Raw genomic sequence first — 72,089 nt, 5'->3', positions numbered from 1 at the left:
ATTTAGTGGCTTTTTATGATGAAGTCACAACAACAGTGGACAAGGGAAGGGCTACTGACATCACCTACCTGGACCTGAGTAAGGCATTTGGTTCTGTCCCACATGACATCCTGGTCACCTAACTGGAAAAACATGGACTTGATGGGTGGAATATGGCTGGATAAGGAATTGGATGGATGACTGCACACAGAGAGTGGTGATCAACCACTCTGTTGCACAATGTCCACCTAGTGACAAATGGCATTCCTCAGGGGTCAGTGCTGAGATTAGTGATGTTTAACAACTTTGTCAGTGACATGGACAGAGGAATCAAGTGCATCCTGAGCAAGTTTGCAGATGACACCAAGCTGTGTGGCACAGTTGACTTCCTAGAGGGCAGAGATGACATCCAGAGGGACCTGGACAGGCTGGAGAGGTAGGCCCAGGCTAACCTCATGACATTCAATAAGGCCAAGTGTAAGGTCCTGCACCTGTGTCAACACAATCCCAATCCCAAATGGCTGGGTGGCAAATGACTGGACAGCAGCCATGACAAAAAGGACCTGGGGGTCTGAGTTGATGAAAAGCTCAACATGAGCTGATAGTGTGCAGGTGCAGCCCAGACAGCCAACTGGAGAAGCTGGAGAAGAAAAGGCTTTGAGGAGACATTATAGGAGTCTTCCAGTATCTGAAGGGGGCCTACAGGAAGGCTGAGGAGGGACTATTTACAAGGTCTTGTAATGACAGGACAAGGGGCAATGAGTTTAAACTGGAAGAGGGGAGATTTAAATTAGATGTTAGGAAGAAGTTCTTTACAGTGAAGGTGGTGAGACACCAGAACAGGTTGCCCAGGGAGGTTGTGGATGCTCCCTTCCTTTGAGGTGTCCAAGGCCAGATTGGATGAGGCCTTGAGCAACCTGTTCTAGTGGGAGGTGTCCCAGCCTATGGCAGAGAGTTTGAACTAGATGATCTTAGAAGTCCCTTCCAATGTAAACCATTCTATGATTCTGTGATCACAGAGAAAGAAATTAAGGTGTAAAACTTAATACAGCATTGGTCAGACCTTCTTGGAGATGGAAATTTCTATTTGCCCTAATGCATGTGACCAATGTTAAAAGGTACTTTCCAACTTTATTTCACCTTTCAGCATCTGAGTTATGTGACCTTCATATAAATGGTATTCCTGAGAAATACAGCAATGAACTTTCCAGGATCCTAGGGTATTGCTTAAGTGTATTCCCTGTAATTCTGCTTTTGTGGTCATCCTGAGTTTGTAAGACTAACTTTTCAGGATACCATAACAGAGACTTAAACAAATACAAAAATGGGTTTTGCAGAGTTTCTCAACATGATCACTATTTAATTTCTGTGTCAGCCATATACTTGTTGTTATTTATACATATTTAAATAAATGTCATACATTTAAATAGCTCATACAACAAATAGAATAATATATGTATATAATTATCAATATAATGCCTACTATAATCTTGCATCAAGGCTGAGAGATCTGGGGCTCTTTAACCTAGAAAAAAAGACTGAGGGGATCCTTGGAGATCCTGAGGCTGGAGCTGGACTCTTTTCAGTGGCGGCCACTGACAGGACAAAAGACAACGGGTGTAAACAAGAACACAGAAGGTTTTTCTTGTACTTAAGGAGAAAATTCTTTGCTTTGAGGCTGAGAGAGCACTAGAATAGACTTCACAGAGAGCCTGTGGAGTGTCCTCTGTCTGTCTGGGCATGCTCCTGTACAACCTCATTTAGGTGTACCTGCATTAACAGGAGAGTTGGGCTAGATGATCTCTGAAGGTCTCTTCCAACCCTTAGGATTCTGTGATTCTATGATTCTGTAACATATATACAATGCATTGAAATGCATGTATTGTATAAGCTGCACATGACAAGAAAGCCAGCATAATATTTCTTTATTTCCTTCCAATATAATTTGATTATTTCACACTAAGGATTAATAACATGTTGTCTGTACACAAAATGATACAATAGCATTATTTGTCTTGATGCCCAGAGGAATAGTTACAACCAATAGTAGGCCTGAAACTAGTAATTGTAGGGTTGCGAGCTGTGAGCCAGGAACAACTGATAACCTTGGAGGAGTTACACCATAAACCTTGGGCTAGAGCTGCGTAAAATGACACCTACTTAATTGATAAGAAAGAGGAATTTACGACACATTGACCTAATTTTATTGCAGGGTCTGTTGTACTGATAAGGAGTTAGAGCGTATGGTTTCTTGTACTGATAAGAGATCTTAGCTAAGCAGAAATTGTGAAATTTTAGCAAGAAGCTGAGTTGGAATAGCCAATCAGCAGTATACGCAAGAAGCTTAATGAACCAATCACTGAGAGCCTTCTGTATGGAGTCAGAACTGTATTAACTATAAAAGATAGTGGATTTGCTACAATAAACAGAACTTTCTTGGCATCCAAGAGTCTCCCCATCCCTCTGTTGCGACAAATGGTGACCCCCGACGTGATTATGAAGGGAGCCTGACGTGATGACAGGCTATCAACTGCGAAAATAAGGCAGCTGGTCGCAAGTCTCCGAGGACCGAGGAGGAAGACTGGAAGAAGTCTTAAAGGGTGGCCACCCGTCTTGTCCCAGCCAAGGATTGGCAGGTGAGCTCGGAGAAACCGTTTAATATGGGTAATCATAGTTCCCATGAAGAAAGGGACGTTTATAAAATGATGAAAGAATTAATGAAGAAACATAATAAGGACATATCGGGCCATGAACTGAAATTAATACTAAACTGGGTCCAGGATAAATTTTCAGATGTCACCTCGGTAAACATCTTTGAGCATGATTTTTGGGATCGTGTGGGGGTTCAACTATGGGACCTTGGGACGAGGGGAGACTCTGATGCTCTAAAGCTGCTTTCCCCATGGCGGAAAGTGTACAAAGGAGTTAAACATCAGACTCTAGGAAAGGAGGCGACACCACCGTCAGCTCCTTCTTTAAGCGGTGAAAGTCCGAGTGAGGCTCTAAACCCCCCCGGAGAAAAAGAAAGAGACCAAACACATAAATACGACTATTGCCGCTCAATCAACACCTAGTGAGAATCCCTTCGAACCCGATCCCTTTGATCCTGAGCAAGAGCCAGACTTGTTTCCCGATGACTACGACCCAGGCATGATATGGGCTACGATTAAAAAACGAGCTCTGGAGGCTGGGGACGTGGACATGGCTTCTGCCATTCAGATCCCCCCGCGTCCTCCACGCCATAAGTTTGGCCGAAATAATCCTTTTGTGGCCCCAGTAACATACCCCACCAGAGGAGACCCTGTCTGGGGGCCGCTTAACTTTTCCATCACAAAAGAACTGAGGAGAGTTGCTGCCGAGAACGGCTTGGGCTCGCATTACTTCACGGGACTGTTAGAATCAGTTTGTGAAGAGATAGTCTTTCAGGGACCACTGCCAGAGGGAATGTTCGCCCTCGTAATAGGAAGATCGTTGACTACTTTAACGGGTCTTTTTGTGCTCCCCGGCATTATCGACAGCGATGCCTTGGAAATCAAGATCATGGCATGGACGCCTACACCGCCCTGCGAGGTACCGGCAGGCAGTAAGATCGCACAACTTATTTTGTTCCCCTTGGGCAGTGTTTCTCCATCCACAGGTGTTACCAGACAAGGTGCTTTTGGTTCCACGGGCCAACCCCAGGTTCTATGGACACAAACAATATCAAAAGATCGACCTATGAAACAGTGTATAATGAAGCAGGATGGTCAGCAGGTTTCTGTTACAGGACTTATAGATACTGGAGCAGATGTTACAGTAATATCTCGAGCTAAATGGCCTCGTCAGTGGCCACTTACTCATACCTCTCAGCCATTAGCAGGGGTGGGGGGTGTGGGAAACAGCTATCAAAGTGTGGGCATTGTTCAAATTGTTGGACCTGAGGGTAGAATAGCTAACATTCGACCATATGTAATGCCCATACCACTGGTCTTGTGGGGAAGAGACGTTTTGTCTCAATGGGGAATACAACTGGAATCGCTTTTTTAATAGGGGCCACTGAAGAAGGGCGCGAGACCCCAAAATTAAAATGGAAAAAAAACAAGACCCAGTGTGGGTTAATCAGTGGCCCTTATCAAAAGAAAAGCTTAGCGCCCTGGAACAACTAGTCCAAATTCAATTGAAAAAAGGACATCTGATTCCTACTTTTAGTCCTTGGAACACCCCTGTTTTTGTAATACAGAAGAAAACAGGAAATTGGCGTTTAATCCAGGACTTGCAAAAAATAAATGAAACAATGGAAACCATGGGACCCTTACAGCTGGGTCTCCCTTCTCCAACAATGATCCCCCGAGATTGGCATTTAATGGTGATTGATTTGAAAGATTGCTTTTTTGACATTCCACTGCACCCTGAGGACGCTCCTAGGTTTGCATTCTCAGTGCCAAGCATTAACATGGGAGAACTGCTAAAACGCTATCATTGGACTGTATTACCTCAGGGCATGAAAAATAGTCCCACTATATGTCAATGGTATGTGGCAAAGATACTCACTCCTGTACGTTCGGAGTATCCTACTGTTATATTGTATCATTACATGGATGATTTGCTCATTGCTGCAGCATCAGAAGACGAGTTAAAAAACGCTACACAAGCTACTATGCAGGCGATTCAGGGAGCAGGTCTACATGTTTCTTTAGAAAAGATCCAAAAGAAAGAACCGTACAATTATTTGGGGTGGAGGATCACAGATCAGTCAATTTTGCCACAAAAAATATACATAGATGTCCAAATTAAGACCCTTAATGATGTTCAAAAACTTTTGGGCTCTATAAATTGGATACGACCTCTTTTAGGGATCTCTAATCAGGAATTAGCCCCATTGTTTGACCTATTGAAAGGGGATACTAACTTGTTAGCCCCGAGGAAACTGACGCCTTCTGCAGAAACAGCATTGAGCAAGGTTCATGATGCGATTTCGGAACGAAAAGCTTTTCGGTGGGATCCTGATTTAGCTGTTTACTTAATAGTCTTAAAAGACGATGACAAATTTTCAGGGATGATTTTTCAATGGGACGTTAAGGTGAAAGATCCTTTGTTGATAATAGAATGGGTCTTTTTACCCCATCAGTCTTCAAAGACAATTTGGCAACTCCCAGAAATGCTTTCACACATTGTTATGAAAGCCAGGAGCCGAGTGTTATCTCTTTCCGGCCAAGACTTTGCAATTATTTATGTGCCTGTGGTTGACTCATACCTCTCTTTTCTCATGCAGAACTCACTCCCTTTTCAGATTGCAGTTCAAGGATTTTCAGGACAGTTCTCTAATCATCCCTTGCCACATAAACTTTTCCACTTATCTTTTACTTTAGCTGAACATCCGAAAAGAAGTGAAACACCATTGGAGGCTGTTACCCTTTTTACAGATGGGTCAGGAGCCTCTCATAAAGCAGTTGTCGCCTGGAAGTGCTTTACTGATGAGAATTGGCAATCTGACATTACTTTTCATCCAGGCTCTCCACAAATCGTGGAATTGGCTGCAGTTGTTCGAGCCTTTACTTTGTTCCACGATCAGCCTTTTAACCTGGTAACGGACTCTGTGTACGTAGCAGGTATTGTAACAAGGGCGGAGGCTTCTGCCCTTAAAGAAGTCTCTAATTTACAGCTATTTCATCTGCTTAAAGATTTGATCACGCTTATTAACAACTGAAAATGTGCCTTTTTTGTGACGCACATTAGATCTCACACAAACCTTCCAGGATTTATAGCCGAAGGCAACAGAGTTGCTGACTCTTTAGCAATGCCGGTTTTGACAGCCTCTCCCCTACCTGATAGGTTAGGGCAAGCACGAGCGAGTCATGCGTTCTTCCATACTAACACGAAAGGATTAAGGAGGCAATTCGATCTAACCGTGCAACAGGCAGCAGATATCATTTCTGCCTGCCCAGAGTGCCAGCGCTTCAGTGTACAATCTCAAGCCACAGGGATCAACCCCAGAGGTTTGCAAAGCCTTGAGCTATGGCAAACTGATGTTACACATTTTTCTGAATTCGGCCGACTCAAATACATACATTCCTCCATAGATACCTTTTCAGGCGCACTTTTTGCCTCCTGTCATACAGGAGAAAGAGCTAAAGATGCTAAATGGCATTTCTTAAAAGCATTCGCCACTTTAGGCGTACCAAAAATGATAAAAACTGATAATGGTCCAGCTCACTCATCCCAGTTTTTGAAGAACTTTTTTATGGAATGGGGGATACGCCACGTTACCGGCATCCCGCACTCGCCTACAGGGCAATCCATCATTGAGAGATCACACCAAACACTAAAAACACTATTAGGAAAACAGAAAGGGGGAGGGGGTATGATAGACACACCAGAAGAACGGTTACAGAAAGCCATGTACACTTTCAATTTTTTTAATTGCTTTGCAGAAGATACCCCCCCTATTGCACGGCACTTTGCAAGTAATCACCTTTTCAAATTTCAGGAAAACCCCCCCGTCTTGGTAAGAAACATGGAATCAGGAAAAATAGAAGGACCGTTCCCTCTAATAACATGGGGAAGGGGTTATGCTTGTGTTTCCACAGATTCAGGACCCAAATGGTTCCCGGCAAAGAACATACGTCCATATATAGAACCCTCATCTGACGCACAGACATCATCGACAAAATGAAGAATGTAACTGTGTTTTTAATTTGTATATGGGGAATTGAGTTAGGAGTTGGTATTTTTACCCTGTCTAAAACTAATGTTTGGATCACACTGGCCAATCTTACTGGATCACAATCGTTGTGTCTGGCTACAGCCACACCTCAGAATCCTTTTTCTACATGTCTAGTAGGGGTACCAGTAGATCAATGGCCAGTCCCTGGGTCACTGAGAGATATAATTCAGGGCAATGATGTTGTAGGTTAACAATTTTAACACCCAATGACACCACTGTTCTGCGGTGGCGGAAACAGTATCAGAGGCACCCGCAAATTAGAGATAAAAGAGCTGCGCACGCTTTTGATCAATCTTGTGATGATAATGTTGATTTTTGGAATAGAGGAGAAATAGTTGCTGCATCAATTTTTGCACCAGGAGTTGCCTCTAGCAAATCATTAGCCACCTTGAATAAATTAGGCTGTTGGCTTGCAAAACAAAGCAATGCAACTAGTGTTGCACTGTCAGGACTATTAGTGGATGTAGATAGTGTTAGGCATGCTACATTACAAAATCGCGCTGCTATAGATTTCTTGCTTTTAGCTCAAGGACATGGTTGCGAAGACTTCGAAGGAATGTGCTGCATGAACTTGTCCGATCACTCTGAATCGATCCACGCCAGTATACAGAAGATACGGGATGGAGTGACGAGACTGCAACAGGAAGATAATTGGGACTGGCTTGACAAACTATTTCTGGGATGGGGTCTTTCAGGATGGATTAGAAGTCTTGTAAAAACATTTTGCTATGTTATTATTGTAGTGTTAGTAATGCTTTTACTATTGCCTTGTATATTCCAATGCATGCAAAGAATGATTAATAGAGCTACTGCTAAGATCTTTGTTGTACAACAGAAAGGGGGAGATGTAGGGTCGCGAGCTGTGAGCCAGGAACAACTGATAACCTTGGAGGAGTTACACCATAACCCTTGGGCTAGAGCTGCGTAAAATGACACCTACTTAATTGATAAGAAAGAGGAATTTACGACACATTGACCTAATTTTATTGCAGGGTCTGTTGTACTGATAAGGAGTTAGAGCGTATGGTTTCTTGTACTGATAAGAGATCTTAGCTAAGCAGAAATTGTGAAATTTTAGCAAGAAGCTGAGTTGGAATAGCCAATCAGCAGTATACGCAAGAAGCTTAATGAACCAATCACTGAGAGCCTTCTGTATGGAGTCAGAACTGTATTAACTATAAAAGATAGTGGATTTGCTACAATAAACGGAACTTTCTTGGCATCCAAGAGTCTCCCCATCCCTCTGTTGTGACAAGTAATCTCAGAGAATTGTAGTCAGAAAAATTCAAGGGTGGGGAAAAAATGAAGAATACAGCAGCAGACTGTGGTGTGTGAATTCTGTAAGGAAAGGAATGAAATCTCAGCATCAGAAGGGGAAATGAAGCAAGGGAAGGGGGAAATTAGAGACATCTATCATGTATTTCCTTTCCAGTTATTGCTTAAGTAATTCAAATTCTGACAAACATATGAAACTACTTAAAGTAGAACCTGGAAACTGCCATAGATTCAGTGTCTTCAGTTCTCATGCAAATTCCTTACTGATGCATTGAGATCATATCAGAAAGAATACAAGCATAACCAAATAACATTTTTGCACAGTAGCTGGAATTTCTTGTTCTTTGATTCATTTCCTTGTATGAGCTATAATAGAAGAAAGAGCAAAATTTTTCTACTTACTTTGAAGATAACATATACTTCTGTGGAGTTCCATGAACTGACTGTTTCTGATTGAAAACTGGTGACCGTAAACCACAATCATATGTAAAACACATTCATACACACACATCTGCTTGTGCTTTGTTCCTAAATTTATAAAGTTTTTCTTTTTTCCTTACTGGTTCGATAAGGAACATTTAATTTGCCTCTCCTCTAGCAGTGGGATGTAAATGTGACTCGCAGAGAATTCCACACTTTGAATAAAAGCTAAGCATAGTCTATGGCTTTTTAAGAATGACTAATGTTTGGAACAACTGCTATTTCTCCTTGAAGCTAAAAGATTAATTCAAATTATTTAAAGTGCTTCTCCTCAATGTTTATAGGGGAAGAAGGAAATTTTAATGTGCATTGGATGACAATACAACATTTCTGAACAATTAAAAAACAATATTGTTTAATCAGTAGGTAAAAATTTGAAAAATACTTGCTTCAAAGTGTAGACATAAGACAAATGTGATGGTTTTCATACGAATAATAAATTTTAAAAGTATAATGCAGGAGAAATATGCATTGTCCATATTTACTTCAATAAAAATCTTAGACAAAAATTTTCAGCAGAACTCTTTGTGGATTTCCCCTTGGAAGAGAAGAAGGTTATCAGTAGTCAGCATTGATTTACCAAAGGGAAGTCATGCTTGACTAACCTGATAGTATTCTATGATGACATAGCTGAATGAGTAGATTCAGAAAGACCAATACATGTAGTCTACCTTGACCTTAGCAAGGCCTTTGACACCATCTTTCATGATATTCTAGTGAGCAAGCTCAGAAAGTGTGGGATGGAAGAGCAGACAGTGAGGTGGATTATGAATTGGTTACATGATAGAGTTCAAAGAGTGGTAATTTATGGTGCTGTGTCCGGCTAGAGAGCTGTAACCAGTGAGGTCCCCCAGGGATCAGTGCTGGGGCCAGTCCTATTCAACATCTTCATCAAGGACACTGATGAGGGCACAGAATGTCTGTTCAGCAAGTTTGCTGATGACACCAAGCTGAGAGGCTTGGCTGATACAGCTGAAGGCTGTGAGGCCATCCAGAGAGACCTGGACAGATTGGAGAGCTGGGCACAAAGGAACCAAATGAGGTTCAACAAAGACAGATACAGAGTCTTGCACCTGGGGAGGAATAATAAACTGCAGCAGTACAGGTTGGGAGGTGACCTGCTGGAGAGCATCCCTGTGGAGCTGTATACTGGTGGAGCACCTGGGTAAAATGACTCTTTGTTCACCAATATGGTTAGATGGTCATAGTCCGCTTTATTTCCATGATGCAGAGACACTCTTGCAAGAGGTGTGCTCCACCAAGATTGGTCACATACAGAGAGTACAGTGTTACATGTAAGGCATGGATAGGTCAGTATACCATAGCAATATGAGGGTCAGCCTCTGGGGCTGGTTAACTGCCCACCTGCAGCTGCCACTCCACCCCTTGCAGCTGCATGTGGGGGGTGCTACCCTGTGCCTGGTATCTAACTCCCAAGATGGATTCAAGGACACTCCCAGCACGGGTTGCTCATGTTTATCATTCTGTGTCCTCTGCTAGCAAGAATTTCTCCAACATATCCCTCTCTTTTTTTTTGAGCAACCTGGGCTGATCCTTCAGCTTTACATAGGCTGTTCAACACAGTGGTAAATGATACAGCTGCAAACCAATAGTACTAAAATCAGAAAGAGAATAAACCTGTTAGAGCTTTCATTAGTAGCATTAGTCTGGCAAGCTAACAACCCAAGCTTAGCTAACAATCCCAAAAGCTATTTCTGCAAGCAACAGTAAGTCATTTCGTTCAAAAACCCCAAAGTCCTGACAAATCATCACAGTCACAGGAGAGTGCAGGTGTGCCACATCTTCATTGGCTCTGTGTGGCAATCGACGTTGTAGATTTGCAGATGAATCAGCTGTCCATTATTTCTCCTCAGACTCCCATAGTTCTGGATTCTCTCTGTAGTTCTCAGAAATCTTGATGCTCTCATCACACTCCTTAGCTATGAGCTGCGTCTGTCTATTGTGCTTAAGAACTACTAATTTCTAAATATAATTAAAAAATGTGTCCTAGATGTTGCATTCAGGCTATTCTATTAGGCCTTTTCCCACAGTTCTTCATCTGCTTTTAGAATTTAGGGCAGTGTTTCTTATCTTTTTGCAGGGCCCTTGCAAAAAGGTAAGCACATCACCATCTTGTGCCAATTGAGTGGGCTTTGGCCTTTACAACAGGTGCTATCAAATCTCATGAAAATATCCAAATTCATCAACCATGATCCAAACCTTATGATCCATACACACATAATCATCATGTCAGTACTCCTTTCAAGTTCTTTCCACAATTCTGCCATCTGAGCAAGAGTTTTGCTCACTTTAGGAAAAACAGGTTGGTCATAATCAGGTTGGTCTTCATCAAGGCCTGTGAAGATAAATGATCAAACACATGCAAATACAAGAACAAATGCAGACATATTCATTGCCTAGGCTAACAGATCCACTGGCCTAATCTGTATGATAGAATTACAGAAATTTTGAAAAAAGAAAAAATTCCTTCTGCTATCCTACTTTCCTCTAAACCCATTTTCTCCCCTTTTGTTTTCCAATGATACTCAGATATACAGAAAAAAAAAAAAAAACCAAAAAAACAAGAAAAAACATCCCATGATGTCCCTATATCCTAAAATCCCACAATTGTCATATTACAAACCCTTAGCCTTAACTTATCTTACTCTAAAAATCTATCAGCTGAAGAAAATTCAAGAAAAAGGCAAGGAAAATTCAAGAAGATAATAATACTATGGTATTCTCAGAAAAGACGAAAGTCAGAATTGTCACAAAACTCATTCATTGCAATTAGCAGCTGCTCCAGTAAACTCCTAAACTCCAAAATATGGTACTATCAAAAAGGCCTTCAGAAATAGTCTTGTATTCTTATCTGTTTGAACACATTTATTGGGGGAAGGAGCTGACTGGTGTAGCATATCAGCTCTATCATTTCCTGTCCTAGTCCAGAATCTGGTTGGTGACTTGTAATGTGGATTTCAGTGCTCATGCTCTCATTGAGAGGGGCAATGCATCTGAGTTCTAGTAAAAACTGTGTTAGTCTGTCCTGTTTGGTGCTTTTAGTGTCTGTATGATTTTCCACTCATTGTCAGTGGGACTGGCATCTCTGCTATCTCCTAGCAATTTCCCTCTCTTTCTTTTGCCACTGAGCAATGAGTGCAAAAGATGTCGCTGCCTAGTCTGTAGAAGGGATTAATCAGTAAGGTGATGGGTGAATACCCTAGTCAGGAATTATTGGCTATTTTCTTGGCTGCAAACTGTTGTCTGGTGGCTAAAAAGATGCACCTGTGTGCATCCATGCCTGTAACAGAGGCAGAAAATGGTTCTAAGTCTTCATCAGTTATTGTCACTATCTTTTCCATAAACTTTTTGACATCTGGCATTGCTTTCAAGTCCGTATGTAAGTCAATCTCCTGAGGTCTGACTCTGGCCTCAGTGATTTTCCAGCTCAAACAGTTCCAAGGCTCTGCTGCTTCCAGAAAAAAAAAAAAAAAATCTGCAAAAAGAGATAAAGAAGGGAGGGAGGAGGCATGGGAGGGGGGTGGGGGGAGGGGAAGAGCCCCACGAGCCGCCCCGCAGTCGGGGGTGGGGAAGAGGGGGAGGGCTGGCAGCCCCAGCACCTCTGTTGTCCTCTGCCCTCCATCTTGTCCAGTCCCCCAGGCTTGTTCACCACCTGTTGTTTCTTTCCTTCCCTCACCCTTATCCGTTCCACAGCTGTACCAAATTCAACCTCCTGATGCTTTACTCTGAAAACTTTTAAACTGCTGTTTTTTCTCAGACTCGCTCAAGACAGAGGCAGGACATGAGAGAAAAAGGAAAGGAAAAAGGGCAGGAGCTAAACTGTGTGAACTACTGAAATGGAATTTCCCCTGTAGCTTTACAAATGCAAATTGAACTAACACGCTGAAACAACTCAATCAGACCCATGGATCTTTCCCACTGATTTCCATCCACAATGCGCTCACTCCCGGCACCTTCCCTCAGTCCCCATAACAACACAAAGAGCGAGAGAATCAAGGCAAAAAGACGACAGTCTCCGTCTCGGCTGTGGGGTGCCGTCCACTGGGATGGGGCGGGAGGGCAGGGGCGCAGCTGGCTGTGACAGTGAAGAAGGGCGGATCTGGACTGCTCGCCAAGCCACAGGAAGTGGGGGGGAGGTTCCAATCTCTCTGGCGTGGTCACTTCTGCCGTTTCTTTTTTTCTCTCTGCTGTTTGTCCCTCTGTCCCTTCAGTAACGTGATTTACCATTTAAAAGTGAAAAGTCTCTGTCCTGCATTGTATGCTGTCTTGTCGTTGGTGGGGATGCAGGTGAGTGGTGGGGGGAGCTGCATTTCAGATGATAAAGTGGACCCTGCCGATCACGGAAAGAAGGTGTCGCAGCAGTTGGCAGATTCTCCACAGTGGTAGATTCATCACAGCACTCACGGCTGAAGGCAAGCCACTCTGTACGGCAGTCTTGGAAAACTTTTTCAAACTGAGAAGCTTTTGCAGCTTGCTGCTGCTGGGTGGCTATTGGCAATCGCCATTATGGGTGCTGGTGAGGGGTGGTTCCCCATGACGCACAGCAGCCATTGCACCTGTTGGCAGGATTTTTGTCCACTAAGGCAATGATTTAAGTCTCACCAGGTGGATTTGAGTGATTTTAACAGCTCTACGGTCAGCAGCAACTCAGTCCCAAGCACGTCTTCCACACATCTCTCTCAGCACTCTGGCTAGACACAATACAAAGTCCTGTTAGTCTCCTATGCGCTCAGCTCGTAGAGCTTATTCAAGTCTGATGGAATGTCTCTCTCGGAGAGTAAACACGTCAGCGAGGACAGCGCCACATCCGTTTCCACGTGGCCTTACCTGTGTCACATGGAGTGTTCACCCACGGCTCTGAAATTCCGGCATTTGCCCCCTTCTTTCTGCGATGCCCTCCAGTCTGGTGGCACCAGTGACGAAAATTTTTTGGATGTGAAAAACGTCCACAGGATGGTTGGCCCATTTGCCAACCCTCCAGCCTCTTGAACATGGTATTACCCGCAGCCGGCCTGCCGCGGTCTAACCCGCCTGCCTTATTCACTGTTCGGGTGTCATATATTGGTGTATACTGGTAGAGCACCTGAGTAAAATGATTCTTTGTTCACCGATATGGTTAGGTGGTCATAGTGCACTTTATTTCCATGATGCAAAGACTTATATGCATTCTTCTAAGAGGTGTGCTCCATCAAGATTGGTCCCTGTGGAGAGGGACCTGGGAGTGCTGGTGGATAATGAGTTAACCGTGGGACAGCAATGTGCCCTTGTGGCCAAGAAAGCAAATGGAATCTTGAGGTGTACTGAGAAGAGTGTATCCAGCAAATCAAGGGAGGTTCTCCTCCCCCTCTAATATGCCCTGGTGAGACCTCATCTTGAACACTGTGTTCAGTTTTGGGCTCCCCATTTTAAGAGGGACAGGGATCTGCTGGAGAGGATCCAGTGGAGGGCTACGAGGATGATTAGAGGACTGGAAGGCATGTCTTATGAGGAGAGGCTGAGGGACCTGGGGCTTTTTAGTCTGGAGGAGAGAAGATTGAAAGGGGATTTAATAAGTGTTTATAAACACCCAAGGGCTGATCAGGAGTGGGGGGACAGAATCTTCTCACTTGCTTCTTGTGATAGGACCAGGAGCAATGGGTGTAAGTTGCAGCACAAGAGGTTCCACCTCAACACAAGAGGGAACTTCTTCGGTGTATGGGCCACAGAGCACTGGAACAGGTTCCCCAGAGAGGTTGTGGAGTCTTCTTCCCTGGAGACTTTCAAGGCCTGTCTGGATGCTTTCCTCTGTGATCTGTGCTAGATTGTGTGGTCTTGCTCTGGCAAGGAGGTTGAACTCGATGATCTCCTTGGGTCCCTTCCAACCCCTAACATCCTGAAATCTTGTGATCCTGTACACTGGTAAAGAGTGAACAAAACATGCTATTGTAACTGGTCCTGATGCACCTTGCATTCTGGGAATTGACTTTTTCAAGACAAATTCCAAAGGTCATAAATGGGATCTCAGAATAGCATCTGCAGAATTTGAGGATGGTAAATTGAAGTTGTCTATTAGATCTGAACTTTCAGATGAAGCTGCAGTTGTGGGACATCATGACATAGAGGATCTGGAACTACCAATTGCTGCTCAAACTGTGCACCACAGGCAGTACAGAACAAACCGTGACTCTTTTTTGCCCATTCATCAGCTGATTCATCAACTGGAAAGTCAGACTGCCATCCAAAAAGATCATTCACCTTCCACAGTCTGATTTGACCTGTGCACAAGCTTAATGGAGGCTGGTATCTCACAGTTGACTTTTGTTCCCTCAAAAAGGTGACTCCACCCATGAGTGCAGCTGTACCAGATATGCAGGCACTTCTGTATGAGCTTCATTCAAAGGAAGCCAAATGGTATGCTACCATAGATATTGCTAATGCTTTCTACGCTATTTCCATAGCAAAGGAATGCAGGCTTCAGTTTGCTTGGAGAGCAATCCAGTACCTGGAGAGGAATCCAGTATCAGTTTAACCAGTTATGCCAGGGGTGGAAATGCAGTTCAATGATCTGTCACTCAGTTATCCACAATGCATTGGGGAAAAGGAAAACTCCAGATCATATTCAATTCATTGATGTCATCATTGTGTGGGGCCAAACTGCTGAGGAAGTCTTTGAGAAAGGTAACAAAATCATTGACATTCTGTTGCAAACAGGTTTTGCCATTAAGAGAGACAAGGTCTAAGAACCTGCCAGAGAAATTCAGTATCTGGGAGTGCGGTGGCAGGATGTTTGCCATCACATTCTTCAGGATGTGATCAACAAAGTCTCCACCATGGCCATTCCCACAAATAAGAAGGACACTCTCTCTTTCTTGGGTGCAGTGGGATTTTGGAGACTACATGTTCCTGGATTCAGTCAAATTGTCAAACCTCTGCACAATGTGACTTGTAAGAGAAAAATTTCTGCATGGGGACCTGAACAAAAACCAGTCTTTGATCAGATCAAGCCAGAAGTAATCCATGCAGCGGGCTTGAGACCTGCTTGAACTGGTCTGCACATCAAAAACAGTCTGTATACAGCTGTGAGTGACAATAGTCAAACTTGGAGTCTTTGGCAGAGAGCTCCAAATGAGACTCTTGGTCATCCACTTGTTTCTGGGGTTGTAGCTACAGAGGTTCATAGACAAATTGTACCCCAACAGAGAAAGAAATACTAGCAGCCTATGAAGGAGTGATAGCAGCTTCTGAAGTGATTGGAACTGAGTCACAGTTACTTTTAGCTCCTAGATTGCCAGTTCTAAACTGGATGTTTAAAGGCAGAGGTTTAGCACTGCAACATGCCACAGATGCAACCTGGTCTAAATGGATGGCTTTGATAACATAACAAGTGCAAATGGGTAATCTTGATTGCCCTGGTCTGACGGAAGTGATTACTAATTGGCTGGAAGGCACAGACTCTACCAAACCTCCAGAGGAGAAAATAACCTATGCTGAAGAAGCTCCTCCCTGTGATGATCTCTCTGATCAGGAAAAGAACTATGCTTTGTTCACAGATGGTTCCTGTTGTCTAAGAGAAGATGGAAGTCAACAGTCCAGAGTCCTACCAGGAGAGTTACTGAAGCAAGAGATAAAAAAGACAAATCCAGCCAATTTGCTGAGGTAAAAGCTGTCCAACTTGCTCTTGGTGTAGGTGAACACAAAAATTGGCCTATCCTTTACCTCTACACCAATTTGTAGATGGTAGCCAATGCTCTATGGGTTGGCTAAAAGACTTGAAAAAGAATGGTTGTCAGAAGAAAGGAAAGCCTATTTGGTGTGCTGATCTATGGCAGGACATTGATTCAAGATCGGAGTGAATTCCAGTGAAGGTGTGGCACGTAGATGCACACATGCCTAAGAGCAGAGCCACTGAGAAACACCAACACAACCAGTAGGCAGATCAAGGTGCCTCAATTCTCAAATTGACACAAATTGTGATCTTAACCATGATTGGAAACATCAAGATGAACTGTTCTTAGCTCAGTGGGCCCATGATTCCTCTGGACATCTGTGAGAGTCTAAATCCTCTCTCTGGTTCATCAACAAAGATAAAGATTGCATCATCTCTCCCTAATCAACAAAGATAAAGATTGCCTTTGTTAACTTCTGGGACTCAGACTCGGTGCTTGGCCTAAAGCTCAGGGATGCAAATCAACAGACAACACCTTTGAAACTCCTGGACCTCAGCCTGGCTGAAATGCCCAGGAGGCCTACATCTTATCTCAGCTACCCCCAAGGGAAAAGGCTTATGTGTATTCAGGGTATGGACAGGTACAGCCAGGGAGGGGGCGGAGGCCCTCTCCCTGATGTCGCTAGACCACTGCAAATGCATGAGAATACACAGGAAGATTTCCTGGGGAGCTGCAGCCAGACACTGAGCAGAAAACTGTATAAAAAGGCAGGAGAAATGCCTGCCAAAGTGTGGCACTCCCAGCAGACTACCAGTGGCACCTCTACCAGACCACCGAGGGCGGACCACCACCAGATCACCAGAGCTGCACACCACTCAAAGAAACTCTGACAAACTCCACAGAAGATCATCCCTGGGCCACGCACATGCCTCTCTCTCCCCCCTCCATCTGCAACTGAGGGCAATATGATCACAGCTCTTTTCCTTCCCTGCTCCATCTTCTCTTCTCTGTTGTTCCCTTTATATCTCTCTCTCTCTCTCCCTTCTCCCCTCTCTCCCTCTGTTTTGCCCAACCTTATCCTTTAATAAATAGTTTCATGGTGATATATGGTCTCATTTGCACCTTAATTTCACAACATGGAAATCCGTAAGAACTGGTCTTGCTCCTCTGGACAGAGATACTGTTAATCTCTGTTCTCCAGACCTTGACAACATCAAGGCAGAGACGCAACCCACCTACTTGCACTTGATAGGTCAACTGACTTATCCATGGATGCCGTTATGCAAGTCATATATGACTGTGACATTTGTGCTGCTATTAAGCAGGCTATGAAAATCAAGCCCTTATGGTATGGTGAAGCATGGCATATTAACTACATCACTTTACCTCATTCTCATTCTGGCATTATGTGCTAACAATGGTAGAGGCCAGCACTGGATGGCTGGAAACCTATTCAGTTCCACATGCTACTGCACATAACACCATTCTTGGCTTGGAAAGACAAATCACGTGGAGACATGGAACTTCAGAGAGAATCATAGAATCAGCCAGGTTGGAAGAGACCTCCAAGATCATCCAGTCCAACCTATCACCATGCCCTATCCAGTCAACTAGATCATGGCACTAACTGCCTCATCCAGTCTTTTCTTGAAGACCTCCAGGGATGGTGACTCCACCACCTCCCTGGGCAGCCCATTCCAATGGCAAATCACTCTCTCCGGCAAGAACTTCCTCCTAAGCCTATATTTCCCCCTGGCACAACTTGCGACTGTTTCCCCTTGTTCTGTTGCTGGTTGTCTGGGAGAAGAGACCAACCACTACCTGGTTACAACATCCCTTCAGGTAGTTGTAGACAACAATGAGGTCACCCCTGAGCCTCTTCTTCTCCAGGCTAAACAACCCCAGCTCCCTCAGCCTCTCCTCATAGGGTTTGTGTTCCAGGCCCTTCACCAGCCTTGTTGCCCTTCTCTGGACATGTTCCAGCACCTCAACCCCAGGTCCCTTTCCTCCTGGCTGCTCTCCAGCCACTCTGTCCCCAGCCTGTAGCGCTGCTTGGAGTTGTTGTGGTCAAAGTTTAGAACCCTGCACTTGGCCTTGTTAAATCTCATCCCATTGGCCTCTGCCCACCCATTCAGCCTGTCAAGGTCCCTCTGCAGAGCTCTACTACCCTCCAACAGATCAACACCTGCTCCTAGCTTGGTGTCATCTGCAAACTTACTGATGAAGGACTCAATCCCCTCATCCAGATCATCAATAAAGATGTTGAACAGGACTGGTCCCAGAACTGGTCCTTGGGGAACACAGCTGGTGACTGGCTGCCAACTGGATGTGACACCATTCACCATCACTCTCTGGGCTCTGCCATCCAGACAGTTCCTGACCCATATCAGAGTGAATACATCCAAGCCACAAGCTGCCAGCTTGGCTAGGAGCTTGTTGGGACAAACAGTGTCAAAGGCTTTGTTGAAGTCCAGGTAGACTACATCCACAGCCTGCCCCACATACACCAGGTGCATAACCTGATCAGAAAAGGAGAACAGGTTGGTGAGACAGGACCTGCCTTTCCTAAGCCGGTGGTGGCTGGCCCTGATCCCTTGGCCATCCTGTAGGTGTTTTGTGATGGCACTCAAGATGACCTGTTGCATGACCTTGCCTGGCACTGAGGTCAGGCTCACAGGTCTGTAGTTTTCCGGTTCCTTCGTTCAACCCTTCTTCTGGATGGGTATCACATTGGCCAGCTCCCAGTCTTTGGGGACCTCTCCAGTGAACCAGGACTGTTGATAGATGATGGAGAGTGGCTTGGCCAGCTCATCTGCCAGCTCTCTCAGCACCCTAGGGTGGATCCCATCCTGTCCCATGGACTTGTGAGGATCTAAGTGGGTCAGCTGGCCCTTACTTCTTCCTCATGGATTACAGGGGGACTATACTGGACCCTGACTCCATTTGCCACTTCAGGAGTCCAGTTGTCCTGGAGACAACCTGTCCCACTATTGAAGATTGAGGCAAAGAAGGTGTTGAGCACCTCTGCCCTTTCCTCATTTGTTGTGGAGGCAGGGAATTAATGTGGCCGAGTGAGGGATTTATACAAAAATAGAGTTATTTTATTTTCCCGAAAACCCGCCCCCAAAAATATATACAGAAATTAATTCAGTTTTAACTATCAGATCATAGAATCATAGAATCATAGAATCAACCAGGTTGGAAGAGACCTCCAAGATCATCGAGTCCAACCTATCACCCAGCCCTAGCCAGTCAACTAGACCATGGCACTATGTGCCTCAGCCAGTCTTTTCTTGAACACCCCCAGGGACGGTGCCTCCACCACCTCCCTGGGCAGCCCATTCCAATGGGAAATCACTCTCTCTGTGAAGAACTTCTTCCTAACATCCAGCCTATACCTACCCTGGCACAACTTGAGACTGTGTCCCCTTGTTCTATTGCTGGTTGCCTGGGAGAAGAGGCCAACCCCCACCTGGCTACAATGCCCCTTCAGGTAGTTGTAGACAGTAATAAGATCACCCCTGAGCCTCCTCTTCTCCAGGCTAAACAGGCCCAGCTCCCTCAACCTCTCCTCATAGGATTTGTGTTCCAGGCCCCTCACCAGCTTTGTTGCCCTTCTCTGGACATGTTCCAGCACCTCAACATCTTTCTTGAATTGAGGGGCCCAGAACTGGAGACAGTACTCAAGGTGTGGCCTGACCAGTGCTGAGTACAGGGGAAGAATAACCTCCCTTGTCCTACTGGCCACACTGTTCCTGATGCAGGCCAGGATGCCATTGGCTCTCTTGGCCACCTGGGCACACTGCTGGCTCATCTTCAGCTTACTATCTATCAGTACCCCCAGGTCCCTCTCCTCCTGGCTGCTCTCCAGCCACTCAGTCCCCAGCCTATAGCGCTGCTTGGGGTTATTGTGGCCGAAGTGCAGAACCCTGCACTTGGCCTTGTTCAATCTCATCCCATTGGCCTCTGCCCACCCATCCAGCCTGTCCAGGTCCCTCTGCAGGGCTCTCCTACCTTCCAACAGATCAACACCTGCTCCTAGCTTGGTGTCATCTGCAAACTTACTGATGCTGGACTCAATGGCCTCGTCCCGATCATCAATAAAGATATTGAACAGGACTGGGCCCAGCACTGATCCTTGGGGAACACCACTAGTGACTGGCTGCCAACTGGATGTGGCACCATTCACCACCACTCTCTGAGCTCTGCCATCCAGCCAGTTCTTGATCCAGCACAGAGTGAATCTGTCCAAACCATGAGCTGCCAGCTTGGCTAGGAGCTTCTAGCGGCAGAAAGTGTCAAGGGCTTTGCTGAAGTCCAAGTAGACTACATCCACAGCCTCCCCCACATTCACCAGGCGGGTAACCTGATCATAAAAGGAGATCAGGTTGGTGAGGCAGGACCTGCCCTTCCTAAACCCATGCTGGCTGGCCCTGATCCCTTGGCTATCCTGTAGGTGCTTTGTGATGGCACCCAAGATGACCTGTTCCATGACCTTGCCTGGCACTGAGGTCAGCCTCACAGGTCTGTAGTTTTCTGGCTCCTCCTTACGACCTTTCTTGTGTATGGGAATCACATTGGCCAGCTTCCAGTCTTCAGGGACCTCTCCAGTGAGCCAGGACTGCTGATAAATGATGGAGAGTGGCTTGGCCAGCTCAGCTGCCAGCTCTCTCAGCACCCTAGGGTGGATCCCATCCGGTCCCATGGACTTGTGAGGATCCAAGTGACTCAGCAGATCCCTTACTGCTTCCTCATGGATTCAGCTCATTTGAGAAAATCTACAGGATGCCATAGATAATTTGACTATTTTGGAAGTCAAAAGTTGGAAAAGGCTTTAGCTTTATACCATTTTTTCTTAACAATAAAGCTGAGCCAAAATAAACTCACAGTCAGGCCTGTTGAAAGGGTGGTCCAGCTGCCTGTCCACTCGGGTTCTCTTTCATAAGCTGTAGGAGGGTCGTTAAGACCTTAATGGTCGCTAGAGCAGAGTTACCACTTCCTAGGCGCGAAGACCACAGCCAATTACAGCCTGATTCCAGTGCGGGCAGTGCACCCCTCATGCCGGAAGGCCTCCCAGCTCTCCTCCCTTCACACCTGCAGGGCAGGGTGGGGAAACAGGTCTTTTTACGCCTTTTCCTCTCCCTTTCAAACCACAGAGGGAGAAGAATTTAGGGGTATACAGGACTCCAGGACATCATCCTTTGTCACTATATTCCCCTTTTCTATCTAATAAGGACTGGAGGTTGTCCTTGGCCCTTCTCTTGCCAATAATATATTTATAGAAACATTTCTTATTTTCCTTAACAGACGTGGCCAGCCTAAATTCTAAAGGGGCTTTTGCCTCTCTTAATTTTTTTTCTGCAAGATGTAGCAACATCCTTGAAATTTTCCAGGAACATCTTTATATTTACAGTTTAGTATAATTTACAAGCATATATATATATACAACATACATATATTTACAGTTATATACAAATTAAAAGTTATACAGAAACACAAAATCCCTCCTGAAACAGTCACACTGCCCAGGAGGATCCCAACAAACCTTCCCCCTCTCCCTCTTTCCCCCCAGAAATAAACAGATCAATGTCCATATAGTTCATGTGATAAATTTGCAGGTATCTGAGGTGAGATGTCAGAAAAGACAAGAAGGTTAGAGGAAAAGGGTTAGATGAGGTTACATAGATCTCATGCAAAGGAGCCAAGGCAGATGCAACCACACAAACTGACAGAGAAGAACTGAGAACAAAGAAGTGTGTGAGAAGTGAGTGCCTTATCTATTTTCCAACTACCTGCCTCTCTCAACAGAAGAATGAGTGATATAGGCACCACTGTTATTTTCTTCTCACACCCAAGGATTTAATTTCTCTCATTAAAATATCCCGATTAGCCTCAAAACAGCACAACAATATATTTATGGGAATATACAATCATACACATTTTAGAAATAATACAGAAATCCAAATCCCCTCTCAGACAAAGAAGCTGCCCAGAAGAGACTCAAAGTCATCCTCTCTCTCTCCCAGACAGACAATCAGCAAAGCTTACTTGTTATCTGTTAGTGGATATTAGAGCAGAGCACAGGAGAAGTGAAAGGAGAAACATCCCAGTGCACAGAGGGACAAACTGTTTACCAATGTGTGATATAGACTTCTATCATTATTTTTCTTTTCACAACTAGTGATCTAATTTCTCTCATGGAATGTTCCAATTAGCTTCAAACTAGCACAATTATAATCTTCATTTTTAATTGAGAGTTTCAGAACCTTTGCAATTTATCAGAAAAATACTGTCTGGATTAAGAATATGCAGATTTCAATTTAAAAGCACAAAAGCCCACAACAACAACAACAACAACAACAACAACAACAACAACCCCAGACAGATAAAAAGAGAAAGGTAGGGATAAAAGTAGAAACAGAGGCTTTGCAAGTACAGCCTTTTATTGAAGGGCAACTGCCAAACTAAATCACATTCCACATACAGAATTATACACAAATGAATATATATAATGTGTTTATATGCATATCAAAATTTCTTATATATGTATTTATAATATATCAAATACAGCACAGTGTCAAGAAGTTCATAAGATTCTTTGAAACAGAAGTAAAAATTTTCAGCAGAAGCTTGTGGGTAAGTCGTGAGAAAAATGTTAATAGAATGTTTTGGGGAATCATTTAAAAAAAAAAACCAACTTTTTTTTGCCTTTAAAGACAGAGAGTGTTCATCAAACTGAATCTACATGAAAATTTAATTTTATTAATTTCTTTCTAAAGGAAATTTTATGTTATTTGTTATATATAGGGTTTCTGAAAAAGAGTAAACTAGAAAAAGGGTAAGTAGAAAACCTGTCAGTTTCCCAGTGAATCTCTATGAAATTCACTGATTGTTGTCTGTTAATTATACTTTTCTGTTGATGTCAAATATGTCCATAACACACAAAGAGACACAAATTATACAGTTCAACACATGTAAATTTTGCACAAATAATAATAAAAAAAATTATTCTGCACGCCCAGAAATCTTTATTGACAACAGTATTACTTACAAGGAATAGAAAATTTTACCTGGTCAGAATTTTCTCACATGCTAATCTTGATATATATTCACAGATGTCTTATCTCAGCTAGAATGATGAGGGGTCTGGAGCACGAACCCTATGAGGAGTGGCTGAGGGAGTTGGGGATGTTTAGCCTGAATAAGAAGAGGCTTGAGGGGGACTTCATCACTGTCTACAATTACTTAAAAGGAGATTGTAGCCAGGTGGGTGTTGGTCTCTTCTCTCAGGAAACCAGTTATAGAATGAGAGGTCACAGGATCAAGTAGTGCCAGGGGATGTTTAGGCTGGATATTAGAAAGAAGTTCCTCACAGAAAGAGTTATCGGGCATTGGAATGGGCTGCCAGGGAGGTGGTGGAGTCACCATCCCTGAAGGTGTTTAAAAGGAGCCTGGATGTGGCTCTTATTGTCATAGTTTAGTTGATTAGATGTTATTGGGTAATAGGTTGGACTTGATGATCTTGAAAGTCTTTTCCAACTTGACTAATTCTGTGATTCTACGTGATTCTGTAATACAGGTATTTTTTTCACAAGAAGGTGAGAGAAGGCACAGTCAAGAAATTAATCCAAACTAGGCATGGGGCTGTTTGATATTATATGGCATCATGCTCAGTACCTAACTGAAGGAGTTAGCTGTGGAGAAGAAGGAATGGATTGAGCATTGGGTTCCAAGTTGTAAAAAATTATGCATCACTCACTTTATATGTTTTTTTATTAATATTATTGTTATTATTATTTTTTCTCTCCTTGTTTTGTCCTATGAAACTCTTCCTACGTCTACCCAAGAGGTTTTGTCTTTTCTTATGATTCTCTTTTCCATATCAGCAACAGGAGAGCATTTGCGTAGCTCTTACTTACTAAGTGAACTTAAACCATGACAGTCCAACGTGAGGCATGAAGGGCTGAGATAACAACAGGTCTCAAGCATCTTAAAACATCTTTGATACACATTTTATATTAGTTAAATAGTCCATCATCACAATTTTTTGTTTGTTTGCGTGGTGGTGTTACACAAGTCCTTATGTATACTATGTATTCCATGCAGCAATGTTTATCACCTCTGAGACTGGGTAATGTTGACTTATGGCATCCTGGCCTGTATCAGGAACATTGTGGCCAGTAGGACAAGGGAGGTTATTCTTCCCCTGTACTCAACACTGGTCAGGCCACATCTTGAGTACTGTGTCCAGTTCTGGGCTCCTCAACTCAAGAGAGAGGTTGAGGTACTGGCACATGTCCAGAGAAGGGTGATGAAGCTGGTGAGATGCCTGAAACAAAAGCCCTGTGAGGAGAGGCTAGGGGAACCGGGATTGTTTAGCCTGGAGAAGAGGAAGCTCAGAGGTGACCTCATTGCTGTCTACAACTACCTGAAAGAAGGTTGTAGCCAGGTGGGGGTTGGTCTCTTCTCCCAAGCAACCATCAACAGAACAAGGGGACACAGTCTCAAGTTGTACCTGGGGAGATCTAGGCTGGATGTCCAGAGAAAGTTCTTTACAGAGAGAGTGATTTGCCATTTAAATGGGCTGTACAGGGAGGTGGTGGAGTCACTGGCTCTGGAGATGTTCAAGCAAAGACTGTCCTGGAGACAACCTGTTCCACTATTGAAGATGGAGGCAAAGAAGGTGTTAAACACCTCTGGTTTTTCCTCATCCTTTGTCACTTTATTCCCCTTTTCTATCTAATAAGGACTGGAGGTTGTCCTTGGCCCTTCTCTTGCCAATAATATATTTATAGAAACATTTCTTATTTTCCTTAACAGACGTGGCCAGCCTAAATTCTAAAAGGGCTTTTGCCTCTCTTAATTTTTTTCTACAAGACGTAGCAACATCCTTGAACTTTTCCCGGGACATCTCCCCTCTTTTCCAAAGGTGATACACTCTCTTTTTAATCTTTAATTCCTTTAGCATCTCCTTGCCCATCCAGTCTGGCTGCCTCCCTCATCGGCTCATCTTCTGGCTCAATGGCACTGCCTGCTCCTGTGCCTTTAGGAGTTCTTTCTTGAAGAAGGTCCAGCCTTCCTGGACCTCTTTGTTTTTAAGGGCTGTTGCTCAAGGAAATTTCCAAATTAGCTCCTTAAATAGGCTGAAGTCTGCCCTTCGGAAGTCCAGTGTGGAGGTTCTGCTGATGCCCGTCCTGGTTTCTCCATATATTGAAAGCTCTGTAATTCCATGGTCACTGGATCCCAGGCAGCCTCCACCCACCACATCCCCTACCAGCCCCTCTCTCTTTGTGAGCAGCAGGTCAAGCAGGGCTGCCCCCCTGGTAGGCTCACGTAATAGCTGGGATAAGAAGTTGTCTTCCACACATTCCAGAAACCTTCTAGGCTGCCTCTTCTCTGCAGTGTTTAAGTCCCAGCAGATGTGTGATGGTTTGGGGGTTACCCCGCCCCCCCACACTTTTGAATTTGCCCCAGCTAACTCAGGCGGACGCTGGGAATATAGATGAAGCAATTTATTTACAGCTAGCAGAATTTACAAGCAGCTATTTAAAATATATATACAGTTATATACAATTATATACAGAAATATACAAAGGATAAACAACACAAAAGCACAACTCCCCTCCCAGAAACCTGAGTCCCCAGGAGGGGCTTTCAAACCACCCCAACACCTCCCCCGGCCCTCTCAACCTTACCCCAGTTCTCAGGAAGAAGGGAGGTGCAGCCAAGAGGTTAGGGAGCAAGGTTAGTAGGAGCAGGGTTAATGAAATGTGACCAGGTCTAAGGCAAAAGCAAGAGTGAGAGACAACATGGAGAAAAAGTCTTTCTTCTTCCCAGAGTTCTCAGCGAGACTGTGAGAGAAGTTGACACCAATTGTTTTCATTTCACTGCCCCTTGTCTAGTTCTGTTACCAAAACATCCCAGCTTGCTTCAAACTAGCACAATCCACCCCAGTCTACTTCGCTCAATCTATCGCTGAGAATTATCCAATCTAACCTAAACCAATTATTTACACTAAAACAATATATACAAGTTCAGTTCACACTTCAATCAGATGTAGGTGATTCAAAAGCTCAGAACAGGGACTCCCAGGTGATGTTGGGTTTCGTGCTCACGTACTGTAGATTCTATTGTAGATTCTCTCAGGGTTGGGCGCCAATGTTACCTAGAACAGAAAACTCCTAACAGCTTGAATTTAAACTCTCTCAGCTAAGGTTAAATTTCTCTGTGGAATACACTGGATTTCACCATTCTCCTGCATTACCCAGTATGTATGACCAGGACCTTCAGCAGAAACCACCCCTCGGACAGGTTTCCCTTCGCCCGAAGGTGAAAATACCCAAACAGTTTTCCCTAACAGATTCTTCTCACGTACAACAGGAACTTTATCACCGTCTACTGTTTGGACCAAATCTGATTGTGCAGGTCCTGCTCTGTTTACTGAACCTCTACTATTTACCAACCAGGTAGCTTGTGCTAAATGTTTGTCCCAGTTTTTCAGAGTTCCACCCCCCATAGCTTTTAGGGTGGTTTTCAGCAAACCATTGTAGCGTTCAATCTTCCCTGAAGCTGGTGCATAGTAGGGTATGTGATAGATCCATTCAATACCATGCTCTTTGGCCCAGTTTTTTACAAGATTGTTCTTGAAATGAGTACCATTGTCTGACTCAATTCTCTCTGGAGTTCCATGTCTCCACAAGATTTGTCTCTCCAAACCAACAATGGTGTTACGTGCAGTAGCATGTGGAACTGGATAGGTTTCCAACCATCCAGTGCTGGCTTCTACCGTCGTCAGCACATACTGCTTGCCAGAACGAGATCTAGATAAAGTGATGTAGTCAATCTGCCAGGCTTCACCATACTTGTACTTTGACCATCTCTCACCATACCATAAGGGCTTAATTCGCTTAGCCTGCTTAATAGCAGCACAAATGTCACAGTCATAGATGACTTGGGTGATAGCGTCCATGGACAAGTCAATTGACCTATCACGAGCCCATTGGTATGTTCCATCTCTGCCTTGATGTCCAGATGAATCATGGGCCCACCGAGCTAAGAACAGTTCACCTCGGTGTTTCCAATCAAGGTCAATGTCAAGTTCAGAGTTGGTATCAGCTTGAGCAATCTTAGCAGCTTGGTCTGCCTTCTGGTTGTATTGATGTTCCTCAGTAGCTCTGCTCTTAGGCATGTGTGCATCTACGTGCCGCACCTTCACTGGAGTTCTCTCCAGCCGTGCATCAATGTCCTGCCATAGATCAGCACACCAAATAGGCTTTCCTTTCCTCTGCCAACCATTCTTCTTCCAGTCCTTCAGCCACCCCCATAGAGCATTGGCTACCATCCACGAGTCGGTGTAGAGGTAAAGGATAGGCCAATTCTCACGTTCAGCCACATCAAGAGCAAGTTGAACAGCCTTTACCTCAGCAAACTGACTGGATTCTCCTTCTCCATCTTTCGTTTCGGTAACTCTCCTGGTTGGACTCCAAACTGCTGGCTTCCATATTCGCTTGTTCCCAACAAGACGACAGGAACCGTCTGCGAACAAAGCATAGTTCTTCTCCTGATCAGAGAGATCACCATAGGGAGGAGCTTCCTCAGCACGAGTTATTTTCTCCTCCGGAGGTTTGGAACAGTCTGTGCCTTCCGGCCAGTTGGTGATCACCTCCACCAGACCAGGTCGGTCAAGATTACCCATTCGTGCTCGTTGGGTTATCAAAGCCATCCATTTAGACCAGGTTGCATCTGTGGCATGATGTGGCAATGAACCTTTGCCTTTGAACATCCAGTTAAGAACTGGCAGTCTAGGAGCTAAAAGCAATTGTGACTCACTTCCAATCACTTCAGAAGCTGCTTTCACTCCCTCATAGCCTGCTAGAATCTCTTTCTCAGTTGCAGTGTAATTTGCCTCTAAACCTCTATAACAACGTCCCCAGAACCCAAGTGGACGACCACGTGTCTCATTTGGAGCTCTCTGCCAAAGACTCCAAGTTGGACCATTGTCACTGGCAGCCATATACAGAATGTTTTTAATGTCCGGACCAGATCTCACAGGTCCCAAGCCCACTGCATGGACTATTTCTCGTTTGATTTGATCAAAGGCTGCTTGTTGTTCAGGTCCCCACTCAAAATTGTTTCTCTTACGAGTCACATCATGCAGAGGTTTGACAATCTGACTGAAACCAGGAATGTGTAGTCTCCAAAATCCCACCACACCAAGAAAAGAAAGTGTGTCCTTCTTACTGGTGGGAACTGCCATGGTGGAGACTTTGTTGATCACATCCTGAGGAATGTAACGGCGACCATCCTGCCACCGCACTCCCAGAAACTGAATTTCTTTGGCAGGTCCTTTGACCTTGTCTCTCTTAATGGCAAAACGTGCTTGCAACAGAATGTCAATTATTTTGTTACCTTTCTCGAAGACTTCCTCAGCAGTTTGGCCCCACACAATGATGTCGTCAATGTACTGGATGTGCTCTGGAGCTTTACCTTTCTCCAGTGCATTGTGGATGACTGAGTGACAGATGGTTGAGCTGTGTTTCCACCCCTGAGGCAAACGATTGAACTGGTACTGGATTCCTCTCCAGGTGAATGCAAACTGAGGCCTGCACTCCTTTGCTATGGGAATAGAGAAGAAAGCATTAGCAATGTCTATGGTTGCATACCACTTAGCCTCCTTCGATTCCAGCTCGTACTGGAGTTCCAGCATGTCCGGCACAGCTGCACTCATGGGTGGCGTCACCTTGTTGAGGGCACGAAAGTCAACTGTGAGTCTCCAGTCGCCCGTAGGTTTGCGCACAGGCTAGATGGGACTGTTGAAATGTGAATGAGCTTTCTCAATGGCAGCCTGACTCTCCAATTGACGAATCAGCTGAGGAATGGGCAACAAAGAGTCACGGTTAGTTCTGTACTGCCTGTGATGAACAGTTTGAGTTGCAATTGGCACTTCCAGGTCCTCTATGTCATGATGTCCCACAACTGCAGATTCATCAGAAAGTTCAGGTCTAATAGGCAATTTCAATTTACCATCCTCAATCTCTACAGATGCTATTCCAAAAGCCCATTTGTGACCCTTAGGATCTTTGAAACAACCTTGTCTCAAAAAGTCAATTCCCAAAATGCAAGGCGCATCAGGACCAGTTACAATAGAGTGTTTCTTCCACTCTTTACCAGTTAAACTGATCTCAGCCTGTACCTTAGTTAACTCTTGAGATCCACCAGTGATTCCAAAAATAGATATGGACTCTGTCCCTTTACAATTTGATGGCAATAAAGTACACTGAGCACCTGTGTCAACTAAAGCCCTGTATTTCCGAACTCTTAAACTGCCAGGCCACCTAATGAATACATTCCAATAGATTCGGTTCTCTCCACTATCCCTTTCCTCCTCCTGGCTGGAGGCAGGGCACCCCTAATGCTGAACATGGCATGTGGGGTGTACACAGTGATTGGTGTTGTTGTGAGAGGAACTGCAACTGTTGGAACAATTGCAGTTGCTCTCGGGAGCTGAAGAAGTGACAGCTACTTTCCTGGCATTATTGCCTCTGTTTCTGCCACTCTGCAGATCCCTGACCCTCTTTGAAAGAGCTGAAGTAGGTTTACCATCCCATTTGTTCATGTTCTCCCCGTATGTGTCATGCAGAAGTATCCACAGTGACACATGTGATTGCTGCTGTCTAGGTGGAATTTGTCTCCTCCTGGGCTGGAATTGCCTTGCAGGAGGTGGGCGTCTGTTCCTGACTGCAGAAACATGCACCCATTCAGATGACGCAGGAACGGTATCCTTTACCAGATTATAAATTGAGGTTGTAAGATCCTCCTTCAGTTCTTTCATGCTCTCTTTGATGCCATCTCTAATACCATCTTTCATGCCCTTTATTTCAGAAGTCATAGTTTGTATGGCAGAAATTAGGCCAGAATGTGACAAGCTGTCCTCTATCTGCCTGAGCTGGTCAGTGAATTCACCAACAGTGAAAGATCTTCCATTATCACTCCTTGCTAGAAACTTACTGGCCAAGATGTTAGCATAGGATGAAGGAGCAAGTTTAATCAGCTTCTTCATGAGACCTGTTCCCAAAGGAATATCATCAGGCTCATGAATGCCATGATCTCCATAAAGTACTTCCTTCACAGCAAACTCCTTCAGAAGCTTAATTCCCTGCTCAACGGTGTTCCACTTCTTGGCAGCCCATGGCAAATCATCTCGGGAAGGATATCTCATAGCCACAGCCAACAGAAGGCGTGTCCACAAGCTAACCTTACCAAGAGGACTTGTTAGGTGTTCGTCCACTCCACTCTCCTTAGTGAGTGGTCCCAGTTGCTTGGCAGACTTGTCTCCTACCTGCAGAGCATTAGCACCAATGCCACGGCATCTCACTAGCCAGCTTAAGATTGGCTCACCTGATTCCCTTGTGTATTCCTTCCTAACTTCCCTGACCTCTCTGAGTGGATCCTTGGAGCCTTGGATGTCATCTTCCACCTCCTCTTCCTGCTGTTGATCTGGTGGTACTGGGCCTAACAGAACCTTCCTCATAGCACTCTTAAACTCATTGGAACCATCCTCTCTCTTGGCAGCTAACCTCACAGTGCTCCTCTCACTTGAGTATTGTTGTCTCAGCACATCTACAAGGTCTCGCAGACTAACTGCCTCCTCTTCCTCCTCTTGCTGCTGATCACCAGAGGTCCCCTCTCTTACATCCTCCTGCGAACCACTCTTTGTCTTAGCTTTTGCCTTAGCAGGTGCCAGAAAGGTCTGAACAGCAACAGACTTGGATGTGTCTGCTGGAGCATTTGAATCATTAGGAGTCTGACCTGGAGGGTTTGAATTATTTGAGGTCTGACTTTGGAGCTTGTGAGTTCAAATTTGCCTGCTTTTAACAGGAGGATTTTGGTTCTGGTCTGCTGGCTGGGGGTTTGAATTGGCTGAGCTGGTGTCATTAGGATTTGGACTGACTGGGCTAGGGTTACTAGCATTAGTGGAGTCACCATCCCTGGAGGTGTTCAAGCAAAGATTATATGAGGCACTTAGTGCTGCAGTCTATTTGGTCGGACAGGGCTGGGTGATAGGTTTAACTGGATGATCTTAGAGGTTTATCTAATCTGGTTGATTCTATGATACTATGATCCTGCAATTCTATGATTCCATGCACCAGTTTCAGAAATTATTTAATGCTGCAATGGTTTGTTGAAAACCACCCTAAAATCCGTGTTGGGGGGTATAATTTTGAAAAACTGATACAGGCATTTAGCATAAGCAACCTCATTGGTAAATAATAGTGGTTCTGTAGCAGGATCTGCATAATCGGATCTGGTGCAATCATTAGATGTTGATAAAGTTCCTGTTGTACATGAAAAGAATCTGTTAGGGAAAACTGGCTATTTTCACCTTCAGGTTAGGGGAAATCTCTCTAAGGTGTGGTTTCTGCTGGATGTCTTGGTCATACATTCTGGATAATGCTGGAGAAATGTGAAAACCAGCGTATTCCACAGAGAAATTTGACTTTAGCTGAGAGAGCTTAAAATTCAGAGTGTATAACACAAGCTGTTAGGAGTTTTCTACTTTGGGTATTACATGACGTGCAATGGGAGAATCTATGAGAGAATCTACAGTACATAAGCACAAACCCACTGTCACCTGGGAGTTGTTGCAGGCTGCGTTGCCTGCTATTTCTGCTTGCCAGCGGGCACCAACAGTAAACACGCCCATAAACCATTATGGTTGCGACGAGCCACCTGAGTCTTCAGAAAGATTCAATATGAATTATGCAGAAGCCGTTTGTTGATCATTAACAGCCTGAATTTATACACTCAGTCAGTAGAGCACACGCCTACAGATTAGCATAATTAGTCAGGGACAATCCACCACATCTGCATAAGTACACACCTTGTTATTCTCGTTAGTGAGGTCCATTATCTACCCCTTCTGAGATAAGGTGGCCACTTGCATGTGAGAATCAAGGTTTGTTATTACAAGGATATGCCTGTTCTCACTTCACTCTGTTCCCACAGTAGTTCTGCACCTCCACCCGACAACTCTTCTGCATTCTGCATTCCCACAGGGAGTCCCTGTTTTTGTCTCATCTGTGAAGGGACAAACTGTTTTCTGTTTTCTGAGTTTTCGAATCACCTACATCCAAGATAGTCAGAATGATGAGTAAACTGAACTTGTATTATTATTGTAAATATTGTTTTAGATTAGATAGATAGTTCTCAGCAGAACTCTTGATAATATAGAGGGGTGAATTTTGCTGGTTTGAGGCTAATTGGAATATTTTAATGAGAGAAATAAGATTATTGGTGTGAAAAATAATTAAGGTGATATCTAAATTACCCATTTGGTCTCCAGGGAAATATAAAAGCTAAGATGTGAATATAAACCTTCATTCTTTAACTTCCAGACAACTGACTTTTGTCTGGGTGAATCCTTGGGTGAGAGGGGGAGTGCTAATGCCTAAAATCATTACACCCCACCAAAGTTCTGAATCTAAGCAAAATGCTGAATCTTTAGAATTTTGTGTTTGACTACATGTAAACATATAAACGGTCTACCTAACTTCTAATATTTACCCTGATTTATCATCCTATCAGAAAACTGAGAAGTAGCACATCTTTTCCAGAAATGCTAACCTGACCACAATGTACAGCTGTCTGGTGTTAAGGTCTGTCTGTTAAGCTGTCTATCTAGAATTTCAAAAAGCCTTTGACACAGTTTCCAACAGAATTCTCAAGGACAAACAGATACTCTTGGATTGGATAAGCACACGATCTGCTGGATAGCGCAGGGGCTGTTTGGACAGACCCAAAGAGTGGTAGTCAGTGGAGTTAAGTTCAACTGAGAGCTGTTTACAAGTGGTGTTCCTCAGGGCCCAGTGTTGGACCACTTCCGTTTCACATCTTTATTGATGATCTTGATAAAGACATATGGTCAATAAGTTCACAGATGACACCAAGACAGGTGGCAGTGATGGTCTGCCTGTTGGTAGGGAGGTACTATAGAGTGACTGGATAGATTGGATCAATGGGCCAATGTTAACAACATGAGCTTCCACAAGGCCAGGTACCAGGTCCCACACTTGGGCCACAGCAACCTCATGCAACACTACAGGCTTAGAGAAGTGTATTTGGAAAGCTGTCTAGCTGAAAGGGATTGGAAGCTGTAATCACCAAGTGGCCAAATATGAGCCAGCAGCATGTCCAAGTGGCAAAGAAAGCTAATGGCATATTGGCTTCTATTAGAAATGCTGTGTCAAGCAGATGATTGTCTCCCTGTACTCAGCATTGGCAAGACCACATCTTGAATACTGTGTCTGGTTTTGGACACCTCAATACAAGAGAGATGTCAAGGTGCTGGTGCAAGTTCAGAGGAGGGCAATCAAGCTGGTGAAGGGCCTGGAGAATCAATCATATGAGGAGTAACTGAGGGAGGCTGGAACTGTTTAGTTTGAAGAAGAGGAGGAGAAGAGAAAAACCTCATCACTCTCAACTACCAGAAAGGATGCTGTAAAGAGGTTGGTGCTGATCTCTTCTCATACGCAATTTGTGATAGAACAAGAGGGAATGATCTCAAACTCTGACACGGTATATGTAGACAGGACATTAGGAAAGTTTTTTTTAAGGAAAGGGTGGTCAGGGATTGGAATGGGCTGCTTAGGGATGTAGTGGAATCACTAACCCTGGATGCATTTAAAAGGTAGTTTGGATGTGGTGCTTGGGGATATGGTTTAACAGTGAACTTTGAAGAGTAGAGTTGATGGTTGGACTTGATGATCATGGGGTTCTCTTCCAACATGAATGGCTGTGTGATTCTGAATCTTAGTGAGTTCATATATATATATATATATATATATGCTTACAATGTCTAGGAATTGTTTTGCAGATTCATTTTCAAGAAAAATCTGCCAGTGTGCTCAATCTGCTTGCTGGTTATGTTTGTAGCTCTGCTCAGTAGCTCTGCTCTTAGGCATGTGTGCCTCTATGTGCCAGACCTTCACTGGAATTCTCTCCAGCCCTGAATTAATGTTCTGCCATAGATCAGCACACCAAAGAGGCTTTCCTTTACTCTGACAACCATCCTTTTTCCAGTCCTTTAGACAACCCCATAGAGCATTTGCTACCATGCACAAATCAGTGTAGAGGTAAAGTTCCTGTTGTTCATGAAAAAAATCTGTTAGGGAAAAGTGTTTTTGTATTTTCTCCTTTGGGCAAAGGGAAAGCTGTCTGAGGGGTGGTGTCTGCAGAAGGTCCTGGTCATACCTACTGGGTAATGCAGGAGAATGGTGAAATCCAGTGTATTCCACAGAGAAATCCAACTTTAGCTGAGAGAGCTGAAATTCGGAGGATAACACAAGCTGTTAGGAGTTTTCTGTTCTAGGTACCATCAGCATCCAATGAAAGAATCTACAAGAGAACATACAGTATGTGAGCACAAACTCACTGTCACCTGGGAGTCCTTGTTCTCATCTCATCTGTGAGGAGACACACTGTTTGCTGTTTTCTGAGCTTTTGAATTACGTATATCTGTGATAGCCGGAATGAAATGTGAACTGAATTTGTGATATTCATTAGTGAAAATATATTTTTTAGAATAAATAGATAATTCTCAGCAATACTTTGAGTGAAGTAGATGGGGTGGATTGTGCTAGTTTGAAGCTAGCTAGAATGTTTTGGTGAGAAGGACTAGATTACAGGCTGTGAAAGGGAAGCAGTGGTGATGTTTACTTCACTCATAGGCTTGCTGAGATGTGTAAAAGCAAGAATCCAAACATAGCTAAGGTAGCTGCTCTGTGTTTGGGTTCTGGGCCACACCTCTCTAACCTCACCTTCCATCTCTCTGATTAATTCATTTGTTTCCTAAATCCCCTGATTGACCGTCCATTGTTCCTCGGGCACAAGGCAACATCTAGGGTAACGTAGAGAGGGGTGGGAGAAGGTGGAAGGGTGGTTGGGAGTCCCTTCTGGGACACAGGTTTCTGGGAGGGATGTTGTGGCAAATATCTGCATATGCTTTCCCTAATGATCTGCAGTTTGTTTTGATCCAGCATATACTTGCCAATATAAGTGCTCATACTTTAAGATGTAACTACTTGCTAGATGATGAGATGGCAACTATCAGAACAGTTAACTGCAGCCAATAGAAGAAGATTTATGTTTCTGTATTAGATGATTTGTTTCTGTATTACCTTTTAACTTGTATATTTCTGTATATAACTGTACATACTGTAAATATCTGCTTGTATATTGTGCTAAGCTGTAAATATAAGAGCTTTGTTCAATTTCCAGAGCTGGCTGAGTCTAGTCTGGGTGATTTCTAAAGTTTAGGGGGGTGGGTAACACCCAAACCATCACAGCCAGTTTTCAAGAAAAAAAAATCTGCTACTTTTTTTATCCTAAATATTTTTTATTCTACATATATCATAGATATCACTGACAGTGAACTAGTTTCAATTAAGTGAACAAAGTACTGTTTCCTTTTATACTGAAATGCCTTTCCTTTTTTTAAACCATAACTGAGATTCCATTACTTACACATCATTGATTTAATTGTAGTTTAATTAAACTGTTTTTCTACACACTGTACTTGTCCAAATTGTTAACCATGATGTGATTTAAAGTACAAACACAAATTTAAAAAGCCATGCATAATTACCTTTACAGTCTGTTTTATGCTGCCAACACAATAAATGTATTCTGCATCAAAGCATAATCCTGAATAGGATAGTGATGGATAATGAGTGACAAGTTTTAGTTAAGGATCAACTCTTTTGATGCTTAATTCTTATTTTACATTGAACTCATTTAATCTAGTGATAGTTGCATCACTATACGGTGTTTCTCTTCAGTTTGGGTGTGGAGTTCAAAGGTATTTCAATTTATCTACTTGAGAAATTTTGCTCTGTAATCCATCAGAAGCAGGAACACGTTAGTAGACTAATATGAAAATGATATTTTGACTTGTTGTTGCAGAGGGCAAGAATTAATTCGTGGCCGAGTCGGGAATTTATCAAAAATAGATATCTTTTTATTTTTCCAAAAACCCGCCCCCACAACTATATATGCAAAGATTAATTTAGTTTAATAAGCAGATTCAGTTGCATGAGAATTAATCTACACGGATACCATCAATAATCTGACTATATTGGAAGTCAGAAGTTGGAAAAGGCGTCAGCTATTAATTAATAGCGGTTTCTTACTAAATTAAGCTAAGCCAAATAACTCACTCAGGCTGGCTCATGAGGTCTGTGTTCCTCCTCCAGCAACTGCAGGTGAATCGTTAAGGGTCGTTAAGGGTCGTTAGGCACACAAAGGTGTCAACAGGAAAGCGAATTCCTGAAGGTCTCTGCAGTCCAGCCAAGGGGAGTGTGTGAGCTCAGGCAGACACATACGTCCAGGCGCAGGCAAAATCCAAAGCGGGAACCCCAAAGGTGGGAAGATCCCCAATATTTATAACCTTCGCTAGACAAAGGGCAGAGTTACCACACCTTAGGCGCGAAAGCGCACGGCCAATCCCGGCCTGGCTCCAGCGTGGGAACTCATGGGGCAGTCGCCCCCCCCTTCACGGGGCAGTCCTCCCCCCTTCACGGCTGCAGGGCAGGCGAGGGGGGGGTGGGGAACCAGGCGGCTTTTCCCCTTTCCCCCCGAAGTCCGAGCAGGAGAGGAATTTAGGAGTACAGGACTCCAGGACACTTGTGTGGTATAAATTTATACCCATATCATGATCTAAGAATAAGTCATCAAGCTCTCTCAGTAAAGTTCAATTTCTGTGGACCTCATTGTTTCCTTTCAACTTCCTTCTTTTGGTATCAACTAGCTATATCAGTGTACCTGAACTATAGTAATTGTCTTAGACTCTTCCAGTTCTACAGAGATTTACCTGTAAAACTTGCTCAACACCAAGCTTTCAGTCTCTAGCAAAGGAAAAATAAATACTGTGAGAAGAAAAATTATGTAAAACTCAGGAAAGGAAAAGAAGTTATTTGTATACTGAATCCTGCTAACTCAAGAGACACTTCTCCTCATCAGGAATTTGCAAAGCGTAACGACAATTTAACAAGCTGCTTAGCTAGGTGCCTCACTTTGGGGTCATGAGCTACCATGGGCCTGGAGGACAGAAATGACACTCCTTTTGAAGAGTAAGAATGAAGATACTGCACACTGATAGGAAGTTTAAAGGGAGATTCTATTTACTAGTGCATACAGGCAAAAGACAATCAGGTAAGATGAATACCTGACAAGGTAGGTCAAGTCTATCAGACTAAAGCCTTAAAGAAATCCTCCACTCCTTCTACCCTCAGCAGGTCTGACAGTAGGCCAAAACTGCCCTCCCCATCTTAGGCCTACAAGACCTCAGTAGGCCACATGAAACAGCTCAAAATTCCCTGCCGGTCAGAAACCATCTCCCACACACAAACCATGAGATGAATAGGGACACCCACTCTTCCCAGAGAAAAGAAGTGAAGGGAGAAAAGAGAGGGAGGAGAGGAGAAGAGAAGAACAATATCAGCCAGGCACTGCCTTGTAAGCTGTGATACTGGAAAGTGGAATAGAATAACAATATTACAACATCCTAGGATGACCAGGTCTGTCCCCTGAGATGGGACTTGGTCTCTGTAGCTTTCTTAAGGGAACCTGGGACCCCTCAAACTATTGCACTAGGCTTGTGCAAGGCCTTTGATATGGTCACCCATAACATTCTTGCTATTGAGTCTGAAAGTTGTGGAATTGATGAATGGACTGTTAGATGTATAAGCAATTCACTAAAGGACCACATAGAAAGAGTTAGAGTCAACTGTTCAATAACCAAATGGAAACACTAATGAGTAGTGTCCTTCAGGCCTGTAATGGGATCAATACTATATCTTCATCAATTACATAGTTGGATTGAGTGCACCATCTGCAAGTTTGCAGATGATATGAAACTGAGAAATACAGTTGATTTGCTAGCTAGGTGGGATGCCCTGAAGATAGACCTGGACAGACATGAGCTGTGGGCCTATGTGAATAACATGAAGTTCAACAAGTCCAAGTGCAAGGTACTGCATCTGGGTCAGGGCAGCCTCCAGTATCAAAAATGACTGGAGTATGACTAAGAGCAGCCCAGACAAGAAAGATCTGGGGACCACCTGGCTCATTAAAAAATTACACATGTGCTCTTGCAGCCCAGAATATCAACTACATCCTTGGCTGCACCAAAACAAGTGTCACCAGCAGATGAAGGGAGTCAATTTTGCACCTTTACTCTGGTGAGATCCCATCTGGAATACTGTTTCCAGCTGTAGAGACTTCAGCACAAGAAAGACATGAACCTGTTGGAGCAGGTCCAGAGGAGTGCCACAAAAATTATCAGAGTGCTGAAGCAACTCTCCTATGAGGAAAAGCTGAGCATTGAGGTTGCTCTGTCTGGGGAAGGAAGACTCCAGGGAGACTTATTCACACCTTCTCAATACTTAAAGGGGACTTTAAAGAAAGATGGAGAGAGATCTTTTCCCAGGGCTTATACAGACAAAGGAAGGGGCAACAGCTCTAAACCAAAAGAGAGTATATTTAGATTTGACATAAAGAATATTTAATTTTATGATGCAGATTGTGAGGCATTGGAACAGGCTGTTCAGAGATGTCATGGATGTCTGATCTCTGGAAGTGATGCAGGTCAGGTTGGATGGGACTTAAAGCAACCTGATCTAGTGAAAGATGTCCCTGAACACAACAGAGGAGCTGGACTAGATCTCTGAAAGTCTTTTTCTACCCAAACCAGTTTATGATTATATGATTCTAAACGCTTTACTTTTACTATTTGTCCCCTGCAAGAGCACATACTTGGGTCCAGAAAGGATCATTTCTCAAATGAGAGACAATTCTCGTCTTTACCATGTAGTTATCCATATTGCTGGATTGTGAATCTACTTTTACACAGGGAATGAGCCAAGAGAAGGATGTCACGGAGGGGTATTCTGCCACCTACGCTGATTTTGGCGGAGGGGAGAAATTAATCGGTGAGAGATAATATTATACAAAAATATATATTTATTAAATTCAATATTCTGAACTCTCACCACCCCCAAACACTGTATATTAATATTAAAATGGTTTCTACATGGTCATGAAAACATTCTAGGATAAATATCTACAGTAACTTGTTAATAACTAGCAAACATTCAAACTATAAACAGAGAGTGGATCTTCCCCATGGGTTAATGCTGCTCGGGGTCTATATGCTATTCACCCAGCAGAGTGGGCTGAAAACTCTGTCCTGCTCTATGGCAGATACAACAGATATTATAGAGACATTAAAACATTCACTTACAGTTCTGATTAGTTATCAGTCACCCTCTGGGGCTGTGTCACAGCCTATTACTAATGTCCAAACTTCAGGGGAGTCTTGCCCGTGGACTTTGAGGCTGGAATCCTCCAGCCTCTGGGGAAAGGAGATTCTTCCTGGTTTCTGGGGAAATGATGGTCTCTGACTTTGTTCTCCAGGCGAAGGATGCAATCTCTGCCCTTGTCTCCTAGCTTCTTCTGGATGCTCTGTCCAGGGATTCTTAGGCAGGATCTCAGGCACAGGAGGAGAAGTATGGTGCTGTGCGGTCTGAGCACGGTCTCAACGCTGGCTAGCAGGCTGATCATGTGCAGACAATTCAGAGTCTGCTTCCAGGTAACTCAGCAGCAATGGCGCTTACCAGGCAATGATAAGGCAGCAGGCATGCAAGGTGTGCACGGCTGCTTGGGAGTCTGAGCTCCATAGGTAAAGGCAGGCAATATAGGACCTGGTCCTGATAGCACAGTGACATGCAAGTGTGCACAGCTGGCTGGGAGATTATGGGCTCTCTCTCTCTCTATATATATATATATATAGGCAGTCTTAAGTGAGCTCTGCAAGGAAGTAAGTAGGCAGGGGGAGTCGGAGCTGCAAATGAGTCAGAGTTGTGTAGGGAGCCTCAGCATGGGGTTCTGAGCACACTGTTTACCTCTGTGTGATGGTTTAGGGGTTATCCCACCCCTCCCACACTTTGTATTTGCCCCAGCTAACTCAGACGGACCCTGGGAATATAGATGAAGCAATTTATTTACAGCTAGCAGAATTTACAAGCAGCTATTTACAATATATATACAGTTATATAAAATTATATACAGAAATATACAAAGGATAAACAATACAAAAGCACAACTCCCCTCCCAGAAACCTAAGTCCCCAGGAGGGGCTTTTAAACCACCCCAACACCTCCCCCCAGCCCTCTCAACCTTACCCCAGTTCTCAGGAAGAAGAGAGGTGCAGCCAAGAGGTTAGGGAGCAAGGTTAGTAGGAGCAGGGTTAATGAAATGTGACCAGGTCTAAGGCAAAAACAAGAGTGAGAAACAACATGGAGAAAAAGTCTTTCTTCTTCCCAGAGTTCTCAGCAAGACTGTGAGGGAAGTTGACATCAATTGTTTTCATTTCACTGCCCGTTATCTAGTTCTTTTACCAAAACATTTTAGCTTGCTTCAAACTAGCACAATCCACCCCTTGTCTACTTCGCTCAGAGTATCGCTGAGAATTATCCAATCTAATCTAAACCAATATTTACACTAAAACAATATATACAAGTTCAGTTCACACTTCAATCAGATGTAGGTGATTCAAAAGCTCAGAACAGGGACTCCCAGGTGATGTTGGGTTTCGTGCTCACGTACTGTAGATTCTATCGTAGATTCTCTCAGTGTTGGGCGCCGATGTTACCTAGAACAGAAAACTCCTAACAGCTTAAATTTAAACTCTCTCAGCTAAGATTAAATTTCTCTGTGGAATACACTGGATTTCACCATTCTCCTGCATTACCCAGTATGTATGACCAGGACCTTCAGCAGAAACCACTCCTCGGACAGGTTTCCCTTCGCCCGAAGGTGAAAATACCCAAACAGTTTTCCCTAACAGATTCTTCTCACGTACAACAGGAACTTTATCACCGTCTACTGTTTGGACTAAATCTGATTGTACAGGTCCTGCTCTGTTTACTGAACCTCTACTATTTACCAACCAAGTAGCTTGTGCTAAATGTTTGTCCCAGTTTTTCAGAGTTCCACCCCCCATGGTTTTGAGGGTGGTTTTCAGCAAACCATTGTAGCGTTCAATCTTCCCTGAAGCTGGTGCATAGTAGGGTATGTGATAGATCCATTCAATACCATGCTCTTTGGCCCAGTTTTTCACAAGATTGTTCTTGAAATGAGTACCATTGTCTCACTCGATTCTCTCTGGAGTTTCATGTCTCCACAAGATTTGTCTCTCCAAACCAACAATGGTGTTACGTGCAGTAGCATGTGGAACTGGATAGGTTTCCAACCATCCAGTGCTGGCTTCTACCATCGTCAGCACATACTGCTTGCCAGAACGAGATCTAGATAAAGTGATGTAGTCAATCTGCCAGGCTTCTCCATACTTGTACTTTGACCATCTATCACCATACCATAAGGGCTTGATTCGCTTAGCCTGCTTAATAGCAGCACAAATGTCACAGTCATAGATGACTTGGGTGATAGCATCCATGGACAAGTCAATTGACCTATCACGAGCCCATCGGTATGTTCCATCTCTGCCTTGATGTCCAGATGAGTCATGGGCCCACTGAGATAAGAACAACTCACCTCGATGTTTCCAATCAAGGTCAATGTCAAGATCAGAGTTGGTATCAACTTGAGCAATCTTAGCAGCTTGGTCTGCCTTCTGGTTATGTTTATGTTCCTCAGTGGCTCTGCTCTTAGGCATATGTGCATCTACGTGCCGCACCTTCACTGGAATTTTCTCCAGCCGTGCATCAATGTCCTGCCATAGATCAGCACACCAAATAGGCTTTCCTTTCCTCTGCCAACCATTCTTCTTCCAGTCCTTCAGCCAACCCCATAGTGCATTGGCTACCATCCACGAGTCGGTGTAGAGGTAAAGGATAGGCCAATTCTCACGTTCAGCCACATCAAGAGCAAGTTGAACAGCTTTTACCTCAGCAAACTGACTGGATTCTCCTTCGCCATCTTTCGTTTCGGTAACTCTCCTGGTTGGACTCCAAACCGCTGACTTCCATCTTCGCTTGTTCCCAACAAGACGACAGGAACCATCTGTGAACAAAGCATAGTTCTTTTCCTGATCAGAGAGATCACCATAGGGAGGAGCTTCCTCAGCACGAGTTATTTTCTCCTCCGGAGGTTTGGAACAGTCTGTGCCTTCCAGCCAGTTGGTGATCACCTCCACCAGACCAGGTCGGTCAAGATTACCCATTCGTGCTCGTTGGGTTATCAAAGCCATCCATTTAGACCAGGTTGCATCTGTGGCATGATGTGGTGATGAACCTTTACCCTTGAACATCCAGTTAAGAACTGGCAGTCTAGGAGCTAAAAGCAATTGTGACTCAGTTCCAATTACTTCAGAAGCTGCTTTCACTCCCTCATAGCCTGCTAGAATCTCTTTCTCAGTTGCAGTGTAATTTGCCTCTGAACCTCTGTAACAACGTCCCCAGAACCCAAGTGGACGACCACGTGTCTCATTAGGAGCTCTCTGCCAGAGACTCCAAGTTGGACCATTGTCACTGGCAGCCGTGTACAGAATGTTTTTAATGTCCGGACCAGATCTCACAGGTCCCAAGCCCACTGCATGGACTATTTCTCGCTTGATTTGATCAAAGGCTGCTTGTTGTTCAGGTCCCCACTCGAAATTGTTTCTCTTACGAGTCACATCATGCAGAGGTTTGACAATCTGACTGAAACCAGGAATGTGTAGTCTCCAAAATCCCACCACACCAAGAAAAGAAAGTGTGTCCTTCTTACTGGTGGGAACTGCCATGGTGGAGACTTTGCTGATCACATCCTGAGGAATGTAACGGCGACCATCCTGCCACCGCACTCCCAGAAACTGAATGTCTTTGGCAGGTCCTTTGACCTTGTCTCTCTTAATGGCAAAACCTGCTTGCAGCAGAATGTCAATGATTTTGTTACCTTTCTCGAAGACTTCCTCAGCAGTTTGGCCCCACACAATGATGTCGTTGATGTACTGGATGTGCTCTGGAGCTTTACCTTTCTCCAGTGCATTGTGGATGACTGAGTGACAGATGGTTGAGCTGTGTTTCCACCCCTGGATTCCTCTCCAGGTGAATGCAAACTGAGGCCTGCACTCCTTTGCTATGTGAATAGAGAAAAAAGCATTAGCAATGTCTTGGTAGCTCTGGAGTAGAGTGCTTGCCTGCCATGCAAGAGGTCCCAAGTTCGATTCCTGTCCAGACTCTGTGGCATTGTTTTGGTTATCCTTATCATTGTTTACGTTAGCGGCGGGAACATTGGCCGTGTTCCCAGCACTTGGAGAAGGAGGGGCAGAGGCTGGCAAGGGGGAAGCCAATAACTGTGTTCCCTTGTTTTGCTGTGAAAGAGACTGCTTCTGAGACACAGAATTTTTCCTAGTTCTTATAGAAGCTGGTTTTGAATTTTTCACCAATAATGCCAAAATTAATATGAATATTAAAATCATGAGGCAAATATTAAAAATTGTGAGAAGAAAAACAGTTTTACACGAGCATGTGCCTGTACAAACAGTTGGAATTCCTGTCTTAGGCTGAATAACTCTCATTAGAGCCATATTTAAAGCAGAATTTCCATTGATTGTCACATTATTGACCAGAGCTCCTGTAATGTCCTTGGTAATATTCTCAGAGATATTAAAACCAGCATAACCAAGAATCAAATCACCCCAGCTCCAGAACATATCTGAAACCTTAGCTTTAGCCTTATTATAAGCCAGATCAATGAAATAAGCAACAATTTGAGCTTTTATCCAACTAAATGCCAAGAAAACAAAACCAGACCAGAGCAATGCACCAACCTAATACAATAGCTGCTTGATTAGCTTCATCTTAATTCCCAGAGCTAATTTTCCAATCACTCAAAAATCTCTAGCCCCACGTTGGGAAAGCCAATTAAAAAAATGTGATGGTTTGGGGGTTACCCCACCCCTCCCACACTTTGTATTTGCCCCAGCTAACTCAGACGGACCCTGGGAATATAGATGAAGCAATTTATTTACAGCTAGCAGAATTTACAAGCAGCTATTTACAATATATACAGTTATATACAATTATATACAGAAATATACAAAGGATAAACAATACAAAAGCACAACTCCCCTCCCAGAAACCTAAGTCCCCAGGAGGGGCTTTTAAACCACCCCAACACCTCCCCCCGGCCCTCTCAACCTTACCCCAGTTCTCAGGAAGAAGAGAGGTGCAGCCAAGAGGTTAGGGAGCAAGGTTAGTAGGAGCAGGGTTAATGAAATGTGACCAGGTCTAAGGCAAAAGCAAGAGTGAGAGACAAAATGGAGAAAAAGTCTTTCTTCTTCCCAGAGTTCTCAGCGAGACTGTGAGGGAAGTTGACATCAATTGTTTTCATTTCACTGCCCGTTATCTAGTTCTTTTACCAAAACATTCCAGCTTGCTTCAAACTAGCACACTCTGTACCCCTATTTATTGAATGTGGGCTGAGATTAATGGCCCCTTGGCCACTAGAATGACCAATCAGTTTGGCAATCAGCCAAATCTTACCATAATAGACAAAAGCCACAGGCCTGGACTTTCCTGAAATATGGGGATGACATGGGCCTTACACCAGGCAGGCATGAGCTAGGTGTGTGGGGGCTTACACAACATGTTTACAAACACCTTATACAATATAGACCCTAAGCAGGCCAGACTTTGTGGCACCAGGTCTGTTGTGCCCTTTTTATCCATTTAATGTGTTTACCTTTGATTTAGGCAGAAAAACACATCCAGTTAGGGCAAGGCATATATAAGCCTATTTTTGGGCCTACAGGCCCTCCACAACAGGGTAGTCTCATCTATTCTTTCAAAATAATGAGGTTGTCTTTCCTACACTCACATTTCATTTTTTTGTAGATAGGCATCAGCAGCATTTGCAGGTGCTAATGTGTCTTATTGATGTCTTTGTTCATGTACCACTGAGGCAGAAACTCAGCTGTGTTTCACTGTTGTTTGTTTTATCAAAGTACAATCTTTTGATGACATCAATAATAGAAAAATGTCATATGAGGTATTGCACAGGGTTAACCATCCTGGGGAGAATGATCTTGAACCTGACCCCAGGTGATCTTGACCCCTCCCCAGGGGTGCATCTGAACAGTACTAGGTGATGGTGGTTAGCCCACTCCCCCTTCCTGTCTAAGATCCATAAAAGCAGGGGGACTTCCTGTTTGCGCTCTCACTCCTCTGCCTCCTGCTCACCAGCAATCACCATTCTTGTTTCCTGCTGCTCTTCGTTTCACCATGTGGCCGTCACCCATGAAGAGACAAATCCCATTGCCATCAAATCCAGTTGTATATTTACATATTTTGTATCTTGTTTTCCCTTCCTTACGCCTTTGTAACTTCCTTACCTAATATACCTTTTATTTATTATTATTTTTTCCTTCTTTTAACTTCCAAATTGCAGTGAGATTATTTATTTGTGTGTGCTTACCTTTCTTCTCTCTCCATCTAATTCCTTCTCTTTTGGGAGAGAAGGGGGAAGAGAGAAGGACATCCTATAAATTGTTATTGGTTCTATCAACTAAATTTGGGTCTCTGGGAAACTTAAATTAGAACCAAGACAAGTATCCATTTACCAGTCATATAGATATAGTTTGACTGTGTTACAGTACCTTCTACTGGGAAAAAAAGAGAAAAACAACCAAACAAGAAAGCTCTGTAAGAAAGCTGACCAACGCTGTAATTGATTTAGATATAGCACACAAGTCAAATCACAGAATTAATCATGTTGAAAAAGACTATCGAGTCCAACACATCACCCAACACCTTCTAATTAACTAAACCATGGCACTGAATGCCTCATCCAGCCTCTTTTTAAATACCTCCTGGAATGGTGACCGGGCAAGGTGTCCTGCCCAAGGGCAGCCCATTCCAATGGCAAATCACTCTGTGAGGAGCATCTTCTTAAGATCTAACCTAAATCTGCCCTGGCTCAGCTTGAGGCTGTGTCCTCTTGTTCTGTCAATGTTTGCCTGTCAGAAGAGATCAGCCCCCATCTGGCTACAACCTCCTTTCATGTAGTTGTAGAGGGCAATGAGTGCTCCCCCGAGCCTCCTCCAGGCTAAACAACCCCAGCTCCCTCAGCTTTCTTCGTATGGCATGTGCTTCAGCCCCCTCACCATCCTTGCTACCCTTCTCTGGACATGTTCAAGCACCTCAACATCTTTCTTAAATTGAGGGGCCCAGAATTGGACACAGTACTCAAGGTGTGGCCTAACAAGTGCTGAGTACAGGGGCAGAATGACTTCTTTGGTCCTGCTGCCCACACTATTCCTGATACAGGCCAGGATGCCATTGGCCTTGTTGGCCACCTGGGCACACTGCAGGCTCATGTTCAGTCATCTGTCAATGAGTACCCTCAGGTCTCTTTCTATCTGGCTACTCTCCAGCCACTCTGTCCCCAGTCTATAACACTGCTTGAGGTTGTTGCTGCCAAAGTGCAGAACCTGGCACTTGGCCTTGTTGAAACTAATGTTGTTGGACTGCGCCCATCTATCCAGCCTGTGTAAGTCCATCTGCAGAGCCTTCTTGCCCTCTAACAGATCAACACATGCTCCCAACTTGATGTCGTCTGCAAACGAACTGATGGTGGACTCAATCCCCTCATCCAGATCATCAATGAAGATATGAGACAGGATTGGGCCCAGGACTGATCCTTGGAGCACACCACTAGTGACTGGCTGCCAATTGGATGTGGCACCATTCACCACCACTCTCTGGGCCCAGCTATCCAGTCAGTTCTTTACCCAGCACAGAGCGGACCCCGTCCAAGTCATGGGCTGCCAACTTTGCCAGGAGTTTGCTATGACAGACAGTGTCAAAGGCCTTGCTACCTCCACAGCCTTCCCCACATTCACCAACTGGGTCACCTGGTCATAAAATAGATCAAGTTGATCAAGAATGATCTGCCCCTCCTAAATCCGTGCTGGCTGGCTCTGATCCCATGGACATCCTGTAGGTGCTCTGTGATTAAAATTGAGATGATGTGTTCAACTATCTTGTATGACACTGAGGTCAGGCTGGCAGGTCTGTAATTTCTTGAATCCTCCTTCCAATCCTTCTAGTGGATAGGTACTACACTGGCACAAGCAATCCAAGAGATCACTTCAGTGCATTAACAATATTTTTTTTTCAGCTCTCCTATGAGAAAGAGTGATCTGCTGGAACTTGTGCTACTAGGTAAAGATTTGGCTGGAGATGTGATGGTTGGGTGCAACCTTGGCTGTAGGGACTGTGAGACGGAGGACTTCAGGATCATGTGAGGAAGTATCAGGGTAGTAAATAGCATTACAATCCTGAATTTCAAAACAGCCAATTTGACCTCTTCAGAGACGTAACTAGATGGAAAGCCATGGTAAGACACTAGAAGGAAGGGGAGCTGAAGAGAGACGGTTAATATTCACAGCATCACAAGATCACAGGATGTTAGGGATTGGAAGAGACCCAAGGAGATCATCGAATCCAACCCACCTGCCAGAGCAGGATGATGCTGTGGAAGCATTTCTTGCTGACAGAGGACAAGATTTGATAAACATGAACAGCCCCTGCTGTGAAGAGTGTCCTTGGAGCTCATCTCGGAGGCAGGAACTAAGGCAATGAAACAGCCCTCATGTCCAGCTGCAAGGGGGCAGGATCTGCTGACTGCAGGAGGCTGGGCCCATGAGTGTTTGGTTTAAGCCTTAACCTATCTGTGCCTTACACATAGCCTTAAATCTATCTGTGCCTTCCACATGTAGCAATCTTAATTAAGGTAGCTGAAAATGCCTATTCTAAGTTTGGCATAAAAGACACTGTATCACATCAATAAAGAGAGGACTATGGCCAACGTGATCCCCATCCACAAGAAGGGTCAGATGGAGGAACCTGGGAACTACAGACCCGTCAGCCTGACCTCAGTACCAGGGAAACTGATGGAGCAGGTTATCTTGGGGGTGATAAGAGTGCACCTGAGGGATGGCAAAGAGCTCAGGTCCAGCCAGCATGGGTTTAGGAAGGGCAGATCCTGCCTCTCCAACCTGATCTCCTTCTATGATCAGGTGACCCGCTTGGTGGATGTGGGGAGGCCTGTGGATGTGGTCTATCTGGACTTCAGCAAGGCCTTTGACACTGTCCCCCACAGCAAACTGCTGGCTAAGCTGTCAGCCCGTGGCTTGGATGGTAACACTCTGTGCTGGGTTAGGAACTGGCTGGAGGGCCGGACCCAGAGAGTGGTGGTGAATGGTGCCACATCCAGCTGGCGGCCAGTCAGTAGTGGTGTCCCTCAGGGATCTGTGCTGGGCCCCATCCTCTTTAACATCTTCATAGATGATCTGGATGAGGGCATGGAGTCAGTCATCAGCAAGTTTGCAGATGACACTAAGCTGGGGGCAGATGTGGCTGGGTTGGAGGGCAGAAGGGCTCTGCAGCGGGACCTTGACTGCCTGGACAGATGGGCAGAGTGCAATGGGATGGCGTTCAATAGCTCCAAGTGCAGGGTGCTGCACTTTGGCCACAACAACCCCATGCAGAGATACAGGCTGGGGTCGGAGTGGCTGGAGAGCAGCCAGACAGAGAGGGATCTGGGGGTACTGATTGATACCTGCCTGAACATGAGCCAGCAGTGTGCCCAGGTGGCCAAGAGAGCCAGTGGCATCCTGGCCTGCATCAGGAATGGTGTGGTCAGCAGGAGCAGGGAGGTCATTCTGCCCCTGTACTCTGCACTGGTCAGACCACACCTTGAGTACTGCGTTCAGTTCTGGGCCCCCCAGCTTAGGAAGGACACTGAGATGCTTGAGCGTGTCCAGAGAAGGGCTACGAGGCTGGTGAGTGGCCTCGAGCACAAGCCCTACGAGGAGAGGCTGAGGGAGCTGGGGTTGTTTAGCCTGGAGAGGAGGAGGCTCAGGGGTGACCTTATTGCTGTCTACAACTACCTGAAGGGTGGTTGTGGCCAGGGGGAGGTTGCTCTCTTCTCTCAGGTGGCCAGCTCCAGAACAAGAGGACACAGCCTCAGGCTGCGCCAGGGGAAATTTTGGCTCGAGGTGAGGAGAAAGTTCTTCACTGAGAGAGTCATTGGACACTGGAATGGGCTGCCTGGGGAGGTGGTGGAGTCGTCGTCCCTGGGGCAGTTCAAGGCAAGGTTGGATGTGGCACTTGGTGCCATGGTCTAGCCTTGGGCACTGTGGTAAAGGGTTGGACTTGATGATCTGTGAGGTCTCTTCCAACCTTGGTGATACTGTGATACTGTGATACTGTAAGTGTTCATCAGTCAGTCTGGGTCTCATTGGAGATTTCAGATATTTCACTAGGGAAAAAGTCTGCTCACATAGATGCTGCCAAAGATGGCTGCAATTTTGAGTGCATGGTTCCTGTGACTATGATATGTCTCTGAGGAGAGAGATACATAGAAATTAGTAAGGCTGCTTGATTTGAATGCATCTTTCAGCTAGTCACAAGTCTGTAGTTTGGCTAATTTCATTTGGTAAATCGGATCAACAGTTTCAATGTCAACAGAAAATGGGTTCTGCAAAAGCTGTATGTCCTCTTCATGGAGACAAAGCTCTTTAAATCTAATTTGAAACTCATTTTGCAACATTTTTAGTACATTCATACATGTTTTGTTTGGGAACGCAACTGATAGTTTTTCTGCAGACAGGTTGTGAGTTGTGGGGAGATGGCAGAAGTTTTCCTCCTTTACTTGGTTAATGAGCAGGTCTAATTTGACTTGAAATGTTTCACATGTGAATACATATCACAGATGTGCTTCCACTTTCCTTGAAGTTGGACATTGAAATTATTGAGTAGCTCTGTAACATCTGTCAGAAACACAAGGTGCCATTTCCATTCTACATCTTTGAGCTCTGGCACTTCTTTGATTTTAGAAAGCATAAAGTCATAAACCTGTGGAAGTAAGTAATAAAATTGTTTCAAAACTCTCCCTTGATTCAGCCAATGGACTTCTGTGTCGTACAGAATATAGAGCATAAGCTCTAATGAAGTTAACCGAGAAACCACAATTTTCATGACAGAGTCCAGCTTCAGTGATTTACAGCACAGTGCTTGTTGGTGGATGATGCAGTGTATGGCTATTGGATGTGAATGGTTGAGTTTATCCATCTCTTTGTTAATGTGTGTAATCACTCCTTTCACAGACCCTACCATGCTAGGAGCACCATCAGTGGTCACACTGAATAGTTTACCCCAGTCCAGCTCCAAATCACTCATAGTTTGGCAAACTTTCTCATACATCTCTCCTGTAGTTGTTCCTTTGATGCTTTTCAGTGTAGCAAGCTCCTCTGTGACTTTGAAAGAATCATTTGTCCCACGAGTGAAAATTAGAAGTTGTGCATAATAACGAACATAATTGCTTTCATTGAGTGCCAATGAGAAATAACAAAGTTTTTTTTGAGGAGTTTTGCAACTGCAGATTCAAAGTTTCCCCCATTTCTTCTGTCTTTTGTAGTAATTGTAGGTCCTGAAAGACTCACTGTATTAGATAAATCTGCCTTCTCTGGACACATCTCTTTGGCAACAGCGGCGGCAGTGCAGTTTGTAGCCAAGAGGCACTCCATGGGAAGGGGGGGGGAGGTCAAAGACGAGGCGCTGATTCCAGCCCAGTCCCGGTGAGTGCTTGGGGGCTGTGGAAGCTGGTGTGCAGATTAAGTGGCATGAAGTCATCTGCGGCTGCTTGGTTTCCACCCAACCCCCGGCGCAGGGGGTCTGTAAATACCGGCTGGTCAGATTGAGGATCGTGGGGGGCAGTATCTGGCCCACAGGCCATAGTTTGAGGACCTCTGGACTATATGATCTCTGGAGGTCTCTTCCAACTCTTAACCATTCTATGACTGTGACTCTGATTCTGTGATCTTCAAAGTCTTTTAAAAGGTGAAGACCCACAATGAAACGTACATGAAATCTCCTATTCATGTGAGTAGCAGTGATGTTCCTTGGCATATTTTTTGTCCTCTTTAAGTTAATAAGTTGTCGTCACAAGTTATTTCAGTACAGCATGAAAGATCACGCAATACTGTTATCATTTGAGTCAAATGTGTATCCTTTTTGCTGAAAACTTTGCTTTCTTTGTTACCATTCACTGGGTTTTTGTTGTTTTTTTTTTTGTTGTTTTTTTTTTTTTTTTTGGTTTTTTGAGTGCTCTGTCAGATAATGATCACACATCTGGCAAACTTTTTTTTCTTCTTTTTCCCCCTTTTTAGAGTATGTAAGGAAAACACTGGAGTACGAAACAGCCATAGTTTTGGGAATACAGTGAATTGGGGTTTTTACATACAAACAACATTAAAAGAGTTTTTAAATTGTGCCTTCCTATATGACTTACTGATGCATTAACTTATGGATATTACAATGGATTATCCTTTCCCTGAATCCTTCAATGAGTTTAATTATGAATTGTTTTTAAATTCAAATTACAGACCAGCAGAAGAAATAATTTCATGAAACGTTGAACCTTCTGTTTTATACATGGTATCTGACAATTGTACTTCACCTGCCTGTACATTAATATGTTGTACTGTTTCTTCATTGTGTTTGTAAGTTCTCTGTTCTTCAGCCTGCTTGCCTACAGAATGCAAAATACACTTAAAAGTGGTATTAATCTGTAGGTTTAGCACCCAAATCTATAGAATCATTAACAATTCTTTATCTGCTACAAACTATTAGAATGGGGAACCTGTGGTCCAGAGGTTGGATGCAGCCAATGGCTGTATTTCCTGAAGCCACTACAATCTCTTTTTATGCACATTTATTGGCCATTACTAGAGCATGTATTAGTGATGGTAAAATATCCTTGAAATGCTTATTTGGCCATGAGCAAGGAGAGGGTTCCACTCCCCACCACTCTGTTAGCAACAAAATTAGTATCAAAGATTAAATGAACAATCAAAAAAAAAATTAAATTAGTGGAGGAGGATCAAACTACAGTGAACTTCCCTTCTGGGCTTACTACACATAATAATGACTTTATTTAGAACAAAATTATTGAAAAGTGCCACTTTAAAATATGCTATGTGTCTACCCTGGTATTAAGTTGCAGCATGCAAATTGTGGAATGATGAGATCATTTAGTGGATGTATTTGAGAGTCAGATTTTTCTTAAGATGTGCCTTGAGTAATTTTTATGAACTGAAAAATTTAACCATTAAGGCAGCTTCCAGTCTCTTTGAATACAATATCAGAAGTCTTACAACTTATTTTCAGGACAATCAGGACTCTTTCAGAGGGACAGTGTGTTCTGAGCCTCACCTGGATGCTGTCTGTGAGGCAGGAAGCAGGGCATACTTTACAGCCACTGCAAACAGCTTCGGAGATTCTTTCTGTGCCTACAATATTCTTTCTTACATGAACCTCTCTGTTCTTAAAAGTGGTCTGCCAGCTGGGTTCCTCAGGACAATTTTGGCAATAAGTCACAACTAGTGTGTGAGTGCTTTACTTCACTTGAAGAATTAGCTTGTGAGAAAAATGTAACGCAAGTAGGCTGACTACAGATAAAATCTGTGTTTTATTGTAAAAATTCTTTGAAGCATCGATGAAATTGCCTGTAAAAGACCACAGGCTTGTACTCTTCCAAGATGTATTTTGATCTAGTATAGAGAAAGATAAATTTAAGAAAAGAAAAGAGAAATTCAGTCTTCTGTTGTTTGCCTGGGTATCTAAGCATGACTTTCCCCTGTTCCATCATTCCTGTTAAAGGGCCACATCAATGTTTCCTGTTTGTTCCTGGCTACTGATTTGTATCCACTTGATTGTGAAAATTTTAAGAGATATCCACAATACAATGAAAGAAAAATACATTAACCTTATAATTCTGAGAAAGACATGAACATTCCTGATCTGGGTTTATTTGGGGTTATTTGTTTTGTTTTCTGGTTGGTTGTTTTGCTTGTTTTGTTGTTGCGGTTTTTCTTGGGATTTTTTGTGTTGTTTTGTTGGTTTTTTACATACACAAAACCAGAAGACAATAGGCGTGTTTTTTTTTCCTCTTACCTGATTTATTTTGGTAGTAATTTTAACCCACTAAAACTAGAATGAAAAGGTCAGGTTGCACCAGGCCTTGAGCATTCAGAAAAACTAAGACACACTCTAGTATCTCTCTGCTTGAACATTCGGATCCTAAAATTTAGTACACTTATTTGGATGGGTATACTAATTTGTCCTCTTGCACTACTCCCCTAGAGACAGTGGTCTCATGGTCTTTTCTTGTATATATGGATATTGTTAAGAATGTGTCTTATTTCCAAAATGGACTTACAGCTCTAACTTTAACTCCAGTAACATTGTGATAAGGCCAAATTAAGCAGTGTTGTAAAATTGGAAAACACCCAATTTGAGAGGTTGCCATGTAGTGTTAAGATATAAGTGAATCAAAATCATCAGTAATTGCCTGTCTGAAGGAGAGCATCATTCATGATGTTGACTCCTCAAAGAAGTTACCCTTACAGTACTTAAAACAAAGATTTGACAAATGCGATCAAGCTCTTGTTTGTTAATTGCTCTGTGGCAGCAGTCTTCACACAGGTAGTTCTTTGCAACTGCAGAATAATTTGGTTCAGCTTCACTGAGTAAATCAGCTTAGACCATATATTAGTTGCATGAGTTGAGAGCAGGCAGGAAGGTGACTGATGTGACTTGGATGATGTGAGCTACACTCACATCAGGTATCATTCACCTACCTGAGGTACCTCACCCCTCAGGTATCAAAATGACTGAACACTGATGCATTTTCATGGGATTTGTTTTGGAGCTAGATATTTTCCTCTACTGGCTTTTTGAACGCTAAAATAATAAACTACCTGAATGTAACAGTGTGGACCTTGGTTGCATTCAGTTCTGATTAACTAATTTGGAAACAAAATATATGCAAAAATAGAAAGAAGAAGATAAAACCAGTAAGAGAAAAAGTACAGTGGAAGCAGAAATCTAAAAAAAAATATTTATTTGTTGTTCTATTTTGGAGATGAAACTTTTTAAAGATGTGATTTAGCACAAGGGCTAACCTGCCTGTCTCCCCAGCGAAGTAACACACAAAACTCAGGGTTGAGATAAAGAGATAAGAGTTTAATATAACAAGAGATATCATAATCACACTGCATAATTATCTTAGATAATAATGTAACTGATCTAATAATCTATAATACAGAACCCAAGAACCTATAATAATCTATAATACAGCACCTAAGAACCCAGAAGCAGCAACAAGAACAGGAAGACTCTCACATTGAAATGTGATTTTCAAGCCCCATAATACTTTACTCCAGTTGGCACTTTCACTTTTTGAAGCTGGCTTGACTGTGGCATGGCATGAATAACTGCAGTAGGTTCAATTCAATCTATGACAATAAAAAAAGACTATTATTAATACATATTAACCAGTGGGGAAAAAAAAAATCATGGGAAAGACAATAAAGGAATCATATATATATATATATTGTATAGGGTTAACACTCCTGGGGGAGTAACCCTGAACCTGACCCTAGGGGTCTTGGCCCCTCCCCAGGGGTGGGCCACACTCCAGGTGATGGTTAGCCCACTCCCCCCCACTTCCTGTGGTATAAAAGAGGAGCACTTCCTGCTCCTCACTCTCTTTTTCCTGCGCTCCCTCTTGACCCACACACTCATACTGCATACCAGCACACCACGTGGCAGCCACAAGGCAGAGACACCATCACATTACTCGGGTTGTATCCATCCCTGTTTGTATTTTGAGGTTTTCCCTTCCTTATCCTTTGTAAACTTTCCTACCTCCAATACCTTTTCTAAGTTATTGTTAAACTTTTCCTTTTTAATTTGCAAATCGAGTGAGATTGATTTATTTGGGTGTCCCTACCTTTCTCTCTCTCCCTGCCTTTTGGGAAAAGGAGGGGGAAGAGGGGAGGGCACTTATAAATTCTATAAATTGTCATTGGGTCTATTAAATTTATTAGAGTCTCTGGGAACCTGCATTTTAACCCAAGACAATTTATTTGGCATCTCAACGTGGGGCTAGGTAGAAAGAATTCTTTCAGAGAAGATTTGGAAGTTTAAAAAAAAAAAAAAAAGGATATTCTGAGAGTCTTAATCATTCATGCTTTTGCATGGCTGTTTTGGTCCTGGCTGTTAAAGTTTATAAGTTACCATGTCTTCTGGATTGTCATTGATACGGTCTGGGAATATTCTAAGCATTTGCCTGTCCGGGTCTATGCCTATTTCCTGAATTCTGTGAGTAATCTAACTGTGTTTAGAAATGTTTCTGGAACATGGAATCAATCTGAGTATATGTATTGGGACAGAGAAGCTCCAGATATTTTGGGGGAGAAATGGCACTGGGTAACTGTTATTTCACTGTGTTTAAATGTAGTTTGGGGAATTTACAATGTAGCTCTGAGCTGGAACACGTGGAGACCCCGGGTAGGCGTTGCCATTGGGATGCTTAGGGGGAGGGGTGGTGCACACTGCCTGAGCTGCAGCTGATGGGGGTGGGCGACAGGTCAGACCAGTCCGACTGGTCAGGCAGCCCCGAGCACAGGCACCGCCCCTAGCGCGGCTCCGCCCCGAACTCCGCCTCCGGACCCTGCCCCCACAGCCCAGCCCCCTCCATCTGGCTCCAATTACCACCACGCGGCAAGTCAGATGAAACCTGAACCCTCCCACAGACACCGATCCAGGGCAAGGGACCTCTTCGGGAACCAGCACCCCCCAGCAACAGCAACCAGCTGGAAATGGACCTGATAATGGAGTTATCCTTATCAGCTCCACGCCCAGAAAGGAAATCAGGCACACAAGGCAGGAGTATGCAAGGGCAAACAGACAGTCCCTTTTAGCCTGGCTTTTGAAATGTTGGGATGCAGGAGCAGAAACCGTGGACCTAGATCAGAGGGAGGCAAAGCAGCTGGGATCCTTGTCGAGGGATGGAGGTGTGGATACGGAGCTGGGAAGGCTCAATGGTACCCACTCACTTTGGGCCAGGCTTCTGAGAGCTGTGAGGTACAGGTACCCGACTAAGGATGACATGATTTTCCATCCCCTTAAATGGACAGATATGGAACAGGGTATCTCATACCTGAGGCAAATAGCTGTACAAGAGATAATCTATGGAGCCGACCAGATGCCCTCGGACCCTGATGATGTCCGCATGAAGCCAGCCCTCTTAAAGAAACTGACCCAGTGTGCCCCTTCCACATATGCCCCTACACTGGGAGCACTGCTGCTGGGCAGAGACCCCAACAACCTTCCCACAATCAGGGAGTTTGTGAATGACCTAAGACAGTTTGAAGACAGTTTGTCGAGGAAAACCTTAATTGCCACTGTAGAGACCCTCACTCAAGAAGTGAATAAGCTAAAAGCCTCTTTCTCTGAACTGCAGAAGGCAGAGGACGACTGCTCTTCACCTTCAGAATGGGTGCAAGTCTCAGCTGTCAGAAGCACACGCCGCCGTGCTCCTCCTCCTCCTCACAGGAGACCAGCCCAGAGCAGACAGGGTACACACAGGGGTTCACTCTGGAGAATACTGTGTGAGCATGGGGAAAACATGGACAGATGGCATGGCCAGCCCACCTCAGCTCTATGGGCCAGAGTAAGGGAACTGCAGGGGACAAACACAGGGAATAACTCCTCCAGAAGAGGGGTTGCCCCAGTGTCCCGCAGGCAGCCCTCTCGCTCAAGGGGTGGTGAAGCCAGTAACTCAGGTCCATGTGCCTCATGTGGTCACACTGCTCAGAATTAGAGGTGCCCTGTCTCCAGCCAGGCGGAGGCCAGGGATAACAGAGTATATTGGGACGTGTTTGTGAAATGGCCTGGCACTTCTGAAGCCGAGAAGTACAGAGCATTGGTAGACACCGGTGCCCAATGCACTCTGATCCCCTCCAGCCACAGGGGGACAGAAACTATTACAATTGCAGGAGTCACAGGGGGGTCTCAGGAGTTGACTGTGCTGCAGGCTGAGATAAGCCTCACCAGGAATGTGTGGGAGAAGCACACCATAGTAACTGGCCCTGATGCACCTTGCATCCTGGGGATCGACTTTCTCCGGGAAGGGTACTTTAAAGATCCGAAGGGGAACAAGTGGGCTTTTGGCATAGCAGCTGTAGAGACTGCAGACAAAGAGCAGCTGTCTATCATGCCTGGTTTGTCAGATGACCCTTCCGTGGTTGGTACCCACAAGGTGGAAGATGTTAAGTTACCCACTGCTTCTCGTGTAGTTCATCGCAGGCAATACCGCACCAATAGAGACTCCCTGCTACCCATACAGCAGCTGATTCGCCGCCTCGAGCAGCAGCTTGTCATCAGCAAGAGCCACTCACCCTTCAACAGCCCGATATGGCCAGTGTGAAAGGAGACGGGGGAGTGGAGACTCACGGTGGATTTCCGAGGCCTGAACGAGGTGGCTCCTCCAATCAGCGCAGCCGTGCCTGATATGTTGGAGCTGCAGTATGAACTGGAAACGAAGGAGGCCAAATGGTATGCCACAATCGACATTGCTAATGCTTTCTTCTCCATCCCCATTGCAGAAGAATGTGGGCCACAGTTTGCCTTCACCTGGAGAGGAGTCCAGTACCACTGGAACAGACTGCCTCAAGGGTGGAAGCACAGCCCTACAATCTGCCATAGCATCATTCAGACTGCACTGGAGAAGGGTGGAGCTCCGGAACATCTGCAGTACATCGATGACATCATTGTATGGGGTGAGACAGCAGAGGAGGTCTTCGAGAAGGGTGAGAAGATCATTAATATCCTGTAGGACGCAGGTTTTGCCATTAAGAGAAGCAAAGTGAAAGGGCCTGCCAGAGAGATCCAGTTTCTGGGAGTTCGATGGCAGGATGGCCGAAGCCACATCCCTATGGATGTGGTGAATAAAGTGGCCACTATGGTGGAACTCACTAATCGGAAGGAGACACAATCCTTCCTGGGGTTCGTGGGCTTTTGGAAGATGCACACTCCCGGGTACAGTCAAATTGTGAAACCCCTCTTTGGCGTTACAAGAAAGAGGAATAACTTTGGGTGGGGACCTGAGCAGCAGGTGGCATTTGACCAGATCAAACGAGAGGTGGTCCATGCCATGGCCTTGGGACCAGTTCAAACCGGCCCAGAGATTAAGAACATTCTCTATACAGCAGCCGGTGAGAATGGTCCTAGCTGGAGCCTATGGCAGAAAGCTCCTGATGAAACACGAGGCTGCCCACTCGGGTTCTGGAGCAAGGCATACAAAGGCTCAGAGAGCAACTATACCCCCACAGAGAAAGAAATCCTAGCTGCCTATGAGGGAGTCAGAGCTGCCTCTGAGGTGACTGGGACGGAGTCACCACTCCTTTTAGCTCCAAGGCTTCCAGTCCTGACTTGGATGTTTAAAGGGAAGAGTTCAACTCCGCACCATGCCACAGATGCCACTTGGAGTAAGTGGATGGCTCTGATAACTCAGAGGGCTAGGATGGGGACTCTCGAGCGCCCAGGCATTGTAGAGGTCATCACCAACTGGCCAGAGGGCACTCACTTTGGAAAGCCATCAGAAGAGAAGGCAGTGACCCGTGCCGAGGAAGCCCCCCCCCATACAGTGACCTTCCTGAGGAGGAAAAGGCATATGCTCTCTTCACAGATGGATCCTGCCGCCTGGTAGGCAGCAAGCGGAGATGGAAGGCTGCCGTCTGGAACCCCACACGCAGGGTTGCAGAGGCAAGAGATGGAGAAGGTGAATCCAGCCAGTATGCTGAGGTGAAAGCCATCCAGCTGGCCCTGGACATTGCAGAACGAGAGCAGTGGCCAATGCTATACATCTACACCGACTCATGGATGGTAGCAAATGCCTTATGGGGGTGGCTGAAGGAGTGGAAGAGATATGATTGGCAGAGAAAAGGGAAGCCTATTTGGGCTGCTGACCTCTGGCAAGACATTTCTGCACGCCTGGACAACCTACCAGTTAAAATCCGACACATCAGTGCTCACATCCCAAAGGGCAGAGCCACTGAAGAACAGCAGCATAACCACCAAGCTGACCTGGCTGCCCACATCTGCCAGATTGACCTGGACTGGAAGCACAAAGGTGAACTGTTCTTAGCTCGGTGGGCACATGACTCTTCTGGTCACCAAGGAAGAGATGCCACATACCAATGGGCCCGAGACAGATCCGTGGACATATCCATGGAGGCCATAACTCAGGTTATCCATGAATGTGACATCTGTGCCACCATAAAGCAAGCTAAGCGCATGAAGCCTTTGTGGTACGGGGGACAGTGGTCAAAGTACAGGTATGGGGAGGCCTGGCAGATTGATTACATCACTCTGCCTCGGTCTCGCAGTGGCAAGCAGTATGTGTTAACCATGGTGGAGGGAAGCACGGGGTGGCTGGAAACCTACCCAGTACCTCATGCTACTGCCCCTAACACCATTCTGGGCCTGCAGAGCCGCATCCTGTGGAGACACGGTACCCCAGAGAGAATTGAGTCAGACAATGGGACCCATTTCAAGAACCACCTTGTAAGCAACTGGGCAAAAGAGCATGGGATAGAATGGGTTTACCACATCCCATACTACCCACAAGCTGCAGGAAAGATTGAGCGACACAATGGCCTGCTGAAAACCACCCTGAAGGCTATGGGAGGTGGAACTCTCAGAAACTGGGAGAAGCACCTTGCAGAAGCCACTTGGCTGGTGAATAGCAGGGGATCAGTTAACAGAGCTGGTCTTGCTCAGTCTGCCCTACTGCCCATAGTTGAGGGAGATGGAGTTCCTGTAGTCTGTGAAAGGAATCTACTGGGAAAGTCTGTGTGGGTTGTGGCTGCCTCTGGTGGGGGAAAACCTATCAAAGGGGTGGTATCTGCAGAGGGTCCTGGTCACACATACTGGGTAATGCTGGAAACTGGTACTATCAAGTGTGTCCCTCAGAGAAATCTCTCTTTAGCTGAGAAGGTTTTGAAATCTCAGAGTTGATTCCATGTGTTCCAGGTATTTTCAGATTATCTTGTATCATAGTTGTATCATAGCTGTATCATAGTTGTATCATAGTTGTGTAATACTTGTATTATAGTTCATAAGGGGTTACAAGTTGTTTTTGTAGTTATACCCTCACCACTACACGGCGTCCAACAGAACCTACATCACAGCAGCAGCTATCTAGAGTCCTACAGCATCTCATCACAACGAGGCGTCCAACCAGAACCCTGCATCTGATTCATCAGTGATGCCCTGCAGTGAGAGACTGTTCCTGATTTCCCTCCAGAAGATGTCTACAGCCATCTCATCTACACCTGTTCCCCTGATGCCAGACACCAAGAGACTGTTCCTGATGTTTTTCTTCACAGAGGGAAAAGACCCTTTCCTGAGTCCCAACAAGAACTGTTCCTGTTTCACTGAATTTTCTTATGTTCCTGTCCTGCTCACACCTCACCAACCTGCACCGGACCAGAGGAGCACATCGCCTTGGGATACAGCCGGGGACCAAGAAGGACTTCAAGAACTCTTAACCCGTGGACACTTTTTCCCATTTTTGGAGAAGAAGACTGTTTGTAGGAAGGTGGAAGTGGTCTAACCAAGGAGTGGAATGTATAGGGTTAACACTCCTGGGGGAGTAACCCTGAACCTGACCCTAGGGGTCTTGGCCCCTCCCCAGGGGTGGGCCACACTCCAGGTGATGGTTAGCCCACTCCCCCCCACTTCCTGTGGTATAAAAGAGGAGCACTTCCTGCTCCTCACTCTCTTTTTCCTGCGCTCCCTCTTGACCCACACACTCATACTGCATACCAGCACACCACGTGGCAGCCACAAGGCAGAGACACCATCACATTACTCGGGTTGTATCCATCCCTGTTTGTATTTTGAGGTTTTCCCTTCCTTATCCTTTGTAAACTTTCCTACCTCCAATACCTTTTCTAAGTTATTGTTAAACTTTTCCTTTTTAATTTGCAAATCGAGTGAGATTGATTTATTTGGGTGTCCCTACCTTTCTCTCTCTCCCTGCCTTTTGGGAAAAGGAGGGGGAAGAGGGGAGGGCACTCTATAAATTCTATAAATTGTCATTGGGTCTATTAAATTTATTAGAGTCTCTGGGAACCTGCATTTTAACCCAAGACATATATATACACACATACATGCATATATATTTTTAATACAAAACGTAAAGCACTTTGAGTAGGTTAAAATACAAACTATAGATATATATTTCAGTATACTTTTAGGTTATACTTTTGTATTCTGTGAAGCTCACTGTTACAGGAAGTTCTTTATGAAATAAGTATTAGCAGAAATATACATTGGATTTAGATAAGCTTTGATAAAATTGCAAGAATTATCATATTCATGCTTTAAATCAGAATCTGAGCACCTTACCTCTGGAGAAAACATTTTTCTTGTGGTACACTACTGCAAAACTTGCTGTCTTTTGTTTTCTGCATAACTTCCTCAGATATTTATGAGTTTGAGACCACTAGATCACACAAACCACTGTTTTCTTAAGGTTGTTGGAAGATTTATTTTCCCTAAACTATTTCAGCAACAAATTTAGAGATATCTAATGTTAAAGGTCATGACAGTCAGCAAAATAATTGATTTAAATATTTAATAACCTTGTGTGCAAAATGGAACTCTAGATGGAGCAGTTCCCTTTGTTTGAACTTGCTTCTTTGGGCTAATAATGATTTCACTATTAGCTATTAGACAAATGACTGGCAAAAGTAAGATAATTCTGTTGAAACATTCAAACTGACTGTGCTAGTTTGAAGCTTATTGGAGTATTTTAATGAGAGAAATTACATTACTGGCTGTGGAAAGGAAAATAAAGTTATGTCTGTTTCACTCATAGGTTTGCTGAGACATATAAAAGTAGGGACACAAACATAGACAAGGCAGTGTCTCTCCCTGGCTTCTGCCATATTAACTGCTTCCGCTTGACTCGGCACATAACCCAGCTAATCATTTTACTTCTAAACTTCCTTGCCAATTCTTCTGACTCACCTTGCACATAAGAAAGACTCTGGGATAAAGGGTGGGGTGAAAAAGGTGGAAAGGTGGTTGCGAGCCCCTCCTGGGCACTCTGATTGTTGGGAGGGGTATTGCGTTCTTGTATTACTTTATCTTGTATACTACTCTATATAGCTGTAAGTGTCTGTAATATATTGCAAATATCTGCTTGTATATTGTGCTAAGCTATGAATATAAAGCTTCATTTTTTAACTTCCAGTTGGCTTAGTCTAGTCTGGGTGAATTGATTTGAGGGGGAGGTGGCAGTGGGTTACTCCCAGAACCACTACATTTACTTAGACTGAATTTCCCTAGTAAGAAGCTAGTGTATCAGTATAGGACAAAAACTTGTAATGACTATTCACCTTCCCAAATTTGTTATCTGAAATGACAGCAAAAGACATTTTACAAAAATAAAATTTAATTTGATTTTTCTTGTCAGTATTCTTGAATATATGTTTTACTTTAACGGCAAAATAACATTTAGAAAAAGGAAACATGGAAAAGGTCTACCTAAATACTGGAGTTATGGGAACTAAGCTGCTGTGTTGTGAGCCAGTGACATTAGGTATTACTAGATTAAAATGACACAGTCCTCTGCTTGTTGTACTGTTTGGATGGATGCTGCATGTGGCCAGCTCTCAGTTCTGTCTCATGTGAGAATTACAGAAGGTTGCCAGTGACCAGACTTTCTGCTCTCTTCTAAGTCCTTGTTCACAATCAAGACTGTCAAGAAAACAGAATCAGTCATCTTGGAGCATTCTGCTTGAGCTTCTGGAATCACTATGAGAAGCATGCTCAGCTGCTTAGCACTTAGTAACTTTCTAAGATAGGTCACATCCCTAGCATAATTCTATAGAACTAGTCTCATTTATTTAGCTTAGCTGCACACCTCTAATAGGTTAAAACATGGTAAATAGGTTCACCTGCCTATTCTACACCACCCAGCACAGAAGTGATGGAAAGTAACACAGAAAAAAACAGTGAGTTGAGATAAAGAGTTAACAGTTTAATATAATATACTACACAATTACCTTAGTTTACCCTACTTGCAGGGGAAAAAAAAAGAACAGACAAAAGACAAAAAAACCCCAAGACCACAGTGAAATACAGGAAAGCAGAAGAAAAATCCAATGTAAAATGGAAGAGCAAAACCAGCATGCTATCTGACTTCCACATATATAACCACCATCCCTGTGGAAAAAAAGCTGACATCCAAAAAAATGGAACCAAAAAGCAGCAACTGAAGCAGGAAGCCTCTCATGTGACAATATGAACACCAATACTTTGCTCCAGCAAACACTTTAATTTTGAAACTGGAAAAAGGCAGGATGGTATGAACATCACTCATCCCCCATATATGTAATACTTAAGTCACTTCAAAATTAATGATACAAACTACAAAAAAAGAAACAAAGATTAAAAAAAAAAAATTAAATTGACCACCACCCCTCAAAACCCCAAAACACAAACAACAAACCAAGCAAACAATCACAAAACAAATACTCCAACACTGTGTGATTTGTCTTTGTTCTGATTGCCTCTATTCTCCATGCAAGGAAAGGCAAAATAGCAGATTCCACTTGCGTTGGTTTTCCTAATTAAACTCCTCTTGGAAAATCAGATACAAAAGAAAAGGCCTTTCATACCTGATTTCCTGAAACTAGAGACAGTATCTGAGGCAAAGTTGGGCAAACTAAATTCTCCTTCCCTTCAAAATGAGACTACAAGTAAAGCTCGCCTTGGAGCTAAGTAACATTACTCATTTTGCAACTAGCCTCAAGCTAACTGAGCAAAATAGTATCAAATGTGCATGAAGATTAAATTACGGGATGTTAAAAGAATTTATTTAATAGAATACACAATTCTTTACACACATGGAATAACAAACACTATAAAAAGGAAGGGGATTGCACCAATATATATATAAATGTGCAATTGAAAGAATGACAGTGACAGTTATTCTTGCCTTCCATTTTATTCTCTGTCTGCAGCCCTTTACATAGTTGATATCATGGACTGAGTTTCATTAAAGGAGATTAAAAGGAGATTAGCAGATTACAAGACTTTCTGCATTAAAAAAAAAAAAAAAAAAAATCAATGCTCTTTAACTTTCTGTAGTTTCCCTAGATCTTTGTCATGTGCTGTAAATACTGCCAAGTATTGTAATGAGACAAACCTGGAAGGAACTTCAAGACTCACATATTCTATCACAGTTTATTTCAATATTTCTAACTAAGCATTGTAAATGGCTTTTTAAACTAGCATTAACTTCAATACTACCTCCAAACTTCTCACAACAAATTGCCTTAATTAATAATTTCTTTGCAACATAATTTTCTAATATTTAATGTTTTTCTCCTTGTTTGCATTTTGCTTGTTGGTTTTCCCCATATTTATCAGTTTCCCTCTTCCTTCTGTCACATTCTATCCCACCAATCAGATGATACACATTCTCTATATTCTGCTTTTCTTGGAATTTTTTTATAGAAAAAAAATATAGAAAAAGAGGAAAGAAACACCTTTCTAATGTGTGAATTTTTTCTGCTGAACTACAAGCCATCAGTAGATCATATGTTCAAGGAAAGAAGAGTACTTGCTGAGCCTCTGGCAAAAAAAATGGCACATTAGATTTGGAGATTCAAGTTGCTCAGCCACATTGATAAATGTGGTACCTTGACTTTTATTTGCCAGCAGCTGGAGGTCTGAGTCTACAGCAGTATTGTTTAACTCTCTCTTGATCTAGGGGAGTTGTGTCATTATACATTAACACATGGTATGACCTGCCTTTTTTTTAAATGCATTAGTCAGTTCGCGTTCATGTGCAAGATACAATAAAGTCTAACACACATTTTGTAATTGGGAATTTCTAAATTAAAATTCATTCTACAAAAGGAACTGTATTAGCAGATGGTTGGCAGAAAGCAAAATTATGAAGAGCTTAGAAGTCACAAAGGAAAGCAATCACTTAATACCTGTTGAGTGAGTTGCAGTTGGCAAGACACTGCACTGTACACATTTAGATGTGATTAGAACAAGGCAAATGATAAGAGAGACACATGGGTTTAATGAAAGGTTATGAAATACTGGAACATGAACTCTAAGGTAAATAAATTGTGGATTTTTCTTAGAACTCAATAGCAAACATCAGACCAATCACAATATAAAGAGTAAAATTCTTGGCCAGATCCTTTCAAAATAAGTCACATTGTTGTCATTAACATCAGCGGCTATGTTGTGGAAATTAATAATCTAATGTAAATTATTAATATTAATTTATATATTAATATGTTTTATTAATAATCCTTTTAAAAATTGGAACATTCCCAAGATTCTTTTGGGGTTTTTTGGTTGACAGGAAGTAGCTGCACAAAGGATATTTACTAATACAGAACTAAACAGTTTAACTAATCAGAACTTGGAAAATAGGAACATGAAAATAGGAAGAATTCTAACTATGCTTATGGAGGCTTAGCATTAACTCCAGCATATATACTCAGAATGCCTTGATCCCTGAGTAAGCTTCCTGTACAAAGATGCTTTAAAAAACTGTGATTAAAATGCGAAGGGTGAAACACAAAATATTCCAGGAAGAGGGAAGAAGAGGAAAACTTGCTAAACTGCTGGTGCAAGCTGCAAACACATGGCCACTGTGGTTCCCAGTTAAACAAGCTGCAAATGGGATGCTCCTCACAGTGGAGAGTCAGAGATGAAAAGGCATGTCTTCTGAATCATCTCCCTATTAAATACATTATTTTGAAAATTAAACTGGCTGATAGGCACTAGCATTATTGTTTCAGCCAACAAATTCAAAGCTCCATGCCTGTCTCAGTTCTAGTTTAAATTTTCTGGAGACTCAAACATAGTTAATAGAACCAATAACAATTTTTAGGACGCCTTTCCCTCTCCCCCTCTTTTTTAAAGAAAAGGAATTAGATGTAGAGAGGAAAAGGTAAAACACACCCAAATAAATAGTTTCACTTTGATTTGGAAGTTAAAAGAGAAAACTTTAACAATAAATAAAAGGTATTTGAGGTGGTTGAGTTACAAAGAGGTAGAGGGAGGGGAAAACAAGATAAAATATATATATATATAACCAGATTGATGGCAGTGGGTTTTGTCTGTCTCATGGACTGATGGCCACGTGGTGAAACAAACACCACCAGGAACAGGAGGATGGTGCTGTCAGACGCGGAGGCAGGCCAAGAGAGAACAAATCAGGAAGTTCCTCTGTTTTTATAGTGGGCTATATAGTAAATGGCAGGGGGCTAAGCACTACACCTGGAGTAAGGTTTGGACCCACCTCTGGGGGTGAAGAAGAGTTGCAAACATCCATTAAAAAATACTGAGAATCAATTATCCTCTGTATCCTTTCCTCTCCAGACTAAAGACAGCAACCTAAAGGAAAAGAGGGAGTGGGGGCAAGTCCATAGTCAAGGCAGCAAGCAAACTCCAACCTTGCCCTACTCTCCCCAGCCTCTTGACAGGGGACAATGGCAACATGCTCCTGCCCAGCATGGAAGGAATGCTGCCTTAGTTATTGCCCCAACTTCCCAGTTCCCTTGCAGAGCAGGTATGACACTCTGCAAGTGCAGCCAGCCAATTAAGAAAATGACTCTTCTGGCTTGGAAGTACTCCCAAGATGAAGGAAGCCAAATCCCAGCATCCAAACATCTTTTAGAAAAAAAAGAGAGAAGAGTGATTGTTATAGGTGACTCCCTTCTCAAGAGAACAGGAGGCCCAATATGCAGGCCTGATTCACTTCAGAGGGAAATCTGCTGTCTCCCAGGGTCTGAGATAAAGATGTAGTAAGAAAGCTGCCTAGGCTGGTACAGCCCACAGACTATTATCCATTATTAACTATAGGCAAAAATCACCTTGAAAGATGAAAACTCAGGGCTGTGAAGACAGACTTCAGGGCCTTGGGTCAACTGGTCAAGGAAGGGGGAGCACAGGTAGTATCCTCCTCTGTGGTCACAGGAAGCTGGTGGAGGCGAGATTGGGGTACTGACGAGTCGACTCAGCAGCTAGCAATGCAGTACGCTTTATTAGGGCAATGCAATGCTTTATATAGTACTTCAGGAAAGGCGTGCACCATCAGCTTGTGGATGGCACAAGCGGACAGTACAGATTGGCTCAGAGTTATGTGTAAGGTACAGATAGGTTGCCCTGTACCAAAACAACCTGTGGTGTCCACTCCAGGGGGCTGGCTGGCCCAGCCCCTTGCAGGTGTGTGAGGGCTGCTCACAGTTTACAGCTTAGCTTCCTGAGCCAGAAGCAGGCTCTAGGACACCTCCCAGCACGGGTTCTCATGTTTACCAGCTCATGTCCTGCTAGCAGGAGAATTCTCCCACAATTCCCCTTTTTTTTTTCTTTTGAGCAGCCTGATCTCGCATAGGCTGTGTTTGGCGCAGGTGTCAATAACACAGGTGCAAATCAATAATGCTAAAGTTAAAAGAGAATACATCTGTTAGAGCCTTTTTGCTAGTGGCAATAGTCTGAAAAGCTAACCACCCAAGCTCAACTAACAATTCCAAACACCTGTTCTGCAAGCGACAGTAAGTCATATGTTCAAAAACCCAAAAGTCAAACACCACAGTCACAGGAGAGCACATGTGTGCCACGTCTTTGTTGGTTCTCTGTGGCAGTCGATGTTGTAGAGTCGCAGATGTATCTGTAGCTCTGCTCTTGGGCATGTGTGCATCCACTACCCGCTGCACCTTCACTGGAATTCACTCCAATCGTGAATCAATGTCCTGCCATAGATCAGCACACCAAATAAGCTTTCCTTTCCTCTGACAACCATTCTTCTTCCAGTCCTTTAGCCAACCCCATAGAGCATTGACTACCATCTACAAATTGGTGTAGAGGTAAAAGATAGGCCAATTTTCACGTTCAGCCACATCAAGAGCAACTGGGACACCTTTTACCTCAGTGAACTGACTGGATTCACCTTCACCATCTCTTGCTTTAGTTACTCTCCTGGTAGGACTCCAGATTGCTGACTTCCATCTTGTTCCCAAGAAGACGACAGGAACCATCTGTGAACAAAGCATAGTTCTTTTCCTGATCAGAGAGATCACCACAGGGAGGAGCTTCTTCAGCATAGGTTATTTTCTCCTTGGAGGTTTGGTACAGTCTGTGCCTTCCGGCCAGTGGTCATCACCCCCATCAGACCAGGTTGATCAAGATTCCCCATTTCTGCCCATTGGGTTATGAAAGCCATCCATTTAGACCAGGTTGCATCTGTGGCATGATGCAGTGATGAACCATAACCCTTGAAGATCCAGTTTAGAAATGGCAATCTAGGAGCTAAAAGCAATTGTGACTCAGTTCCAATCACTTCAGAAGCTGCTTTCACTCCTTCATTGGCTGGTAATATCTCTTTCTCTGTTGGGGTGTAATTTGCCTCTGAACCTCTGTAGCTACGACCCCAGAAACCATGTGGACCACCACGTCTCATTTGGAGCTCTATGCCAAAGACTCCAAGTTGGACCATTGTCACTGGCAGCCGTGTACAGAATGTTCTTAATGTCCAGACCAGATTGCACAGGTCCCAAGCCCGCTGCATGGACCACTTCTCACCTGATCTGATCAAAGGCAACTTGTTGTTCAGGTCCCCACTCAAAATTGTTTCTCTGACGAGTCTCATCATGCAGAGGTTTGGCAATTTGAATGAATCCAGGAATGTGTAGTCTCCAAAATCCTACTGCACCCAAGAAAGATAGAGTGTCCTTCTTACTTCTGGGAACGGCCATGGTGGAGACTTTGCTGATCACATCCTGAAGAATGTGACGGCGACCATCCTGCCACCGCACTCCCAGAAACTGAATTTCTCTGGCAGGTCCTTTGACCTTGTCTCTCTTTATGGCGAAACCTGCTTGCAACAGAATGTCAATGATTTTGTTACCTTTCTCAAAGACTTCCTCAGCAGTTTGGCCCCACACAATGATGTCGTCGATGTACTGGATGTGCTCTGGAGCTTTACCTTTCTCCAGTGCATTGTGGATGACTGAGTGACAGATGGTTGAGCTGTGTTTCCACCCCTGGGGCAAACGGTTGAACTGGTACTGGATTCCTCTCCAGGTGAATGCAAACTGAGGCCTGCATTCCTTTGCTATGTGAATAGAGAAGAAAGCATTAGCAATGTCTATGGTAGCATACCATCTGGCTTCCTTTGATTCCAGATTGTTCTGGAGTTCCAGCAAGTCTGGCACAGATGTGTTCATGGGTGGAGTCACCTCTCTGAAGGCATGAAAATCTACCAGTCTTCATTAGGCTTGTGCACAGGCCAGATCGGTCTATTGAAAGGTGAATGAGCTTTCTCGATGACCGCCTGACTCTCCGGTTGATGAATCAGCTGATGAATGGGCAACAAAGAGTCACAGTTAGTTTTGTACCAACTGTGGTGCACAGTTGGAGTAGCAATTGGCACTTCCAGATCCTGTATGTCATGATGTCCCACAACTGCAGATTCATAGAATCATAGAATCAACCAGATTGGAAGAGACCTCCAAGATCATCCAGTCCAACCTATCACCCAGCCCTATCCTATCAACTAGACCATGGCACTAAGTGCCTCATCCAGTCTTTTCTTGAAGACCCCCAGGGACGGTGCCTCCACCACCTCCCTGGGCAGCCCATTCCAATGGGAAATCACTCTCTCTGTGAAGAACTTCTTCCTAACATCCAGCCTATACCTACCCTGGCACAACTTGAGACCGTGTCCTCTTGTTCTATTGCTGGTTACCTGGGAGAAGAGGCCACCCCCCACCCGGCTACAATGTCCCTTCAGGTAGTTGTAGACAGTAATAAGGTCACCCCTGAGCCTCCTCTTCTCCAGGCTAAACAGGCCCAGCTCCCTCAACCTCTCCTCATAGGATTTGTGCTCCAGGCCCCTCACCAGCTTCATTGCCCTTCTCTGGACATGTTCCAGTACCTCAACATCCTTCTTGAATTGAGGGGCCCAGAACTGGACACAGTACTCAAGGTGTGGTCTGACCAGTACTGAGTACAGGGGAAGAATAACCTCCCTTGACCTACTGGCCACACTGTTCCTGATGCAGCCCAGGATGCCATTGGCTCTCTTGGCCACCTGGGCACACTGCTGGCTCATCTTCAGCTTATAGAGTCTGTGCCTTTGCAATTGGATGGCAATAAAGTACACTGAGCACCTGTGTCAACTAATGCTCTGTATGTCTGAACTTTTGAACTGCCAGGCCACATAATGAATACATTCCAATAGATTCAGTTTTCTCCACTATCTCTTTCCTCCTCCTGGCTGGAGGCAGGACACCTCTAATGCTGAACATGGCATGGAATCATAGAATAATAGAATCAAAAAGGTGGAAGAAAACTCCAAGATCATCCAGTCAAACCTATTACCCAGCCCTATGCAGCCAATTAGACTATGACACTCAATAACTCATCCAGTCTTTTCTTGAACATCTCCAGGGATGGCGACTCCACCACCTCCCTGGGCAGCCCATTCCAATGGCAAATCACTCTCTCTGTCAAGGACGTCCTCCTAACATCTGGCCTATACTTCCCTCGGCACAACTTGAGACTGTATCCCTTGTTCTGTTGCTGATTATCTGGGAGAAGAGACCAACCCCCACCTGGCTACAACCTCCCTTCACATAGTTGTAGACAACAATGAGATCATCCCTGAGCCTTCTCTTCTCCAGGCTAAACAACCTCATCTCTCTCAGCCTCTCCTCATAGGGTTTGTGGTCTAGGCCTCTCACCAGCTTCATCATCCTTCTCTGAACATGTTCCAGCACCACATCATCTCTCTAGAATTGAGGGGCCCAGAACTGGAGACAGTACTCAAGGTGTGGCCTGACCAGTGCTGAGTACAGGGGAAGAATAACTTCCCTCATCCTACTGGCCACACTGATCCTGATGCAGGCCAGGATGCCATTGGCTCTCTTGGTCACCTGGGCACACTGCCAGCTCATCTTTAGCCTACTATCCAGCAGTAACCCCAGGTGCCTTTCTTCCTGGCTGCTCTTCAGCCACTCTGTCCCCAACCTGTAGCACTGCTTGGGATTGTTGTGGCCAAAGTTTAGAACCCTGTACTTGGCCTTTTTAAATCTCATCCCATTGGCCTCTGCCCACCCATCCAGTCTGTCCAGGTCCCTCTGCAGGGCTCTCCTACCTTCCAACGGATCAACACCTGCTCCTAGCTTGGTGTCATCTGCAAATGTACTGATGTTGGACTCAATCCTCTCATCCAGATCATCAATAAAGATGTTGAACAGGAGTGGGCCCAGCACTGATCCTTGGGGAACACCACTAGTGACTGGCTACCAATTGGATGTGGCACCATTCACCACCACTCTCTCGGATTGGCCAGCCAGCCAGCTCTTGATCCAGCACAGAGTGAATCTGTCCAAGTCATGAGTTGCGAGCTTGGCTAGGAGCTTATTGTTGCTGATGGTGTCAAAGGCTTTGCTGAAGTCCAGGTAGACTACTTCCACAGCCTCCCCCACATTCACCAGGCGGGTAACCTGATCATAAAAGGAGACCAGGTTGGTGAGACAGGACCTGCCCTTCCTAAACCCATTCTGGCTGGTCCTGATCCCTTGGCCATCCTGTAGGTGCTTTGTGATGGCACCCAAGATGACCTGTTCCATGACCTTGCCTGGCACTGAGGTCAGGCTCACAGGTCTGTAGTTTTCCGGTTCCTCCTTTCGACCCTTCTTGTGGATGGGAATCACATTGACCAGCTCCCAGTCTTCAGGGACCTCTCCAGTGAGCTAGGACTGTTGATAAATGATGGAGAGTGACTTGGCCAACTCATCTGCCAGCTCTCTCAGCACCCTAGGATGAATCCCATCGGTCCCATGGACTTGTGAGGATTCAAGTATCTGAGCAGGTCCCTTACTTCTTCCTCATGTATTACAGAGGGACTATACTGGACCCTGACTCCATTTGCCACTTCAGGAGTCCAGTTGTCCTGGAGACAACCTGTCCCACTATTGAAGATTGAGGCAAAGAAGGTGTTAAGCCCCTCTGCTCTCTTGCTGG

Source organism: Pogoniulus pusillus, chromosome Z (assembly GCF_015220805.1).
Source record: "Pogoniulus pusillus isolate bPogPus1 chromosome Z, bPogPus1.pri, whole genome shotgun sequence".
NCBI lineage: Eukaryota > Metazoa > Chordata > Aves > Piciformes > Lybiidae > Pogoniulus > Pogoniulus pusillus.
The sequence above is the reverse complement of the archived record's forward strand: the minus strand, read 5'-3'. Positions refer to the sequence as shown.